The 56,928-nt window shown below is 31.7% G+C and overlaps 2 protein-coding genes across 5 annotated transcripts; both read right to left on the reverse strand.

The window, feature by feature from the left end:
• Positions 1 to 5,127: 5,127 nt before the first annotated feature.
• Positions 5,128 to 34,606, reverse strand: LOC134700456 (sulfotransferase 1A1-like). 3 transcript variants are annotated; one of them, XM_063561851.1, is made up of 7 exons: positions 34,262 to 34,606; positions 33,439 to 33,521; positions 31,221 to 31,415; positions 30,604 to 30,921; positions 30,025 to 30,134; positions 28,823 to 29,012; positions 5,128 to 6,122 (listed from the first exon to the last, which is right to left on the reverse strand). In XM_063561851.1, exons 2-7 carry the CDS (start codon positions 33,503 to 33,505, stop codon positions 6,010 to 6,012), a joined length of 993 nt encoding a protein of 330 aa, XP_063417921.1. In that variant the 5' UTR covers positions 33,506 to 33,521; positions 34,262 to 34,606; the 3' UTR covers positions 5,128 to 6,009. The 3 variants fall into 3 exon arrangements, with proteins under 3 accessions (XP_063417921.1, XP_063417922.1, XP_063417920.1); XM_063561850.1 differs by lacking the exon at positions 5,128 to 6,122 and adding an exon at positions 27,325 to 27,486 and having other exon boundaries at positions 34,262 to 34,601; XM_063561852.1 differs by lacking the exons at positions 28,823 to 29,012; positions 30,025 to 30,134; positions 30,604 to 30,921; ... (1 more) ...; positions 33,439 to 33,521; positions 34,262 to 34,606 and adding exons at positions 6,754 to 6,943; positions 7,438 to 7,547; positions 8,261 to 8,573.
• A 5,294-nt stretch (positions 34,607 to 39,900) lies between these two features.
• Positions 39,901 to 48,222, reverse strand: LOC134700458 (sulfotransferase 1E1-like). 2 transcript variants are annotated; one of them, XM_063561854.1, is made up of 7 exons: positions 47,327 to 47,363; positions 45,137 to 45,207; positions 44,019 to 44,213; positions 43,392 to 43,709; positions 42,340 to 42,449; positions 40,944 to 41,133; positions 39,901 to 40,074 (listed from the first exon to the last, which is right to left on the reverse strand). In XM_063561854.1, exons 2-7 carry the CDS (start codon positions 45,189 to 45,191, stop codon positions 39,962 to 39,964), a joined length of 981 nt encoding a protein of 326 aa, XP_063417924.1. In that variant the 5' UTR covers positions 45,192 to 45,207; positions 47,327 to 47,363; the 3' UTR covers positions 39,901 to 39,961. The 2 variants fall into 2 exon arrangements, with proteins under 2 accessions (XP_063417924.1, XP_063417923.1); XM_063561853.1 differs by lacking the exon at positions 47,327 to 47,363 and adding an exon at positions 48,126 to 48,222 and having other exon boundaries at positions 39,907 to 40,074.
• Positions 48,223 to 56,928: the final 8,706 nt, after the last annotated feature.

Consider the following 56,928-nt stretch of genomic DNA (forward strand, 5'->3'; position numbering starts at 1 on the left):
GTACATACGTTTCAAAAATATGATCCTTATTCAATTTTTAATAGTAGTGGTAGCAACAATGTTTTAACCATTTAGTTAATGTATCAATTATAGAATTTACAACCACTAGAAGAAATCCACTCGAGCACAAAGCTGCCATTTATGTTTTGTCTAAAAGAATATTCGATGACACAAAAATGGTTCAGGAATGCATGACTTCACTTCTAGAAACATATGGTAAGTTTCCCGATATTCAAACATTTGCTGGTTTGTTTTAGAAGAAAATATATTTTAATTTAATATGATTATAATCAATGTCATTGTCTGATGATTTTTAGCATTAACGTTTGATGGGTTTATCGTGTGTAGGCATTTGAGAAGTCAAAAGTGAAATAACTTATTATCGCAATTAATCAAACTGAAGCAGATAATAACTGTTACTGTGGCCATTTAAATGTTGTTGCTTTTAAAAGTATTTCGTGATTATTATTATCATGTTTTTGCGTCATCCTGTGATCACAGAAAGCATCGAAAAACCTGTATCTATATCGCATTTACTACTTAATCAAAGATTGGTATCGAACATACATGTTGTAGGCTTTTTTTCAGTCAAACGTCGTATTTTTTTCGCCCTAGCTAGTTAGTATGAATTGCTTTTTAAACATTCTACATTCACTGTGTGTATTGGTGTTTGTAGATACTTGTCTCATAGAACACCATAAACACAATTGCGTTTGGAAACATTAAATTCGGTATCACATTAATTGGAATCAGCAGGTCAGTAACATAAACATTTGATTAATGGTACATATGATATAAAAAAGAAGATGTGGTAAGAGTGCCAATGAGAGTGGTAAGAGTGCCAATGAGACAACTATCCACAAAAAAACAAAATGACATAAACATTAACAACTATAGGTCACCGTACGGCCTTCAACAATGAGCAAAGCCCATACCGCATAGTCAGCTATAAAAGGCCCCGATAAGACAATGTAAAACAATTCAAAGTTGCATTTGTTTGGTAACTGTCTAGATTATTTTGAACTATATCGCAACCAAAGTCAAAATTCTTTAAGCAAACAAAAGAGAGACAATATATATCAAAAAGCAATCAAATATTACAAGTCAAACATAGGGTGAAAACAACGGCGATTGACAAACTAGAACAAACAATCGTAGATATAGCATGTATAAGAGGATATCTACTTTCCGTCGAAGTCACATTTTGAAAAAAAATATAAACCATTATTGATCAAAGAATTGATTTTCAAACTGGAGTCTTGTCTCACAATAACCAGTGAGATATAAAGTGCGACAAAACATTCAACGAGGACACCCAAGGATTAAAAAAAAAAAAAAAATTAGGACATTCTTATCAAACGTCTATCACTAACTTAGAACAGTTGCTCACAAATGCGCATCTTAATATCTACTCATTTTTTCCCTATCTTAACGCGTTTAAATTTCATTGCATCTGAACTTATTTCGTTGAAAACAATGAATATATTAAAATCAAATCAAATATCTCAAATTAGGTATAAATGCAACTGAAGTTAACATTTCTAAGTCACCATTTGCAGTTTTTCTACAAATTCACAATTGAAACCATTTTAAAGGTAGATTGTTGTCAATATAAGTCAATTTTACGCAATTGTCCTCTAAGTGAGGTAAAGTGAGCGATAAAATGAAACCAGATTTAACAACAAAAAAATAAGAAGGGATTTGCCTGTTCAAAATCAGGAATATGCCTGGTTTTTTTTCCATTCGTTTAATGTGTAAAAGCTTTTTTGATTCTGCCATGTGTTAAGGGATTTTCCGTCTTAAATTTTCCTAGACTACGGTATTTTTGTTATTTTTCTTTTTCGATGCAACATTAGGAAATATTTCAGCCAGCATTGGTTTACATATAATTTCACGAAAGATTATCAAAATTGTAAATGTATTATACTCAAATAAATGCCTTATTTCTCAAACGTAACGAATACTTAGTAACTACTTTTAGTACATGATTTACTGAATCTTTTTTTAGATTGGCATTCTATTACAACGGATCTTTTGGTTACTTCCGTTCTTGAAACAAATGAAGCTATCCCTTCTGGAAGTAGTAGTGGACCAGCTATTGCTACTGACAAAGTTAACAATACATGGAATGGCGTCATCGAAAGCGACGAAAATGGTTTGCTTGATAAACCAGATTTATCATTACCAACTACAGATTTTAAACCAATAGACAAGGATATCGAGAGAAAGAGTAAAGGTATGTATATAATCTATCTACGATTTACCAGACATTTAACTCATGGTTTGATATTGTTTATCAATAGTTATTTGCAATAATATTACGACAAAAATATGTGATATGATCGTCAATGAAATATCATCATCTGTTAGATACCAACATAACGTAAAAAATGTAGAATTCAGTATCTAAAATGCAAAAGAAATATTGCTTTAGAGACGTAAATATTTTCTACCTTTAAGTTAGTAATAAATAATTAGTACGTATTATACAATATGCAAAAGTATGCTTCATTTGATTAGAGTGTCACCGAAAAGTCTCTTGTAACCAAAACGCGTGTCTGGCGTAAAGGATTCGGTTCTGGTCTCTGTAATGAGTTTATTTGATGGACAATGGCACATATTATTCAAATTGCAAGATCTACTGTTTAACATCAAATTTCGAGAAAGAGATTAAACGTTAATGTGTCATAGTCAATTTCAAGGAGATTGACAGTAAATTAGACACAATAATGTAGGTATGTTAGGAGTGGGAAATTTTACTTGAAAATAAGAAAATCTCATATACATGAATGACATAAAATAAAAACCTTTCTTCATTTCTATATCTCTTATATTAAAGCTGATGATGACCCTGGAACACTTCAAAAGGAGAATGAAGAAATAGAAGATTTATACACGTGCAAAATATGTTTGGACGAGAAGGTTGGGGTAACTTTTCTACCGTGTGGACATTTAGTTACCTGTAAATCGTGCTCTCCAAAACTTCGGAAATGTCCGTTATGCCGAAAATTTATCCGTAGTACAATCACAACTAAGATATAGGCAAATAACACTTATCGTATAGTACATTTGAAGAAAGCTTTCAGTAATAGTATTTTATTGGTTATACTTTATTACGTATCAATGAATTAGTAATATTGCATTTCAGTTTAGATTATGCTTACAATGTAAAAAAAGTAATATGGTTTTGTGTTTCGAATGTTTAATTATTGTTGTTTCTTAACATTGTATATACTTTTGCTTTAATAGTAGTATAGTTTTCAAATTCAATTGATTACATACATGAATATGTATACTGATGAGATTGTTAGTATTTTGTTTTAATTAAATGAATATATTTAATATTAAACTGAAAACATGTAATTTGTTACAATCGTAAAGCTAATAGTTGCTCTAGAGTGAGGCATTTCGTTTACAAAAAACACACTAGATACAATATTAGAACATCGAGGTTGTGCATGTTGTGTTCATAGCAGTTTAAGCAATAATATTAATGATAAAATAAAAGTATCATAAAACGTCTGAATAAATAGGTTTTGACAATGTATCTTACATTTTCGATATGATATAATTATATCAACTGCATAAGGTTATGCATTCAATGAACCTTTTTTTAGTCCGGAACAATCAAATCTACTAATTTGAAATCCAAGGATGTATAAGACTAAAACACATGATAATTCTTATTTGATCACTACTAATTATCAAGATTATTTGTAATAAATCATGCCTGTAACAAAGCACTGAGATTGTTATATCCTTGATCCATCGTAAAAAAATCAAGATTTTGTATTTGTTGTTTTCATAACTGTTGCAAGCTTTTATCATTTTTCAAAATACTGTAATCTTGTCGTCGTATAGCAGATTTGCAATGCTTTCTATTTCATAAAATCAAAACTATTTCAACAATACAGAGCTTTGCATACATAATGGACACTCGTTTATTAAAATTATTATAAATATGTTTCACCTTTTTGATGTTTAATGGCTAATTTTGTCGTTTAATTTCACTCATTTACGTTTACACATTCTTAATTTATTCATAGAAAAGTTGCGAAAATGCCTGTAACATTTTGCCATTTAATTAAGGACGTTGCTTTTTGACATTTCCTTCAACTTCCGAATTTTTGTAATTTAACTTTTTAAACAGCCAATAGCTTATATTGATTTAGTTCTAAGCTGTTTGTATCAAGAACCAAGTACAGTTGTAACTTTTAGGAATTTTGATTCTAAATGCTCTTCAACTTCGTACTTTGTTTGGCCTTTTTAACTTTTTCGGATCCGAGTATCACTACTGAGTCTTTTGTAAACAAAACGCGCGTCTAGCGTATACTAAATGTAGTCCTGGTATCTATGATGCGTTTATAGATAAACCCTGAGGTTTACACATTGATGTGTTTATTTCTCATATGATACTTTAAAAAAGAAGAATGACTTTCTTCACATAGCAAAATTCATTATATTAAGCATTAAGGTAGATCATAAGTAAATCTTTTTTGAGACAGAATTTTCTTATACTTAGCCAAAATGAAGATTTTAGTATGATTTTTTCAGAAATGTAATAAAAAGTATGGGTCACCGTGCTATTTTTCAAGCTATGTGTCGTTGAAAATTGCCTAAATTTGGTTAGATTGTTAATGGAAAAACACATTTGTGTGTATAAAAAAAAATCTATGAGATAGAATTTTTAAATAAATTGTGAAAAGATAGGTTTTGTACTATAGTTTAAGAAAATAAAATGAAAAAATGGTGTCACCGAACTTGTTTTCTTGCTACAAGTAAAATGAAAAAATTTCCCTATTAGTCTAGTATAATTTTTTTACTAAAAGAGTTATCTTCCCTTACATGACTCATTTGAAAGAAATGATTCTAAAAGCAAAAACAAATATATTTGTTTAAATATTTTGAATTATAAAATAAATTACCAACTTTTCTTTATATTATCAAACAGTCTAACCTTTAAATTGCAAATCTGTCTCCAAATTTGCAGATTTAGTCAAATAACTAGACCGATTTTTTACTGTGATTATACAATCCAAGATGGCGGCATATGCGGGTATACCATGTATCTACCTTAAGTAAAGTAAAATTATGTTCACAAAAAAATAAAGTAATACAATGTAACGCAACAGACAAATAAGAAAGCAGAACAAAATACATATTTAAATGAGTCCAATCGTTGCACATTGTTCAGGTTACGATATCATGAGTTGTTAACATCATAATTCCTAATTATGTAATTGTTTGCTACTAAAAGCAGAACATATGTTTAATAAGCAAGGATGTCATCACAACATTTGCTCGCAATATGCTCAATAAATTAAATATAACCATCTGCAGATACATTTAATGTTTTTAAAATAACGTTACCAAAAAAAAAATGCTTAAGTATGACACTTCTGGAATAGCAAAATATTTGACCCTCTGAAATGCTTGATTAATTTTAAATTGGAAAAAAAAATCAAATCTCGACCACATTGCTTGAAGACTGCAAAAAAGCTTAACTCTTTTACAAAAGAGGTGTGAACGATAAAAGAGAGACAGTCAAACTCATAGATAGAAAATAAATTGACAACACCATGACTAAAAAAAGACAAACATTCAAATAAAAGTTCACAAGACACAACATAGGAGAAAACATCCACCGGAATTGCATTGTTGTATGTAAATATATCTACTTATTCAGAGTAAACACAAGTTGAACACAATTGTTATGTCATACCTTCAAGATATCAAATATGCAACTCTTGTACACCCTTGCCCTAGCAAAGTTTTTTTATGTTTTAACTCTGCAATATGATGCTTTCTTTCTCTTAATTGATCATTTTATAAAGTTGGTAAACGTAAGTACACAAAATAAAATGTGTCGTACACGTCAACGAATCGCCAACTGAACATCACAGATCTAGAAAGCAACAAAAGCTAGCATAGATACGAATCTAATCAGTTTTATAAATATGATATATGTTTTGGTTGTATGTCTGTTAAAAAAATCAATGCATTCGTACGTTAATTAGAATACCGATATTTGAAGTCTATTCCAGTCATCTTTTTGGCATACAGAGCATCAAATTGTTCATTGACAGCAACGGTAAAATAGTTCTTCCAGTCTCCAACTTCACCTGTCAAAAAATATTGAAATAATTATTTATTTACTGCTAAACACTAATAAGTTATTGTGAAGAGGTACATAACAGTAGAAATAGAAGCATCAACATGAGCACTAGAGGCATTAATAAAATCAAGAATGAAAATATAAATGATTTATACATGCAGTTGAGTTTGAAATATAATCAAGCAAACAAAAAATGCAGTCAGATCACACATCGGTTGAGAAATGATTTATAAATAGATTGACTGTCAGTAAGTATAGGTTAAGTCGAGCTGGGAATAATAATCCGAAATCTACTGAACAAGGAATATCTTACTCCCTAAGCATACAATAATCCTTCAAATGTCTCAGGTTTTGTCAGTTGACTATTACAAAACATACATTCAACCCTTTTTAACTCCTTATACTAAGACCTAAATTGGGTTTTGTCGAAATAACTTCTTTTATAATTTGTACAAAACGTGTAACTGTTGTAGTTTTTTGCGATTAAAAACCGTCCTGAGCATACAATAGTTGTCTCTAGACGTTTAACAAACCAAAAAACATTCATGCTTGAAAAGTCATGTGAACTTAAATACAGTGAATGATTCGGCGATAGATAAGATACACTTACGTAAGGTGATATATATATATAGTTATACCTTTCCTGTATGTCAAGTTTGTTATTTTCTTAGCTGCTTCTTTATTACTGTTTGAAGACGTGTCCACCTTTAAAGTCACAGCTTGTTTCAAGTTTTGGAAACTACATTTTACAGCTATATCTTTAAACAAGTCTCTATTGTCTTCAACTTTTAGAAAAGTAGCAAGTTTTGTTATCTCCCTCACCGGATCCTGCAGAAAAGAACACATTTGTTTATTATATTACCACAAGCTGACAATGTTAATGTGTTGATAGGTTTTAAGCACATAAAAAATAAAGAAAAATACATCTTGCAATTAACTACTTATTCTTTTAGAAAAAATAAAAAGCTCAGTGCTATATCAGGAAATATATGTGTTGGTGTGTGTTACCCTTTACTTTAAATGAAATCATATCTGACTGATCGTTAAGCTTCATTTTTTTTCTAGCTAAAATTAAAGGAATACTTTTATTAAAATGATAAAACAAGTTTATAGTTTGTTGCATTGATATTTTGTTCTCATTTCAGAGTATATTACATGCATTTGTGATGATAGTAAATTGATCACTTTTCTCAAAGTATTTTCTTTTAAATCTAAACTGAATATTCAGTGATGTCATTGATTTTTGACATTTCTTTAAAATATTCAAAGAATATTTATGTTCAGTGTTAAAGGAAAAACAACCATCAGCTGAACTTAAATACCTCTTTCATGTCTTCATATGATAAGCAGTAAATGTTGTCATGTCCTTCTTTCAAGAACTCATACCACTCTCTTGTATAGTAAAACCAGTTCAATAACGAGGATTCTACTTCTAAAATTTGTAAAATGACAGACAATCAGCGACTACACGTAAACAACAATACACGTTTACTATTTTAAAATGAAAAATAATAGGAATTTTCCGAAGTCAAAATAAAAAAAAGTAAAACTTTAATGATTAAATTTTATCTTTGATCCCTGTATTGCCTCTTTCTCAATTAACTTTTAAAAAAGAAGATGTGGTATGATTGTTTTTTTTCAGATGCATTGATCAATATGTTGTATTTTCTATCAAAACTGAAGTTTTTCAGTGCTAATTGATTAACAAACAGATTATCGAAAACTTAAATATTGATGATTTCATGACATGACAAAACTATATTGACTATCGAACAATATATCAAGGACAGTTTGTTCTCTTGTTTTCATGTTTTTTTTAATATGAACAGCAATTAATATAAACTTTCCATAATTCAGTTATCATTTAGCTATGTGTATAATAACTTAATAACCGGACGAAATCAGACAAAATGAAAAAAGAAAATAATTGAATACAACCTTATTTATCAGAAGAAGTAATGTGAAACAATCCATTAGAATATATATTTTAAGAAATAACACGATAGGTGCCGTATACTGTGCATGACATGCTTACCATTACGAAGCAACTGATTTCATGTCCGGTTTTTAGTGGTGTAAATGTCGTTTGGATTATGAGTCTTTGTTTACTCCTTGGTTTTGATTGTTATTGTCTTACCAACTTACCGAATTCCATATACTTTGAGATAAATTCATTCCATTTAATTGTAGAATCTAGGAATTTATGACCCTGGAGAAATGGAAGCATCGACACTAAAACATCTTTCGGATTCCTTTGAAGGAACAGAATTTTACACTTTTTGTCAAATGTCTGCTTGGGTAATCCCTGTGGTGTAAAATGAGTATTATAAATACGAGGCTTTGGCGAAGCTCTAAGCATCTCTGCCGGAAAGAATTCAAACATGACTGAATCATCCTCTTTTCCATGATAATCTGCCTGTCCACTTCTAAGCATGGAAGTTATTTCCCATAACCAGTGTGTCCCTATTCAAGTTTAATGTTAATGTAACACATGTAAGAATTTCAATCACAGATGAAAACAAAATATGTAAATGTTGTTTTTTACTGTCGTTTTTTTTGTTGGTGATAAACATGCATGATAAAGCTATATGAGAGGGAGGGTTGAGATCTAAAAAAAATTTTTAACCCCACTGCATTTTTGTGCCTGTCTTAAGTCAGGAGCCTCTGGCCTTTGTTAGTCTGTTATGGTTTCTTGTGTATGATTCGGAATTTACAATGACGTTGATTATCACTGAACTTGTATACATATTTGGTAAGTGGCTAGCTAAAGGACACCTCTGGGAACAAGAGTTTCTCGCTGCACTGCAGACCCATTGGTGGCCTTCGGCTGTTGTCTGTTCTATGGTCGGGTTGATGTCCATTTGACAAATTCCCCATTTCCATTTTCAACTAGTATTATTTCATATATTTGCATGCATACTTCTTCTTTTGTTTTAGTTTTTAGTTCCTTTTTTAAACACCTATATTAAATGCAGCTCATTTAGAAAAGAAAAATAAATTTAACGAAAAAGTAGTTGTGCTATAGAAACAAACGTCTTTAAATCAAATTAAACTTTTAAATTTGAGAGGTTGAGTAAAATTTGAAAAATAAAAAAAGAAGTTATATCATATCAAAATGAGAACATTTTGTTTCTAATGTGCCTTATTTCATTCGTATTTAGAAATGGGTTTTGATTTCATGCTCGCATATATGAAGGAACGTTCCTTTTTTGATATCACAACCAATGTATATAAAGTGCGAATCCAGCAAGTTCATTTTTACTGTTATATGCGGGTATTGTAGAATAAAGGATCATGGGAAAACTGTATTTGTTTATGTTTTGAAAATATCAAGTTAAGTGATTTGAAGATAAGTTACATATTTTCATTGTGATATGTCTTTATAATATACAAACATAGCATTAAAGTTCAAATAAGTGTTATAAAAGCATCATAATATAGCATATCGATTATTGAAAGCGATCCATTTTATCTATAGATGCGATGAATTATCACTGTTAGTGCAGTCATTATTAATGTAGAATTTTCAAAGATGCGAGGAATTTTTATTGTAGAATTATGTGATATAAATGCACTTGCAACAAACGAAAAAAAATGATGACTTTAGGATTTATGATACATGTATTTTCAAATTGAAATACAAACTCCTCGTTCATTCTTCATCAAATATATAGCTTTTCAAACTTGTAACAAAAGCAAATCTCAAAATGAAAAACTCTAGATCCGCGAATGGATACTACCGAAGAGGTAAAACCATACACATTTGGGTTATTGTACACGAAATGCATGCTACAATTCATTTTTGTTGATTTTAGACCCTTTGGAACTCTATGTGGGCTATTTCAGCAACTAGGCAAAAAAAAACCAAACTAGATACACGGTTAGATTCAGCATGTCAACGAATCCCAAATATCTATATTAAAGGACTTTTGTCTATAAATTTGGACCCCACAAAATTGAAAAAGGGACCAAAAATATAAAAAAAAATGCATGCATCGGATACATTTGTTATTGAAGGCATAACTGTAACAATAGGATGAATAGACAAAAATATCTTATTCTGGGGGTCTCATTGGGGGCTTCTGATCCCGGATCCTGCTTACTGTTTTTGGCAGATTCCCGTATTCCACTTATTGTTTTGTCAGATTCCCGTATCCCGCTTATACTATGCAGTTAATTTTTTTGTAATTATCCGTGTCCCGCTAGACTTCATTTCTCGTTTTTCAAAACACATTCATTTGACTTTCACCTGTCACGCTTGCAAAAAATCGGCAATCCGGCGTCACCCTTATACCCAAATGCGACCAACTATTTTACTCTATTCTGACTCATTATAAAAATATTAAAAAAAGTAGCGTGGATTTTTTTTATCCCTTTTTATCCCGTCTCGTTTCGTTTTAAGCCATATATAGATGTCGTATGTGACAATGAGACAACTCTCTATCCGAGTCACAATTTATAAAAGTAGCCCATTATACGTCAAAATACGGTCCTCAACATGGAGTCTTGGCTCACACCGAACAGCAAGTTATAAAGGGCTCCAATGTAAAACCTTTTAAACGGGAAAACAAAGGTTCAATCTATATCAAGATGTACGTAGTTAGTGGTGAAGTATCATGGAAATGGATAAAAAAATAAGGATAAAGATCCCTATACGCTTTATAAGAAACTCAATGGAATACATTTGAAATAAATGTTATTTCTATTGAATTATAGAGTGTTTTAAATCCAAACTTTCCTCCGTAAGTTAAATTTTATCAAATCTTTCTCTTACTTTATCTATTGTTTGAGCCTTGAATTATCGTATTTTTAAGAATTTATTGTGTTTTGAAGAATATTTTAATATTTTAGACAAAAAAGATTTTTTGACATTATGTAAATTTAGAATATGTAACCATAAACTTCCAATCGAACTTGGAAGATGGTACAATATAGAAAGAGAAAAAAGAAAGTGTAATTTATGTAAGCTAGATATTGGAGATGAATTTCATTACATTATTAATTGTTCACATTTTACAGAAGAGAGAAATAAATTTATAAATCGAAATGTCAGTATAAGGCCAAATATTATAGTATTTACTGAAATTATGTCGTCTACAAATAGGACAGATCTCATTAATTTATGTAAGTTTATACGAATTATAAACAAGCGAGTGTGTCCTCCTGAATAAGTTCTTTTTGTCTTTGTTGTTGTTGTTTTATATATTGTATATTTATGTTTATGTACTTAACATATTGTATTATACATGCATGTCTTCTCTGTACCTATGTATTTGGTGATGAGAATAAAGATATATATATATATGAGCAAGTCGGCTATATTAAGGCTTTACTGATCTAGTTTCCTAATGCATGTAAAGCAAAACTTTGGTTGGCTTGCTTGCTTTGTTTGTTTAATTGTTTATACAAACTTTGTAAATAAGATTGACATTTTTAAATAATATGAATAGGCATAGTTTAACCTGCATTTTTAATATTTGAATTAAATTGGGTGTTATCATAATATAATAATTATTCAATAAAAGAAAAGCAAGCAAGTCAACTAAAGTCTTGCTCTACATGCTTAAAGAAATGAGCTGTAATCAGATAAAATAAAATAAATAAATTATACAGTGAAAATGCCCCGCATATACAATAATAATGATTCGCTCCACAGTGAAAATGAAAGAATAATATCATTATTCGACAGTAAACATGACTAGCATTACGAAATCATCATAGTGGAATTTAGTTAAATATGAAGAAACTGAATGACAAAACATATTCTACGTTATACAACTTTATTAATTGTATTAAAATGAATATTTTTACTGCAACAACATCTTACCTGTTACAGATGGGTGCGCTCCTAACCTGTACAGCAAGTTAACTTGATAACCAGTCATTTGGACTGGTCAAAGTTAACCTGTGACCGAATATAGGACTGCTCTGACCAGTCCTAGGACCAAAATCTAGTTAACTTGAAAAGCGGACTTGGTCCTAGGACTGTTTTTATGTCTGCCAAAAAGTTAACTTGGAAACAGGTCCGCTATTGATATAAGTTAACTTCGAACCAGTCCTGTCATAAGTTAACATAAGTTAACTTCGGAACCAGTATTGTCATAAAGTTAACATAAGTTAACTTGGAAACCGGTCCTGCCACAAAGTTAACTTCTGCTTGGACAAATCCGATCAAAACCAGACCTGTTCCCAAGTTAACTTTTGACTGGTCTGCTCTACACTAAGTTAACTTGTAACCAGGACCGCTCTTCGTTGATTTAAAAAAAAAATAATATCTTTTTTTCGTAGTATAAACATCGAAAATAAAGTAATTTGAAAATTAATACTTCCGTTTTATGAACAGGATTAAATACAAATATTTGAAAATAAGTACGCACAGAACGTTTAACACAGATTTATCTGTGATCTGACAATCTATCTATTATAAAAACGATCTCGGTTACAATGATAACAGGCACTGAATATATATATATTCCGAGATCAAAATCAATCATATTATGTATATTTTTGAAAAGAAGTGTATTTGATGTTAGGTGTATACGTCCTTGTTAGTTATTAATCCTTGAACTATGCAGCCACAATCAGCAATAGTTTAATTCATTTAAATAATGACTACAAATTTTTGCTCTCCTAAATTAAGGGTGCCAGCATGTCCTCTTTTTACTCAAAATACTGATACGTAACAAAATTTCAGTAGTTTTGATGAATCAAGTTGACCTGTACAACAAAATTATTTGACCGCATCCACCAAAACTGACCATGTATGCACTTTAATTTGTAAATCTATATACCCGCATAGTAAATCAGCCATATTTTTATGTCAGGATTCAATGTATAATACAATCATGACAATGGACAGTAATATTGCAATATAATAACAACAAATTTTTGTTCGCATAAATTTAGGATACCTGCATGTCCTCATTTTATTCAAAATATTGATACGTAACAAAATTTCAGTAGTTTTGATACCTCCAGCTGACGTGTACAACAAAATTATTTGACCACATCCACCAAAACTGACCATATGTGCACTTTAATTTGTAAATCTATATACCTGCATAGTTAATCAGCCATATTTTTTATGCCAGAATCAATGTATAATACAATCATGACAATGAACAGCAATATTGCAATATAATAACAACAAATTTTTGTTCGCATAAATTTAGGATACCAGCATGTCCTCATTTTTTTCAAAATATTGATACGTAACAAAATTTCAGTAGTTTTGATACCTCCAGCTGACTTGTACAACAAAATTATTTGACCGCATCCATCAAAACTGACCATATATGCACTTTGATTTGTAAATCTATATACCTGCCTAGTAAATCAGCCATATTTTTATGTCAGGATTCAATGTATAATACAATCATGACAATGGACAGTAATATTGCAATATAATAACAACAATTTTTTGTTCGCATAAATTTAGGATACCAGCATGTCCTCATTTTATTCAAAATATTGATGCGTAACAAAATTTCAGTAGTTTTGATACCTCCAGTTGACTTGTACAACAAAATTATTTGACAGCATCCACCAAAACTGACCATATATACCCAGACAGTAAATCAGTCATTTTTTTTTATGTCAGGATTTAATGTATAATACAATCATGACAATGGACAGCAATATTGCAATATAATAACAACAAATTTTTGTTCGTCTAAATTAAGGGTGCCAGCATGTCCTCTTTTTACTTAAAATACTGATACGTAACAAAATTTCAGTAGTTTTGATACCTCCAGCTGACGTGTACAACAAAATTATTTGACCACATCCACCAAAACTGACCATATGTGCACTTTAATTTGTAAATCTATATACCTGCATAGCTAATCAGCCATATTTTTTATGCCAGAATCAATGTATAATACAATCATGACAATGAACAGCAATATTGCAATATAATAACAACAAATTTTTGTTCGCATAAATTTAGGATACCAGCATGTTCTCATTTTTTTCAAAATATTGATACGTAACAAAATTTCAGTAGTTTTGATACCTCCAGCTGACTTGTACAACAAAATTATTTGACCGCATCCATCAAAACTGACCATATATGCACTTTAATTTGTAAATCTATATACCTGCCTAGTAAATCAGCCATATTTTTATGTCAGGATTCAATGTATAATACAATCATGACAATGGACAGTAATATTGCAATATAATAACAACAATTTTTTGTTCGCATCAATTTAGGATACCAGCATGTCCTCATTTTATTCAAAATATTGATGCATAACAAAATTTCAGTAGTTTTGATACCTCCAGTTGACTTGTACAACAAAATTATTTGACAGCATCCACCAAAACTGACCATATATGCACTTTAATTTGTAAATCTATATACCTGCATAGTAAATCAGCCATATTTTTATGTCAGGATTCAATGTATAATACAATCATGACAATGGACAGTAATATTGCAATATAATAACAACAATTTTTTGTTCGCATAAATTTAGGATACCAGCATGTCCTCATTTTATTCAAAATATTGATACGTAACAAAATTTCAGTAGTTTTGATACCTCCAGTTGACTTGTACAACAAAATTATTTGACTGCATTACCAAAACTGACCATACGTGCACTTTAATTTGAAAATCTATATACCCAGACAGTAAATCAGTCATTTTTTTTATGTCAGGATTTAATGTATAATACAATCATGACAATGGACAGCAATATTGCAATATAATAACAACAAATTTTTGTTCGTCTAAATTAAGGGTGCCAGCAAGTCCTCTTTTTACTTAAAATACTGATACGTAACAAAATTTCAGTAGTTTTGATACCTCCAGTTGACTTGTACAACAAAATTATTTGACCGCATTACCAAAACTGACCATACGTGCACTTTAATTTGAAAATCTATATACCCAGACAGTAAATCAATCATTTTTTTATGTCAGGATTTAATGTATAATACAATCATGACAATGGACAGCAATATTGCAATATAATAACAACAAATTTTTGTTCGCCTAAATTAAGGGTGCCGGCATGTCCTCTTTTTTACTTAAAATACTGATACGTAACAAAATTTCAGTAGTTTTGATACCTCCAGTTGACTTGTACAACAAAATTATTTGACCGCATCCACCAAAACTGACCATATATGCACTTTAATTTGTAAATCTATATACCTGCATAGTAAATCAGCCATATTTTTATGTCAGGATTCAATGTATAATACAATCATGACAATGGACAGTAATATTGCAATATAATAACAACAATTTTTTGTTCGCATAAATTTAGGATACCAGCATGTCCTCATTTTATTCAAAATATTGATACGTAACAAAATTTCAGTAGTTTTGATACCTCCAGTTGACTTGTACAACAAAATTATTTGACTGCATTACCAAAACTGACCATATGTGCACTTTAATTTGAAAATCTATATACCCAGACAGTAAATCAGCCATTTTTTTATGTCAGGATTTAATGTATAATACAATCATGACAATGGACAGCAATATTGCAATATAATAACAACAAATTTTTGTTCGTCTAAATTAAGGGTGCCAGCATGTCCTCTTTTTACTTAAAATACTGATACGTAACAAAATTTTAGTAGTTTTGATACCTCCAGTTGACTTGTACAACAAAATTATTTGACCGCATTACCAAAACTGACCATACGTGCACTTTAATTTGAAAATCTATATACCCAGACAGTAAATCAGTCATTTTTTTATGTCAGGATTTAATGTATAATACAGTCATGACAATGGACAGCAATATTGCAATATAATAACAACAAATTTTTGTTCGCCTAAATTAAGGGTGCCGGCATGTCCTCTTTTTTTACTTAAAATACTGATACATAACAAAATTTCAGTAGTTTTGATACCTCCAGTTGACTTGTACAACAAAATTATTTGACCGCATCCACCAAAACTGACCATATATGCACTTTAATTTGTAAATCTATATACCTGCATAGCAAATCAGCCATATTTTTATGTCAGGATTCAATGTATAATACAATCATGACAATGGACAGTAATATTGCAATATATTAACAACAATTTTTTGTTCGCATAAATTTAGGATACCAGCATGTCCTCATTTTATTCAAAATATTGATACGTAACAAAATTTCAGTAGTTTTGATACCTCCAGTTGACTTGTACAACAAAATTATTTGACTGCATTACCAAAACTGACCATATGTGCACTTTAATTTGAAAATCTATATACCCAGACAGTAAATCAGTCATTTTTTTATGTCAGGATTTAATGTATAATACAATCATGACAATGGACAGCAATATTGCAATATAATAACAACAAATTTTTGTTTGCCTAAATTTAGGATACCAGCATGTCCTCTTTTTACTTAAAATAGTGATACGTAACAAAATTTCAGTAGTTTTGATACCTCCAGTTGACTTGTACAACAAAATTATTTGACCGCATTACCAAAACTGACCATACGTGCACTTTAATTTGAAAATCTATATACCCAGACAGTAAATCAGTCATTTTTTTATGTCAGGATTTAATGTATAATACAATCATGACAATGGACAGCAATATTGCAATATAATAACAACAAATTTTTGTTCGTCTAAATTAAGGGTGCGAGCATGTCCTCTTTTTACTTAAAATACTGATACGTAACAAAATTTCAGTAGTTTTGATACCTCCAGTTGACTTGTACAAAAAAATTATTTGACCGCATTACCAAAACTGACCATACGTGCACTTTAATTTGAAAATCTATATACCCAGACAGTAGCCTGTACGAACTGTGACGCCCGTATATGACACGGAACCCAGGCGTAAAAATCATACTTTATCCTGGCGGCATTGCAGTGTCTACAAAATGCATGTCCAGGCGTCAACCAGGCGTAAACTAGGCGTAACTAAGGCGTAAACCAGGCGTAAAATTAGGCGTAATATTTAAATGAGTACGCCTGGTTCACAAAAAAATAGGCGTAATATGCAAATGAGTACGCCTGGTCAATAAATAAACCAGGCGTCATATCTTTACATAATACTACACTTATTTTAGTTCAGTGTATTAACCTTACTGTGTACTTTTGTGTATTTGATACATACTTCTATGCTGTTGCTTTTATTTCTTATTGTTTGACAAAAAACTTGAAATATTAACCATTGAAGTAGATATATTTTATGCAGACAATGGCTCAAATAAGCTCAAGTTTAAATAAGAATTATGACAATATTTTTTGCTTGAAATAAAATTAGCATTTTAACTAAGTTGTTTTTAAAAATTATTGTCATTTGATCTAAAATATAAATGATAATACTGCAATTTACCTTAAAGTAAAAGATTTTAATGTTATTATCCATTAGGATAAAGGTTTTGGGATTTCAAAAATTCTGATAGAACATAATACTTAATAACTAAGTTATACTCACATTATTATTATTAAACCCTGTATTACTTCTTTCCTTTTATTTCACAATTTTCATTTATTTATTTGATTCAGTATTTCCAATTTCAGATTCTTCCAAAAAGCACATAACAAGCAAATTATTCCTGAATATATGAAGCTACCATGTGTCCAACTCTTGCAAACTTAAACCAAAGAGCCAAATTTTGAAAAAAAATCCCATGATCCTCTAAACAAAGCATTATGGGTATTTTTATTTACGCCCGTAAGAAAATTTACGCCTTGCTTATTTCAATTTACGCCTGTAAGAAAACTTACGCCTTGCTTATTTCAATTTACGCCAGGTGTACTGCTTTTTTCTACAAATTTACGTTTCCTGCTCCCTTACGCTTGGATCTAGACACGTAACTACCACTTACGCCTGGTTTACGCCTTATTTCCAGGCGTAATACGCCTTATAATTTCGTACGGGAAATCAGTCATTTTTTTATGTCAGGATTTAATGTATAATACAATCATGACAATGGACAGCAATATTGCAATATAATAACAACAAATTTTTGTTCGCCTAAATTAAGGGTGCCAGCATGTCCCCTTTTTACTTAAAATACTGATACGTAACAAAATTTCAGTAGTTTTGATGCCTCCAGTTGACTTGTACAACAAAATTATTTGACTGCATCCACCAAATCTGATCATATATGCACTTTAATTTGAAAATCTATATACCCAGACAGTTAATCAGCCATATTTTTTATGTCAGGATTTAATGTATAATACAATCATGACAATGGACAGCAATATTGCAATATAATAACAACAAATTTTTATAAAGCACCTGCACGATCTGTTCGTGAAATGTCATAGATATTCACCTATTTTGGTATATATTTTACAGCTTGATGGCTTTAGGCGCGATAAAACCTCGCTCGCATCTCTTACTTTGTTTTATTAGTATTATGTTTTTCTGAACATATACATTTTAACTCATTTTCTTCATTTTCTTCAAAAATTAAAAAAAGTTCGTCTCTTTATTTATCATTCTACATTAGACATTTATAGCATATACAGTAAAAATGATAATTTAGGATCCGCACTTTACATACACTGACAACTGTTTAATCACATAGTTACATGTACATACATATACACTTACCTGTATTATATAAACGTGTGACATCTTTTAAAAGAATTAGCATATATTTATGACTTACAGTAAGTGTGAGTCAGAATAGATATAGGAAGATGTGGTGTGAGTGCCAATGAGACAACTCTCCATCCAAATAACAATTTAAAAATTAAACCATTATAGGTTAAAGTACGGCCTTCAACACGGAGCCTTGGCTCACACCGAACAACAAGCTATAAAGGGCCCCAAAATTACTAGTGTAAAACCATTCAAACGGGAAAACCAACGGTCTAATCTATATAAACAAAACGAGAAACGAGAAACACGTATATATTACATAAACAAACGACAACTACTGTACATCAGATTACATGTTTATTAATTAGACTGTTACATTTACTTGTAGGTAAATTGAAATCAACTTTTTATTCTGATATGCGAGATTAATTGAATGTATGGTATCAAACCACCAAACGGGAACAGATACAATATAATGTTGAATCCACATGTTGAACATAGATTTAAAAAAAAACCATTGAAGTACTAAATAATCGATTATAAATTTCAAATATCAAGCAATTCTGATTTTATACATTTATACACAGTTTTAAATTCGAAGAATTACGAATATGCTTCGAATTTGCAAGTATAGAGTGTTACAAATAGTACGTTTCCTTTCTTAAAATGTTTTTTGAGCGTTTATTACTCGTCATCTATGACGTGTGAGTTCATGCTTCGCTGGTTAACCAAACATTTCATTAATTGGTTAGGTTACCGAAAAACAGTCGTGTAACATCTGTAGCATCTATTTTAGTATATAAACTGCAACAAATCAACATCCATCTTTAAGAACTGAGACCCCCCTCCCCCCAAAAACAACAAACAAAAAAAACCTAAAAAAAAAAAATAAAAAAAAAAATACAACCAACAGCATTAAGAATTTGAGAACAATGTATAATTTGTGTTTGTTAGCAATCTTTATATCATAATCATATACCTGATTTCGCAAATGCACATACTATGACATCATCGTCATCCATGTCCAAATTTCTGATACTCGGTATGTGTTTTCTGTAATCTGGAATCTTCCTCGCCATTGTAACTAAATGCTGTAAAGCGTCTCCGTTTTTCAAACATTGTATCAGTGTACCACCCAAATCAATAGTTACAATGTCATCGTCGCTAGTAATTGGATCTGTAACATATTTTTAAATGCATGAATAATATTTAGTACCATTAATTCAAGATGAAGGGTTGGATACCAATTTTCATGGATTTCCTAGGTATAGGTGGACGACGAAATGTTCAACGGATAACCCATTTCCTCAATTCTTGTATGAAGACTTCAGCGAAACCACGAAATAATTGTCCACAAACATCCAAGGTTTCCTCTATCAACAACAAAAATGAATCCACAGTATTTCAAGTTGTAATCATTGATGTTCGGTATTTATAATTTGTTTTGTCTATTTGTTCATGTGTGTGGTTGTTTACGTTACAGTTGAGCTTTTCAACAAATTCAAAGTTCTTCAATTATACAGTACTTAAGTAAAGTGTGAAACAATATTCTTTTTAAAAGTGATTCAACATGTAAAACAAGATCTACAAACAATGAGTGTGTTTCCGACATATTTGATGTGTTGATGCTTACAAGTTACAACTTATATATACATCATGTTGCATATGGTTATGCTTCGGATATGACCGGAGTTGGCCAGATCAATACACTTTTCTTTCTCATCTAACTATACTTAAAAACATTAAATAGAAATATACTTTTTTAAGATGTACGAGTCTAAAACTGTAATTTTTTAATTTATATTTATCCACCATTCATATGTCATTATGAAACAGAAGTAATTGATAGTTTAGATGAATTCATTTTATGTGAATAAAAAGATTTAAAAACAGAGTCAAAACGTTCTAAAGGACAAAACAAAGCCCACATCAAAACTTAAAAAAAACAAAATCGACGACAAAACAATCAAGTCAAGGTAGCACTATGCATGAATGATTAAATTAAGGACTAAACAACACATATATGACTAAAAATTAGGATAATTTTAAATGATCGAGAAAGTAAGCTACATGTAGTCATGTTTCACTTCTACTAAACGTCGTGTTTATCATGAATATCATAAAAGGTATAATTTACATTTTAGAAATTTTAAAACCATTGAAAAGTGTGTATTTTGTTAATTCTAATCGGTGTAACTTACCGAAATCATATTCTAATTCAGGTTTCCATCTAGAGGAGGTATCATAATCTAACTTTCTGTCTCCCATTGTATTGAAGTTATATCTAAGAAAACATACATATACGTGTCAAGGGTTATAATCTAGTACAGTACTCCTTTCATACCCTACATGTATATCGATATGACCTTATGAATCACTCGACACATATAAATAACAATGTACCACGTTTAAAACTGCTTGAGATGATGAATAGGGCTAAACATACCTGTTTATTTGAGAATAAAGATACAGTTTAACGTTATTCGTAAGCAGTGAACACCGATACAGTATATCTACACTTGACTGTTTACACTGTTTTGTCGTCGATTTTGTTTTAATTAGTTTTGATGTGGTGTTTTGTTTTATTGTTGTAAATAAACTTAAGCATTTTTGTGATTTTACTTTGTACATTGTACAAATTAAATTTGTGAAGTTATTTAAATTCAAATATTACTAACAACAACTACATAATCTGTGTTTTCCACTTTTGTAACTGAAGAATACACGAGTGGACATTTCTTTTCTATATGCATGTGTGCTTGTTGTTCCGTATAAGTTGTATACATAGCAAAAATAGAAAGTCTTAGAAAACATGTGGCAGGAGATTTATTTATTGTTATTCTTTAAAGTCAACGTGGAAATGTAGCCTTCATTTATCTATCAGCTCTCATTTAGCTTGTAAATTCTACAATTACCATAACAAAACAAATCTAAACAATACTGATTAAAACAATATATATACTCTGAATACAGGTAAAACAAAAGAATATAACTATAATACACAAAATACGTATATTTGATCGAAATAACGATTGAGGATGATTTATTTAAATTTGTAAAAAGGAAGAATGTTGGTATCTATGGTTAGTTTATTTACAATCAATGTGTCGTTGCCACTGCTTATGGTGATTTATTATCCCGATGGTATCACCAGCCCAGTAGTCAACCCTTTTTTGTTGACATGAGTTATCATTGTTATATTCATCGTAATAAATTACCCGTTATCAAAATTTTGAATGTTATAAATACTAATTTAAGGCTTTTCTTCCTCATGAAAAGATTTTCTTAGCTGTATTTGCAAGACACAACGTCATACTTTAATTTGGCCTTTTAAACTTTTGGGATTCGAGCGTCACTGATGAGTCCTTTGAAGACGAAACGGGCGTATGGCGTATATATGACATCAAATGTTAATCCTTGTATCTATATATGGTTAGTTAATTTATACAAGCTTTACAGTATGTACCTTGGTTCTTGTTTTCTAGATAGTTTGCAGGAATTCAGTTAAAATATTTGCTTGCAGATTTTAGAATACTTTTCCGACATTTGCATATAACGCTATAAGCAACACATTACACGATCTATGAACGATATATATTACTGACTTACCGTCCTGTAAGGTTTTGTTAAACATCTTATTACTAATACATTGTTATATAATGTTATCATATCACTGATACATTAATTTATATCAAACCAAATGCGTAAGCATAAAGCTTCTTAAATTATGGGTATATTTGTATTCATGACAAGCTTGAACTAGGATAGACAATAAAAGGTCACCAATAACAGGTCCAACTTAAACATGATATACAAAATTAATTATCTCCTTTAATAACGTATTTGATAGTAGAAATGAATATCACATGTGAAGCAGGATCGATTTACCCCTCCGGATCACCTGGTGTCACTGCAAGTTTTTGATGGGGTTCAATTCCTTGATGTTCTATGTTGCGTCTTCTGTACTTTTACTTTTGTTTCTTTTTTCTTTATAGCCATGACATTGTCAGTTTGATTTCGATCTATGAGATTTTCTATCTCTCTGCTATATTGCGCCCCTGGTTTCATGTATAATTTTAAATTCAGCAAGGCTTTACAGTTCATATATATGTCGTGTACAATTTATTATTTTGTACAGGTTATTACTTGTACAAAACAATTGTATAAGTTACTACTTGTATGACACAATCTATAAAATTACATGTACAATTTTGTTGAGAAAAAAGATAATAACTTGTACAATACAATATAATTGATTTGTATGTGCTTCTGTTTTTGCTTTAAAAAAATGTTTCACTGAAAACAAATTTCTTTTGGTAATCAGTCTTGGATGGTTTTCTAGATTGTCAGATATTATTTAACTGTTTTCTCGTATTTATTTATTTGTTTGTTTATATTTTTGTTGAGCCTTCTTCTTAAGTTTATTAGCGCGACATATATATTAACTAACATATGAAGGAAGCTCGTTATGGTGAGCTATTATTCGAACTCATAAAGTCAATTTAAAAGAAAAGACAATAAATTCTTTTTTCTGGCAATTTTTCTTGAACTACTTTGACACTTACACAATTTTGGGATAGCTGTTCGGAGGTATGGACGTAATCGTGTGCATTTTATTGACGAATTGACAGATCGACTGGAAACATGACAATGCTCCACTGACACTTTACGTCATGGGCTTATACTTTTAACGCTTCAAGTCCTATCCATGAAAATATTAAAATTTTGAAAGGAAACGAAAACGAGAAAGGTGTCAAATTGATAACAACTAAAGGGAACAAAACAACCAAAGGCCACTTAATGTGTTCAACACAGCGAGCAAATCATCCTCCCCTTCAACAAAATGTGCACGACTTAAGTCAAACCGGCAGCACCTTGAACAGTTTTAACTCCAATACATGCAAATGAACTAAAATGATAAAGCATACAAAACATACAAAGGCCAAAGGTTCTTGAATTGAAACAGCATGGTCGTTGAATACTGCAATCCAACTAATTTTCGCGCAAAACTTTATTTCGCCTTAAATCTTTTCATGCCCATTTCGCGATTAACCATCATTGGAGCGGTGCTTATACATGTATCAAAGTCGTGAACAGAATTGGTTCCAATCCCATGATATTCTCATTTCGAAAGAGAGGACAAACTGGTGACTTTTCAAATCAAATTTCATTTAATTATTGTCAGTGATCGTAACAAACTTTGAATGAGATTCCCCAGGTTGAATTGGTAAATATTTAGTAGGATAATTGTGTTTTTTAAAAACGAGTTGATAAATGATACTTTTGTATTCATAGGGTGTTTTAAGCGATTAAAATGAGTGTGCGCGCGTTAAGATAAAGAACGTCTTGTTTTATCTATGTACTGCATTCCATGTGGGTTTCCTGAGTTAATAATTCTTTTTTTTACAGTTGATCACGAGTTTCATAAATTATTAGACGTGGGCCGTGCTGTATTATTGGTGGAAAGACGGGGTAATGTAACTTTTATTTTGGCAATAACATTTATCAATAGAAAGCTTACCCCGATTTATATTAGGAAAACTGTAAGCCATTGTCATATCTTTAGATAAGCGATTCGGATGGTGGAGACATGTATATAGTAATAAAAGGTACCATGCTTAAATTGTTATATGCCAGACGAGCGTTTCGTCTTCACAAGACTCATCAGTGAGGCTCAGATTAAAATAGTACCACACAAGTATTGAGGTGAAGAGCATTAACGATCTAAAATTCCAAAAAATTGTGGTTAATACGTCTAAGGTAATATATGCCGGGAATAAAATAAGTCCTTTGCATGAGTTTTGTTTTATTTTTATTTCTTTTTTGTTATACCTATTCCTATATCTATATAAGTAATGACTATAATATTTTTTTCTGTCTATGAAAAAAGGCAACAGTAGAATACAGTTCATAACTCATAAATCCATGGATAAAAAACGAAATCGGGGTAACAAACAAAAACCGAGGAAAACGCATTAAATATAAGACGAGAACAATGAAACAACACTGAAATGTAACACACAGAGAAACGGACCAAGCATCGGACACAATCCTACGACAATAACAAATATAACATCACAACCAAATACATGAATTTGGGATAGACAAGTACCGTGACACGTCTTATCGCAATGTAAATTTACACTAAAAAATTAGAGAAATCAATCCACGCAACGTTAAAATGTAACCCACACAGGAGCGAACAATAATATAACAATGGCCATCTTCCTGACTTGGTACAGGACATTTTTAAAGAAAACAATGGTGGGTTGAACCTGGCTTTGTGGCATGCCAAACCTCGCACTTTAATAGCAATGTTACATATAACATTGAAATGACAACATAATATAACAGGACTACAATACAAGTAAATAGGAGAAGAAATAACATAAAAAAATTGGTGCGTATGTCTGTGAAGAAATAACATAAAACATTTGTGTGTAGCGGGTTATTTAACACTGTGCATCACATTTTTTTGTTATTTCTTATGAAAAGAAAAAATATTACAGTAATTTTTTATAATTTTATTTCAATTTTCATTTTAAATCGTAGAAAACTATGAACAAACGTTGATGACGTCACGGTCACATGACTAAATTATGTGTATGGTCTCATTACAAAATAACATCATCCAATCAGAAGACGCGTTCCATCCAAAATTGAATTATTAGACAATAAGATGAAAACGAAAACATTCAAATTGCCGATTGAATTATGTTTTGATTTGGTCCAGGATTACTCTGACGTCCGACGGATGTTTTGCCAGACAAGCTTGGGCCGTGGGACGTCAGAGCTCGTTCCATATCAAAAATTGGATATTTGTCCACCCAAAATAGATGCGCTGCTTGGTCGCTTCAAGAGCCGACTGAGGGCCTTGGAATTATATAAATCTCTTCATTTATCATTTATCTCTTCATTTATGTAAGTTTCACCTACCTGTCAACCTTTATTTTTCTATATTTTAACAGTTTTCACAGAGACCCATCCGTTTCTGAATTTTGACATTCATTTTCAAAGATTATCACGTGACCACGAGAAAACAGTGCAAATGACTATTATGTAATACCTCGTTCATTTACGATGCAAGTTAGCTAAATGTCCGAGAGCTTCCGATTGTTATCGTAGTTGGAACTAAATGCTTACTATCGCTCTCCGGCAAAGGAGGTGAAAAAAACGTGGTTGCTTCTAAATGTTAATCATCGATCTCCTATAAAGAAGGTAAAAAAATATAAAATATTTGCATATTTGAGTTTCGAGGCCACGAACTCTCTCGGAACTTGGCGCCAATTTGAAAGTGAAAGTCAAATGCATAAATGGATGGGTCTCTGTGAAAACTGTTAAAATATAGAAAAATAAAGGTTGGCAGGTATGTGAAACTTACATAAATGAAGAGATAGATAAAAAATGAAGAGATTGAAGACCGATTTATATAATTCTAAGGCCCTCAATAAGCTCCAGAAGCTATCAAGCAGCGCATCTATTTTGGGTGGGCAAATATCCACTATTTCATATGGAACGAGCTCTGACGTCCCACGGCCCCAGCTGCTTGTCTGGCAAAACAGTCGTCGGACGTCAGAGTAATCTCGGGACTAGTTTTGATTTCGAATAGCTTTCTTCGTCAAATTAATGAACAAAATCTTACGACAATGCATTGATCTGTAGTATTCATTGACCATATATTTGACACCATGAATAGATTAATAAGAATAATAAAAACATTTTAATGCTATTTTTTTTTCTTGCAAATATATGAAAACCATACTTGAAATAATGTGTGGGTTACTTATGGATGAAAGAATATGAGACTGTTAGTAATTATAATAAAAAAATGTCCATAAGGATAAAGTTGCATGATAATGTAAAATATACATAATTTTATGAAGAAACAACATGAAACTATTTCATCAAGAATGAATTTGTATGCAATAAATAGTATTAACCTATGGATATTTTTACATGTATAAATAAATTGGTTTACAATTTTAAAGCCGGCATAGATGGTGCAAATTGTTATGCACCAGACGCGCTTCTCAAAAATAAATGTCTCTTCATAGCTGATTCTCGGAGCCGATTTATGAAAAAAATCAAACTTATTCAATACAAATGAAGAGCTCATTATCCAAATGAAGAGTTAAAGCCGTGTAAGAAAAGTATAGCTTTGGATGACCTAGGGATACCATGGAATTGAAAACTTTAACCAGAAATGTGAATATCACACTGGTTTTGTAAATTATATCATCGTAACACTCAAAAGGTGATTAATTAAAAGGTGATAACTGATTACATTTTTATATTCATGTAATTAAGATATCTCATGGTTTATTCATCCCTTTTTGCGTACCATTGCCTTTACGATAGATTTAAATATTTTCGTGAGTACTAAGTTTCGTGGAATGAGGAAAACATACATATTCCGTGTTTCAACGAACTCAACGTAAATTCATATCCAACAAAAAGCAATGAATTCACAGTACATACTTTTATTTGTGTTTTAAGACTTCAATTGTATTCATTCGTCAAGCATATTTATTGGTTGGTCAACACAAATCGATCACGTCAACAAGATTTTAACCCATCGATACATATCACAGTTAAAATTGAAAGAAGATAAGGCTCATGCGAATCTAATTAATTCCTTATATAATATGATTTGGTTATAAGCCGTAGTATATATATATATATATATGGGTCTGTTATAATAATTGTATTCAAAATATACATGCTATAAAGAATAGCGATATTTAAAGTCAATTCCTTTCATCTTTTTGTCATACAAAGCATTGAATTGTTCATTGACCGCAACGGTAAAATAGTTCTTCCAGTCTCCAACTTCACCTGTCAAAGAGTAAAAACTGCTGACCATGATAAAATTTAGATTAATGGAGAATTATCATAATATCAATCATTTTTTGTCAAAAAAAGAAGATGTAGTGTAGATGCAAATGAGACAACTCTCCACAGGAGACCTAAATGACGCAGAAATTATCAATTATAGGTCACCATACGACCTTCAACAATGAGTATAGCCCGTACCGCAAAGTCAGATATAAAATGCACTGAAATATAAAACAATTCAAACGAGAAAACTAACGGCCTAATATATTTAAGAAAAATGAACGAAGCGCAAAGTTATTGATAAAACATGAACATTTATACTGACAAAACTGTTCATCACTGAAATAAATGAATGTGAGGCACACAAATTAAAATGATTTTACTGATATCCACATTATATTGGCTCAAAGAAGTGTTTATCTATGTATTGTTCTATATAAAATAAGTGCAAAATATTTCCACATTTTTTCTAAATTGCAAGCCCTATATTATTTGACTGGTCAATATTTTCCAACAAATGGACACCGATGAAATTTTTTGACCGCTAGCGTCACAATAGTTCGCAGAAATTCGAATGCAGCTACGCATTATCTAATTTTGAGAATGCTGTGGTAGTAAAATCCTCGCGTTTTACTTTCTTTGTTTCTAGGTTTGACGTCAATGCAGAACAAAGCATTACCATTTATGATATATATGAAGTAAACATGAAGCAAAGTACTTGTGTTTCTGCTCTTTATATTACGATAGTTGATTAAGCCTCGAAATCTATTGTCTGATGTCTCGTTTAGTGTGAAAGAATAAACTTACTAATTGGATACTCATGGAATAGTAAGGCCTCGGGGCAATAGTTGCACCTTAGGGAAAATAAATTTACTATTCAACTCATACCCAGTCGATAGGTATACACTATAAAAAGGTGTAGATGTTGATATAGGATATATTATTTGGAGTATAAGTTGTGTCCTATAATAAACCCAACATAGTTGTAAGCTGTTGGTGGTAAAATACACTGTCCGGTATTGTCAAGCTTGAAATGTAAATAAATCAAATATGTAGAGTGAATGTTTCATTCCTTGTCGTAAAAGAAACCTTGCAACACATATTTGAGGTACCGCTTGTGATTTATTGTCATATTAAAAAAGATAATCTAGCTTTTTTCATTCAATACTTGCAACCCTTGTCGTTCTTTCCGATGCATAATTAACCATCTTACACATTCGTTACATATTTGCATTTAGAAGTTGAGCAACCAACAATCAATTTCGAGGTGAAGTTGAATATAAGAAATAAAAAAGATACAAATGAATGAACAAAAAGTGTGATAAAGATTTCATACCTTTTCTGTATGTGAAGTTTGTAATTTTCTGAGCCACTTCTTTATTATTGATTGCAAACGTTTCCTGCTTTGAACCAGCTGCTTTTTTCATGTTTTGAAAACTACATTTTACCGCTATATCTTTTACCAAGTCATTGTTTGCTTCAACTTCTAGAAATTTAGCAAGTTTTGTTATTTCACCCACTGAATCCTACAGAAAAGAACATATTGGTTCAGTCATCAGCTGACTATGGAAAGGCATTATAAGATTTAAATCACAGTAACATTAAAATAACAATAACAAAAAACAACACAAAAAAACCAAATGCACCTTGAAAAAGATTTCTGTACTTTCTTAGAAAAAAACTAGTATCTAAAAATGCTTGTTAATTGTCTACTTTATATTCATTTTAGATGTTTAGTGTCACGTTTGTTTTGTTTGTTAGCGTTGATGCTACATGAAATCATACCATTTTTATTCAATTAAATCATGTGGTAGAAAAGGCAATTAGATGGTTGTTATATTGTTTTGGTTTCATCTTAAGGGTTATAGTTTTGAAGGGAATGAATAAATAAACGAATTTTCAAAGTGATTTTTTGTAATTCAACTAAATGAAGCGCGATATTATTTATTCTTAAATTGGACATTATCTGTACTAATTTGTCCGAAATTCTCGTACTTGATTTAAATCATACTAAAACGTAAAACAAAATTATAAGAGGGCTGAAATAAAACTTCTTGTGTATCTAACATGTTAAAGTACTGTACGTGATATTTAATAAATGACATGGCTGACCTGGTTAGACTATTTACCAAAGAAATCTTTATAATAAACATAACTTTAAATATAGATGGAAAGACAAATCGTTCAATTGAATTTTACTAGGTCTGTTTCAATTCATTCTGTTGGTTAACAATATGACTTTTGTGTTATCGTCTTTTTTACATGTATGATAAATTTAGTATTTGTAATTCGAATCAGAAAATCAAATGATTAATCAACAGTTGCCTCACTTTCGATGTTGTTATACCTATGATTTAAATAAATGAACACGCAGAATAAATGCGTAACCCATGCCAAAAAAAGTTATAATTAGAGTCACATGAATACATATTCGAAATGCTGAATTAATCACATGTAGTAAATATTTTTACTTGGCTTTTGGACAGAGTATTCAGATTAAAAAAAATGAAAATATGAAGGAAGGATGAAATAACATACCTCTTTCATGTCTTCATATGATAAGCAATAAATGTTGTCATGTCCTTCCTTCAAGAACTCAAACCACTGTCTTGTATAGTAAAACCAGTTCAATAACGAGGATTCTACTTCTTAAATTTGTAAAATAACACAAAAAGATAATCCAGTTACAACGCGTAAAACAACGAAAATGAGAAACAAATGAAATGGTCAACTGTCAACATTAATAATATATACAGAAAATAAACATTTGACCATGAAATAAAAAAGGAGTAAGCTGCATTTGTAAACGTTTGTGTTTTTTAATGTTGCTAAGGTATCTTCGCTCTTCTTTTCCTTTGTAAACTATGTTTGGTCAGATGGATTGACACATATATGATATCCGTTTGACCCCGCCTGTCAACACTATAGAGCTTATAAACAAAAATAACCGATTTTGAAAACTTCATACTCGATGTTTTAGTTAGACACAGTTTAAGTATTGATATTTATCAGATATACAATTGCTCATTGTGTAATGCATATAAAACAGCAATTCATAAAATCCAAATATTTTGATCAATATTAATAACAGAATAAAATACCATAGTTTCAACTTACCTAATTCCATATATTTTGAAATAAATTCTTCCCATTGAATCGTAGAATCTATGAATGTATGACCCTTGAGAAACGACAGAAGTGACACTAACACATCTTTTGGATTTCTTTGAAGAAACAGAATCTTGCACCTTTTATCAAATACCTGCTTCGGTAAACACTGAGGTGTGAAATGTGTATTATAAATACGCGGTTTTGGCAAAGACCTTAACACTTCTGCAGGAATGAATTCCAGCATGGCTGAAGTTTTCTCTTTTCCATGATAATCTGCCTTTTCATTTCTCAGCATAGAAGTTATTTCCCATAACCAGTGTGTCCCTGTTTAAGAAGAATATTTGTTAATACATGTAATACACATTGCATTAAGTAATTTTAATACACATTGTATTTAGTGTTTTTTTCATAAAGAGATCGTTCGATTTACTATTATATTGCAAAGTTTATTTCATATTGCCAAGAATTGGGAAGTGCAGAGAGTTACTAACAGTGCCTTTTCATGTTTTTTTTTGGTTCAATATGCTATTTTGAGTTGAAAGCTTTTAAGTTAATCGAATTAGTGCTAGCTATGCTGGTCATTTTTTGTCATACTTTTTGTATGCTGTGAATATACTAAGAACCTGATTTTGTAAATGCACATATTATGACATCATCATGATCCATTTCCATGTTTCTGATACTCGGTATGTGTTTTCTGTAATCTGGAAGCATTCTAGCCGTTCTCAAATTCTGTAATGCATCTCCTATCTTCAAACATTGTATTGGTGTTCCACCCAAGTCAACGGTTACAATATCGTCGTCACTAGTAATCGGATATGTAACATATTTAAAAAATTATGACCTTTATCTCTTATGTCAAATTCAAGTCATCGTAGTTCAGTGTATATAAATTTTGTTAGTTTATTGTTTATGGTTTATCGTTGTTACTTTAACGTTACGTTGGAGCTACCTGGCACATCTAAATATTAAAACGTTACTTTGGAGCGTCTTGACACATCTAAAAATTGAAGTTAGGAAAATTGAAACGAAATTTTAAACTGATTGAACATTTTAGAAACAATAAACATTTTGCAGACAAAAGTTGCTATCGACATAAACAATTGTATTACAGTTTTTGTAGTGCTTAAGCCCCGGTCACAATAGATCGTATGAGTTTCTGTCGTGGAAGGTCTATAGAATAGTTGTCGTGACACTGTCGTGCAAAATGTCAGCAACATATTCCGAGTGGTCACATAAGCTACTACATTTCTACGATGGATCAATGATGAGTACAGTACAGAAAAAAAATTTGTAAATGTACTGTCGTAGGTTTGTAGTAATTAAGTCGTGCGAAAGTTGTGCGACAGCCGTATGACAATCGTGCGTTATTAGGGTCTTTTTCAGGTGTTCATGTCATGGGATGCAAGTGTTACTGTTGTTTCACTGTCGTGTCACGGTCCTGCCACTGGCGAACGACTGTTAAACTACTGTCGCTCACCAGTCTCTTCTGGTAGAACAACTAGTATAGAAGAAGAAGAATAAGGTGTTCTATTTCCATCAAAAGGAGAATAATATAATAACAATATAATATTATTTTTAAAAATATAATAGTCAATGCAGTATAAATAGTTACAAACACAATTGAAACTGAACTGCAGGAATCACAAAAGGACGGTGTTAAAGATGACCAGTTTATTGCGTGCCATTTGCCATTTGCTTTCAATGTTGGTCAGTGTCATTATAAGTTCGGTACAAATAAACCATTAGTTTATTTCATAATAATTCATCGAATTTAAACCAAAAAGCACCCGAAAAAGAAAAGGTGGTAGCAGTAAACGTTGGTTGTGTTGACCAGACCCCCTAACCACAAGCTGAAACATATGACGCTTTTGAAACTCCTGGAGACGAGTCTGTTGTTAATTTTATCACTGTGAAGGGGAAAGGGAGAAGTCTAGGAACATGACTGCCTAATTGCATTTTTCTGAATAAAACAAAAATATGCTGCAGGACGAACAAATCACTGTCGTACAACAGACAATCAATGTTGTGCGAGAATCTTACGATTTTTTTGGCAAAATCTTGAGAGAATCGTGAGGCTGTTCTACAAGTGTCTTGCGACAGTCGCGAGTTTGTCGTACGGCAGGCAAGCAACTGTTATACGATTGCTTTTACTTAAATGGTTTATGTTGGTACCCACGACAATGTGTTTATCGCACGACAGTCACATGACTGAGGGAAGACAAGCTCAATACCGCCAGAACAGTGACACGACAAAAAAAATCGTAGAGCAAAGCAGGAATATGTTCAATATTCGTCCCACGGCACATGACAGCGCCATGTTGCTGACAATATCGTGCGACTGTCGTACAACGATCACAGATGACCGGCGATTTGAACAAATGTCATGTCGTGGCGCTGCATAGATATGGCATGGTTTCTTTGTGACCAGGGATTTACAAGCAGCGACTGTGAAGTCAAACATATGTTGTTTAGTGGTTGTTGTTTGTTTATGTGAATCATAAGTGTTCCTTGTTTGTCATGTTTTCCTATATAATAGACCGTTGGTTTTTAATGTCCAACACTAGTCATATTAAGGGCTCCTTTATAGCTTGCTGTTCGTTGTGAGCCAACTCTCCACGTTGAAGACCATGTTTTGACCTACAACGGTTTACTTTAGGAAATTGTGACTTGGATGAAGAGTTGTCTCATTGGCACTCATAACTACATCTTCTAATATCTATCAACATATTATTGCAAATGGTTAGTACGGTCAAACAGGAGGTTGGTGTCGGACAACACTGGAATTAAGAAATGGGCTTGATATTTATTTAAAAAGGATTAAATACAAGTCTTGCTTACCAAAATCATATTTCAGTTCAGGTTTCCATTCAGGTGGATTTTTACCATCTGACTTTCTGTCTTCCATTATTATAGTCTTATGTCTAAAAGAACGACAGACAATAAATACACAACCACTGAACTACAGGCTCCTGACTTTTGACAGGCACATACATGAATAATGTTGCGGGGTTAAACATGTTTGAGGGATCCCAACCCTCCCCATAAACTTAGACAGTGGAAGTTCTTTAGTTATGGTCTGTATTCATAAAAGAAATAAATATTTCAAAGCAAAGAAGAGTTATAACTTTACCTTAACAGTATCAATTGTTAGATAGATATAGCGAGAAAAAAAAGATACTTTTACGCTAGAAATTTTTAACAATCGTGAGTTTTAAAAAGATATAGTACATTAGAAAAATACAATCATAAGTTTATTTCAGTTTTAGAATTGTGAATTTCAATTCTAAATAACAAAATAAATGAGTCACTAATTGATAAGGTTTAAATGTTATTATTACGAAAAAAAATGTGTTGTCTATCATGTCACAGACAATGTGAGAAAGAAAATAAACATTGCTTATATAATACAATCGTACCAACTTGCTTAACTTCTTAATATTGAAAGATAATGCTATCACCTATACCATGTATATGTACATGTAACAAACTATAAATACACATAAGACATGGATACCAATATTCGTAGTTAAACAAATATATTACATCTTAAAATATCATTAAAAGCATTATTAAAATTTAAAGTTTACTTCATCAAAAGTCATGTTGTAACATCTTGTAATATTCATTTAAAAAATACCCCAATAATATCGGAAGAACTTACCAATAATGAATCGTGAAATGCCACAAAAAAATAAACGTTCAGAGTCAAAATCAAGAACTACATTATATCTGTTTGACCCTATGAATCACTTACTATATATAGATATAGATATAGATGAAGTACACTCTTAGATGATTTGGGCAAATGATGATTGACAGTAAGGAACATATTCAACCGTATTATTTGAGAGAATAGGTCATAAAGAGACAGTTTCAATCTTACACTGTGTAGCAGTCCCACTGTTAACAGAAGCAAAGAAAACAATATGAGCAAAAGTATATATCTTATTAAGGATGTTTGCTTGAAATTTTGGCAGATTTTCGAAATCTTCTGGTTTTATCCACTTAAATTCCTTAAAATATTTTGCCCATTAACCCCCATTTTTCTTTTAATAAATCATTTACATGTAGAATCATAAGCCATTTCTTAAAGTCATATGAATCTTATCTATTTTTTGATAGTTTTTGAGAACATTAACTTATCATTGATAAAACTATAAAAAAAATCAAGAGAGAACATTTTCCTGCCAAAATTTCAACGACTAATATCTCGAAAACAAGCACTTTGACCTATATAGTTTTGTTATGCATTTTTTATTCTACAATTAATCCCCTATCAATATATACTAGTTTTATTGAAAAAAATATTTAATGATTCACATTCAATATTGTTCGGCATTTTAATGCTATAATTTTTCTTCGATGCACGTGATTTATCAAAAATTTGTAAGGGTTCCGCGGAACCCAGTGTCTCGCCTACTTTTGCTGTAAATTGCAGGCTCAACAAAAATGAGGAAAAAAATCAATAAAAATATTCCTTTTGATACAATCTTTTGATTGTAAGAAGCTTCTGTCCAAGTTTGGTAAAATCCAGCATAGTTTATTATTCTAATAAATGCTTTATAAACTTTAACTGCAGACTTTACAGGTATGTAATGTTAACTGGAAGAAAATCTAAGTCCATTTAAGCGTAAAATACCGAGAAAGTGGATTTTTTTTTACAAAATTTACTTCTGAATACTATCTTATGATCATAAATAAGCTTCTGTCCAATTTTGGTACAAATCCAGGATAGTTTAAGAAAGTTATTAAAATTTTAAAAACTTTAACCACAGAGTGAATGTAATGTTTCCCCGCAGAAAAACTAAGTCCATTCAAAAGTAAAATATGGGATAAATGGATTTATTTTTTTACAAAATTTACTTCTGGATACTATCTTATGATCATAAATAAGCTTCTGTCCAATTTTGGTACAAACCCGGGATAGTTTAAGAAAGTTATTAAAATTTTAAAAACTTTAACCACAGAGTGAATGTAATGTTTCCCCGCAGAAAATCTAAGTCCATTTACAAGTAAAATATGGAAAAAATGGAATTGTATTTTTACAAAATTTACTTCTGGATACTATCTTATGATCATAAACAAGCTTCTGTCCAAGTTTGGTAGAAATCCAGTTTAGTTTAAGAAAGTTATTAAAATTTTAAAAACTTTAACCACAGAGTGAATGTAATGTTTCCCGGCAGAAAAACTAAGTCCATTTACAAGAAAAATATGGAAAAAGTGGAATTTTATTTTTACAAAATTTACTTCTGGATACTATCTTATGATCATAAACAAGCTTCTGTCCAAGTTTGGTAGAAATCCAGTTTAGTTTAAGAAAGTTATTAAAATTTTAAAAACTTTAACCACAGAGTGAATGTAATGTTTCCCGGCAGAAAAACTAAGTCCATTTACAAGTAAAATATGGAAAAAGTGGAATTTTATTTTTACAAAATTTACTTCTGGATACTATCTTATGATCATAAACAAGCGTCTGTCCAAGTTTGGTAGAAATCCAGTTTAGTTTAAGAAAGTAATTAAAATTTTAAAAACTTTAACCACAGAGTGAATGTAATGTTTCCCGGCAGAAAAACTAAGTCCATTTACAAGTAAAATATGGAAAAAGTGGAATTTTATTTTTACAAAACTTTCTTCTGGATACTATCTTATGATCATAAACAAGCATCTGTCCAAGTTTGGTAGAAATCCAGTTTAGTTTAAGAAAGTTATTAAAATTTCAAAAACTTTAACCACAGAGTGAATATTTGTGGACGCCGCCGACGACGACGCCGACGACGACGGAATGTAGGATCGCTTAGTCTCGCTTTTTCGACTAAAGTCGAAGGCTCGACAAAAATCAGTATATTTAGAAAGTGCGAACTGATTGTAATTTGTATACTGCATTTACTGGTTCATTTTTGTTTGTGAGTAATTAAAATATCTTGTCAATGGTACGAGAATTTGTCTTTAATGTGCTACTTAGTTATCAAAAGTACCAAGATTATAATTTTACCCAACACTTTAACTAAAATTAATATGGCTCGTTCAATTTTCGTGAAATTTTGACAAAGTCTTTTCTTTGACCCTTTGACAAAAATATAGAATTCTAAAAAAATTAAACCAACCGTTTTATCAGGAAAATTACACTGGTTATATAGCAATTTGAAAAACACTTATTTTGATCATTGAAAAGCTTAATATTCCCTTAACAACACAACGTAATTAAAACGTTTAGCTGATTTTTCAGAGTTATCTCCCCGTAGTGTTAGGTACCACCTTAAACATAAAGTTTTAGCTTGAATCAATCTTCCCAAAGCCGTTTTGGTGTTTACTCTTTAACGGTCATGTCATTAATTCAGATAATACAATAAATCCGCAAGTGTTCATCATATTAATAAACAATCTTATATAAAAAGCACATCTGTCTCTAAATTTGCTACTTAGGGAAATAACTAGACTGATTGTGCACTGCAATAGTATAATCCAAGATCGCGGTATACCATGAAACAACCTTAAGTACATTTTGAATAGGTATTTGATGTTTTTTTAAGAACATAACTGTAGTAGTCATTGCATTTTTTTCTTGAACAGATTTACGTTTTATCATGCTAATGGGTCTTCCGCACTTTTAAAATGGTATGGGAACTTTAAAAGGAAAATGTTTTGTCAATTAAGTTGTTGTTTAAAACATACAGAAAATGATTGTTATCCTAATTCTTCCTAAAGTTATCTTTTATTTGTCCGTTTCCGCTACATATAGTCAATCCGCAATCGCTTTTAACAAAAGAAGTGTATCTTACCATATATTAAGCTTTATGGTTTTCAAATCAGAGCTCATTAAAAACTGTTTTATTTCCGATACTGTGGATTCATTAATATTCGTTGGATACCAATTTTCGTGGATTTCGTGGGTACAGGAGAACCACGAATTCAAATGTTCAACGAATAACAAATTTCTAAAGGATTGAGTGTGGACTTTGCCAAAACCACGAAATTAAATATCCAAGAATATGTAAATTTTCCCCAAACCACGAAAATTGATACCCAAGAAAATAAATGAATCCACAGTATCATACATTGCAGTAGATATTCGTAATACATATCATAATATATCATTAGTTTTTTAATCTTAATCTTTAAGCGTATCATCACATTCAATATAAATATAATGTGTTAAACCTATTTAGTGTAGCAAATAGTATATCCAGGTGTAATGATAAGTCGTTATACTAAGGCTATTTTTTTCTTATTTTTTCTGTAGACTTAGCTTTAATTTTTTTTATAACCATGCATTGGCAAGTTTGAAAACTCGTAATTGTTTGTCAGTAACTAAATGTACGATGATGTCCCATACGGAACCTTCTGACCTTGTTTGTTTACATTAAAATTTCAATGACGTCAAAATCACGTGATGTCAATTCGTTATATCCAATCAAATTGCTCTACTGTCAATTAGGGGATTTTTCAGTCTACGGCAATTACGTTATTTCTTTCTGGGATATTGCTTCAAAATAGTTTGCAATAGTTCTGGGTTTTATTCAACAGGAAAACTCTTTTTTTGCCATCCCTTTTGACATCAAGGAAATTTTGTACGAATATTTACCTACAGTCATGATGGTCAGAATATCGATCTTTTTTTAATGAATAAAAAGAACTTTCTATGAAAAATAAATGTAAATTGTTTTTTATTAACCAACTCTATATGCCTGTTCAAAATTATGGCATGAACATTGTTTTTTCATGTAGTTTTTCTTTCATTTTGGTTGGGCTTTTTTCGCGGGAAAATCGCAAAAGAGGTAAGGAGCATGTCATTTTTAAATTCCTAAAAATACAATTTGCTTGACCTGTATTGCCTGCCACAAGATTGATGACGCTGAATTGAATGTACACAAAGCAATGGAGGCCGGAAATGGGATTTTGTGAAGTTCTAGAATGTTTTTAAATATTAGGAAGTTGGGATTGAAACGGGCATTAGAAAATTGGTATTTGTTGGCAATAATTGAGAACAACAATGAAAACTTACCTTTAGAAATGTTTTTTTATTCAAAAGTGCAGAAAAAAAGTATTTTGCACTGTTTTTCTACGCCGGAAGTACCGTAGTGACATCAGTGCGGAGTTTCCCCGTGTGTTAAGTTCAAACACAAATACCTAACGAACTGAAAAGATGAACGATCTTAGACTACGGTAGGATACATTTATTTCACGTGTCGGCGGAGAATATGACGATTTGTTCATCTATATTACACGAGGGCTTTGACCGATTGAAAACAAAATCCAAGGGTGAGAAAATCTTTACATCTCCCGAGGCAAGGGGAAATGAATGTTTTCTTCGACTGCATAAATTATGCTTTGTTTACTATCGATATCACTACATTAAATATGAATTTATTTATTTTGCATATACTTTTTATTTTACCCGTTTGTCAAACTAAACACGACATACCCATTGATAAACAGTACGGATAAAAAATTTATTATTAGTCATTTTGTTTTATCGTCTGAAACAAATTTGAACATGATTATGATTTTTGCTATCGCAAAGTTGCAAGTTCCAAAAGGAATGCACATTTATCGCGCGTAACGTCGCACGAAATAATCCCGATATTAAGATAGGAATATTATCCTCAGAATGGAATATGAAGATTTGTAATGATACGTTAGATGGTGTCAATAAATCATGGCAAATATTGTTTAAACTATTAAAATGTATAAACAGTAGCGCATTCAATAATAAATGTTTCTTCAATGATTCTAAGAGCCAAAATATAAAAATATCAAAACTTGTTAATACAAATCAAGAGCTCATAAATCAAAAGGGAAAACCAAAGCCGAGCAAGAAAATCAGAGATTTGAATGACTATGTATGGATACCATCGAATGGAGACGTCCATCAGTACTGTTTATAACACTATGTGTTCGTAAAATGTTATCATATAAATCAAAGCAAAACATACAAGATGACTACATTTATGTTTTCATATCATTAAAAAATACATTTTATCTCATGTTAGAATAGTCCTTCATGTGTTCTTTTGCCTATACATGAATTTAATTTGTTTTTTATCTGTTAAATTTACTTCATTCATCATCCGTATAAATGGTTAAGGCCTTTTACAGCTGACTATACGGTATGAGATTTGTTCATTGTTGAAGGCTGTACGATTACCTATATTTGTAAATTTCAGGGACCTTTGGTCTCTTGCAGAGATTTGTCGAATTAATAATCATACCACATCTGCTTTTTTAAACAACACATCACATCACAATTAACGGTTACAGAAAGAGAATATACATACGAAACGAATAGGTTCCTTTTATAGCATGAATTGGAAATAAGTTATTATTTGTGTCTTTTATTATGAGTGAATGCATATGTTACATGTTATAAAGAAAAGCGATATTTAAAGTCAATTCCTTTCATCTTCTCGGGGAACCGAGCATTAAATTTCTCATTGACAGCAACCGTAAAGTAGTTTTTCCAGTCTCCAACCTCACCTGTTAAAGAGAAGGAAGAAACTAATTACTCAACATATTAAAATTGCATTAGTAGAGGAATTTCAACAAAAAAATATTAATAACATAAACGATTGTAAAAATTAGTAATAAAACATGAAAAATCGAAAAATGCAGTTATGTTTATATTAAATTATAAGATTTGTCAATCAAATAATGCAGGAATATTTTCTGCGAACACGATCATGACGTTCATTACTTGCTAATTATAACTGTCCAACACTTATTCAGAAATAAATAAGGAGAAGCACATACATGACATATACCAAATATTCTGATAAAAACTTGTTGTTAATTAAAGAGGGTTATGTTTTATGCGCAAAACACAATTCAACATGTCACATGAATAAGAAAAAATCACATATAGGTGTTGATTTTGATTTAGCAAGTATCATTTTGATTATTTTCTGTCCTAACCTAAAACCAATATAATGGTAATCCTGGTAATAGCTTTGGTGTATCAACATTGTAACGACAAGTCTAGATGGTAAATTGAATCCGAAACCTGCTGAAAAGGCCTAATTACTACCTTGCACGTGAAATATTCTGTATCTGATATAAACATGGTAAATTCTATTATCTGGTTACAGAACAAATTTTGAACTAGTATAATTGATAATAAATAATGTTATCTTATTTTTATTCAGTTGCATATACGTCATTATCTAAAAATCTATATTAAAATATGTTTCATGCATTAACAAGTTCTAACCTAACTACTGATATAGGAATTATAATAACGTTAACGAGGCCGGGATATGGTACCGGTACTTTATATATATATATATATAATTCAAATAACGTTGTATATCATTAAAAAAAAGAAAAAAAGTGTGATATAAATTTTCTACCTTTTCTGTATGTGAAGTTTGTAATTTTCTTAGCAAGTTCTTTATTAGTGATTGCAAACGTTTCCTGCTTTGAACTCGCTGCCTGTTTCATGTTTTTGAAACTACATTTCACTGCTATATCTTTTACCAAATCACTGTTTGCTTCAACTTCTAGAAATTTAGCAAGTTTCGATATTTCTGTAACTGGATCCTGTAGAAAAGGACACATTGGTTTAATCAATGACCCTCAGCTGATGTTTTTATCACATTAAAAAAAAAAAAAAAAAAAAAACCCAAACACACACAATGGCAAATTAACTACTCATTAGCAAAACTAAGTGTAAGATCTTTAAATGTATGTGTATTGCTTACTGTATATTCTTTTAAGGTATCTAATACAGCACTTGCGTTGTCTGTAAGCGTTAATGATACTTGAAATGATATTTGAGTTGTTTAATGCTGAAATTGATTATAAAGACCTCAACAAAAGTAAGGGCCAATAATTGGTGGTTATATTGTTTTTGGTTTCATTTCAAAGGGTTTTAAAATATCATTAAAGGGAATAAATGAATAAACGCATTCCAAAGTAACTTTTAGAAATTATCATCTAAAATAAGGTATTACCATTTATTATTCACAGGAGCTTTAGCTATTGAATGTTCCCAAGTTTGACTTACATTCTGGTATTTGATTTTGGATGTATTAAACCGGTTGTCCCGAAGTATATAATGATAATAAACAATTTACAATGTATTGGCTCCATAATGTTTTTAGAATTTCGTGTGTATTTTGTGTGTATCTCGACGCTTTCTTATGAACTTAGTAGTTAATAATAGATATAGCAATAGACATAAATACATTTAGATAGCAATATCATGCAATTAGATCTTTTCAAGTTTGTTTGATGTCATACTGTAGGTTTAAAATATATGTTTCCCATCGTTTTTTACCGGTAAGAAATTGAGTGTGTGTCGATCGAATCAGGCAAACTAATGGTAAACCCATGCTTTATTTTCAATTCTGTCAATCGTTTCCTCATTTATAACTGAACATGCATACTTCAGGCGTAACCGGTCATCTCTAGCTAAAAGTTGTAATAACAAGTCACATATGTAAATTACATTAAATCAGGTCGAATTAATCATTTGCAAATAAACAATTCATCAGCTATGATTATAAGCTTCTTTGGACAAAATTGAAACTAACTGGCTTCATAAATCGAAATATTATTTCACTTTTTCACTTTCATTAGTGATGTAACAAAAACAAAATCACATATTATTTTTTGTATATATCTCGTAGATAATGCCCCTTCAAATGAATTTAAGATATTGTATATATTCAATGCCAAGAATGTTGAAGTTAAAAGTTGAATTTTAGAATTGAAAAGAATAAATATAAGCTAAAAATTATATACGTCTTTCATGTCTTCATATGATAGGCAGTAAATGTTGTCATGTCCTTCCTTCAAGAACTCATACCACTGTCTTGTATAGTAAAACCAGTTCAATAAAGAGGATTCCACTTCTGAAATTTGTAAAAAAACACGAAAAAAATAGGTGTAACTCGAATAATAACGATATGTGTTACAGATGAAAAAAAAAATGAAATGACCTCATGTCAACATTAAAACTATATTTAAAGAAAACTTAACCTTTGGGCATAAAATTATGTGATTATGGACTTTCTGATTAGATTTCCCTCTAAGTTCAGTATTTTTGTGATTTTACTTTTTAGATTGTATGTAGTCGCATATATAAACGTTGGTAAAAAACCCACACTATATGTTCAACTATATTAGATGAGAAAGATTGAATGAGCCCTCTGTCAACAATAAAGTTACGGGACGGGAACCACATCTTTGGACTTACAGGAATTTCTTCTGCATCTTCGCCTTTCTTTTCCTTAGTATTTTATTTCATATATTATGGACCCAACATGAAGCTTAAACTAACAGATAATGAAAATCTCAATGTTGGATGTTTACATAAGACACAATTAGAAATAAGACGATGTGGTATGAGTGCCAATGAGACAACTTTCCATTTAAGTCACAACTTGTAAAAGTAAAACCATTATAGGTTAAAGTAAGGTTTTCAATATGGAAACTTGGCCGAAATATTGATATTAATCAGACACATATTTTGTATTTGCTCATTGTGTATTATGAATGAACAGCAATTTAAGTTCAAATACCAAAATTTAAATATACTGTAAGAAACTGTGATATGTGAAACATAACTTAAAAAAATGACTTAACACAGATTTAAAAAAAAAAAAAAAAAACTCTTTTTTATCAGACATCACAGTACGAAAAAAACAATGACTAAAATTGAGAATGGAAATGGGGAATGTGTCAAAGAGACAACAACCCGACCAAATAAAAAAAACAACAGCAGAAGGTCACCAACAGGTCTTCAATGTAGCGAGAAATTCCCGCACCCGGACTAACATATTCTATGAACTTACCTAATTCCATATACTTGGAGATAAATTCTTCCCATTTGATCGTTGAATCTATGAAGTTATGACCTTGGAGAAACGGAAGAAGTGACACTAAAACATCTTTCGGATTTCTTTGAAGGAACAGAATCTTGCACTTTTTTTCAAATGCCTGCTTTGGTAAACTTTGAGGCGCGAAATGAGTATTATAAATACGAGGTTTTGGAGACACCCTCAACACTTCTGCAGGAATGAATTCAAACATGGCTGCAGTTTTCTCTTTTCCATGATAATCTGCCTTTCCGGTTCTTAGCATAGAAGCCATTTCCCATAACCAATGTGTCCCTGTTGAAGTTAAATATGTGTTAGAACATGTAATATATAAGTGATAATTCCTTTTAAAAATCGTTTACTATTACATTTAGCATGTAAATGGGGTATTTTTCATATTGTCAAGAACGGAGAGTTACAGACGGTGCCTTATTTTTCAATTTATTATTTTTTCAATTTGAGCTAAGATTGCTATTTATATTAGTTCAAACAATATTTATTCAGATAAATCAGCATTAAACGATGTTATACAAAAGGCTAGCTTTGTCGGTCAAATTGATATTCTTTTTGTATGCTGTAAATATACATTGGTATACTGAGTACCTGATTTTGCAAATGCACATATTATGACATCATCATCATCCATTTCCATATTTCTGATACTCGGTATGTGTTTTCTGTAATCTGGGAATAACTTAGCCGTTTTCAAATTCTGTAATGCATCTCCTATCTTCAAACATTGTATTGGTGTTCCACCCAAGTCAACGGTTACAATGTCATCGTCACTAGTAATCGGATCTGTAACACATGAATGGTTCTGTAATGTTTATGACCGGTTTCTGGAATATGACAGTTCTTGTCAATTCGTTTTTTATGCGTTTTGTCATTTGATTTTGCCATATGATAATAGACTTTCCGTCTTTTTAAAAATTGAAAATACTGTGTCCGACAAAACTGCAAAGAGCCAACACATTAAAGTGCATTCAAATGGATAGGCTAATCGAGCTTTAAGTTATTTATGGTATTCCCGAGGGGTTGTCATGGCAATATTTGTTGCTTAAACATTTTGCCACATGTTCGATATGAAGCTCTCAAAATGGAGCTGGCAAGAATATTAAAAGGAATTTCGACATCGAGTAAAGATATTTTGACAGCAGAATATTGGATATAGCTCCATGCAGGCAAGTCAAACTCCTCATTGTTTGGTTTGGTTTTTTTTATTTCAGAAAGGGAGTTTGCAAGATGACTATTCTTATGATCCCCTGTAAACTCTGATTGGAAAATGCATTATAGGGACAGGGTCCTGCTTTTGTCAAGATGAACGCGGCTACAACTATAGTCGAAATACTAGTATATGCTAAAAGATTCCCCACCTTTAATATGTCATTATCAACATCTTAAAGTTAACAGCAAACATATTGCGTATGAATTAAAATTTTCTGAAGAAGAGTTACAAAGTTCGTAAGGACAAGGACAAACGTATCCAGAAAAAAACAAAAACAATTGATGATACCAAGAGCAATACGAGTTGACCAAAATTTCAGGTTAAACTCGTGTGATCCAGATGAATGACCTCATCCTGTTCTACAACTAACACTCGTCCTATTGATTACGAAATGTGCTGTTTCGATTGTAATTTTCCCTTTTAGATTTTTTACAACCGAAGAAAAAAGGGGTCTGATGTTTATTTAAAAGGGATCATTTATACAGGTGTTGCTTACCAAAGTCATATTTTAATTCAGGTTTCCATTCACCATCTAACTTTCTGTCTCCCATTGTATTAGTGTTATATCTACAAAAAATCAAAATAAACAGACAATGAAGAACAATAATTTTGACATGAAGAAAACATTTCTGTAGATAATTATGATCTATAACATATGTTAATATCATAACTTATTACACCTTTTATGAAAGTCTTATAAAAACAATGTAGAACCAAGCAAGGACAAAGTTGAAGAGCATGCAGGACCCAAATTTCAAAAAGTTGTGCCAAATACAATTTCTTGGGATCAGAAAATAAAAAGTTTTTCGAAATGACCATAAAATTGATATTCATGTCTACCGAAGCACTGACTACTGGGCTAATGATACCCTCAGGGACGAAACGTCCGCCATCAGTGGCTTCGACCGAGCTGTGTAAATAGTTACCAAAGGTATAAGTATTATGATTTAATACGCCAGACGTTGTCCAACAGTAATTTTACGAGTTACCTTTATCGTAATTGATAGTCAAAACATCACTTTAATAATCATAGAAGGGTATGTTTCATCCTGGTTTAATCAAAACAAACTTATTCTGCACGAAAATATTCGTTGACCGACAGTATTTTCATAGAAGGTTTAAACGAAGATATGCTCATATAACAAATATGGTATAATTGCCAATAAAACATGATTAAGACAACTTTTCATCAATGATCAAATGACAACAAAAGAACAGCAGTATGTCACCAGACGGCTTTCAATAATGAGCAAAACCTATACTGCATAGTCAGGTACCAGTGTGAAATATGTAATATAATTCAAACGAGAAATCTAATCTATTTAGGTCAACAAACACTGCATTAATTCGTTATGAAAATAATAAAAAAAATCTTTAATTGATGGATTAATTTTTTTTTTCATTTAGATACAATATTCACTATTGTAGATACATGTATATGATTATTTTCTCAATCTCTACGCATTAGACCTGATGTGAAAGAAAATAACACTACCAATTCAGTCCTACCGGAAAGTTACAACTACTTAATATAAAAAAAAATCTTTTGACATTTATTACCTACTTGTACCTGTATTCAAATAGAGGTCGGTCATTTCAAACATACATGTACCAACCGTATCGTATACTTTGACGTATCCGCATCTGCATATATATCAAAACATATTATTTGATCCCGAGCTTAAGACCATTATACGTTTTGCATCATTTTTTTAAAAACTAATTGGAATCTCTTCAGAACAATCAAACATTCACTTTCAATATCTGCGATAGTGGTGTTTAGGGGGTCTCAGAGGCATATTTTCAGGAGGCACGCCCTCTCCCCTTTGTGGTTGTTTGTATAGGGAATTCCTAAAGCATGACCGGAGTGGGCCCCCTCTTAGGTAGTCAGTGGGCCCCCAAGTATGCAAATTTCTGGACCCGCCACTGGGTCTATCAACTACTTTAACATGTCCATAAAAAGGGGCCAATGTAGGGCAGTACACGAATATCGTACACAATCCTTTAATAATCTAGTTAAACAATATTTCAAGATCTTACATGAATAAACAAAAAATAATCAAATGTACTATCTTATATACATGTAACTTGTGGCAAATATTTCATGCATATTCAGACGAGACCAAGTTAACAATAAATACAAAAGGTAGGTTGTTATGATAGAGGCCATAAAGGACGAGGGTCGCAGAAATTTGGACTGCCACTGGTAAATGGCGGTATATTGGATAGGAACAGAAATTTTGTCCTGCAACAGGCCACCTACGGACCCCTCAAAGAGTTGTTGCAAGGGTTCTTAACGTGCAAAAAGCGTGACACTCTCTTTACACGACCGGACGTGACTGCGAACTTGATACATCCCGCACAGCCAAACGGACGCCCCACTTCGGCAAGCGTTTTACTGCCGGTCGGGAGAAGACCAAGTAACCATATTTCTATACCCAAGTCACCCTTGAGGTAATTTGTCAATTAACAATTTGGTTCTTAGCAGTGGCGGATGCAGGAATTTTCGAAAGGGGGGGGGGGGGTGCTAGACCAGGGCAAAGGGGGGGGGGGTGCAAAACATATGTCCCGATTCAAATGCATTGATCGGCCAAAATAAAGGGGGGTGCGCACCCCCGGACCCCCCCCCCTCTGGATCCGCCACTGCTTAGTGAGCACAAGTTAATACACAAACAAACGATTTTACCGTATTCACTCCTGTCATGCATGTAAACTGTTCCAAATATCCATATTTTGCATTATTGAAAGTACATAAAATTAAAGATCGGGAACACATACTGTTTTTCGGTATATCTGCAGATGCGGATACGTCAACGTGTGTACGTCTCTAAATGACCGAGCTCTATTAGAGCATTTGCATTAATCAAGTATTTGCTGGCGTATCCGTTTCGACGTATCGTATAACACGTATATGAGGAAAGGATAAATTAAAGCTAGCTGGTCCCGATGAAAAAATTTCATAATGCCATAAAATTTTATTGAGATCGGGGTAAAATCACTATTGTAAGCAAATCTACTCGATACGTATACGTCGATCCGTGCACGTATCCTGATACGTGAATAATGCAAATGCTCTATTAGACCATTTGCATTATTCACGTATCAGGATATGTGCACGGATCGACGTATACGTATCGAACAGATTTGCTGAAAATAATGATTTTACCCCGATCTTAATTAAAATTTAATGCATCATAAAATATTTTCATCGGGACCAACTAGCCTTAATTTATTCTTTCCTCATATACGTGTTATACGATGCGTCGATACGGATACGCCAGCAAATACTTGATTAATGCAAATGCTCTAATTCAAATACACATGAGACATGGATAATTTAATTCGTAGTTTCAAAATGTATATTTTTCTTTTTAATATCTTTCAATACATCATCATTAGTTAAAGTTTACTTCATTTAAGATATAATGTTACATCTTGTAATAAATTTTTCTATTTGAAATATAAATAAAAATGATAGAACTTACCAAAAATGAATCTTTACCATCAAATGTCACACACTTGCACGTTTAAGGTTGAAATGTAGGACACACGTATATGTTTACGAACCAATAATGATAGTATATGGATAAGAAGACATGTATAGAAGTTTAAAGGTAAAAGCGTTCAAACTGCTTGAGGCTACCGATGGTTGACAGAAAGATACAAACTTAACCGTTTATTTTGAAAAAAATATATCCTACATAATCATATAGTTTAATGGTATTTGTATGTATACATATAATTTATGGGTTGCAACAATTCATTTACAAAATAATCTGCTTTCTTCTGTCTTAACTGAAGAATATAAGAATGGACATTACTCACATGTTACTTTCCTATGTATGTGTGCTTGCATTGGCGGATCCAGCGGGGGGGGATATAGTTGGAACCCCCCTTTTTCCTGGTTGGGAACCCCCATTTTTTAAATGGGTGAAACGCCTCTGGCTTGTTGTTAACAGGAGATACATACGTACATTTGTAGTACGTAAAAATGTACGTATAGAGGCGATAAAGGAGAGGAAAAACTTAAGTAATAAATTGCAATTGTTATTTTTTTTAAGCCTACGTAGAAATGTAGACTTCATTTGTCATTCAGTTCTCATTTAGCTTCAAAATTCTACACTTAATATATTTATGTTGATAAAAATTTAAAACAATAACTATCAAACATATATATGTAATCTGAATATAGATAAATAACTTGAAACCGAGGGAAAGAGATGAAAAAAACATGTATAAGAGGCCTCAGTGAATATCATTTTTTCAGAAGTCAATAAAACCGCATATTTACCTCATCAAAAGACAGTAATTTTATATTACTCCATATTGATAAAATTTTAGAAGGTTTTTCTATATGAAATGGATTTTGAATAAATAAGCACATTCACCTGCGAAAAAGGATATTCACCGCGCAAAACGTCGCGTGCTTTTACGTGCATAATTTTGGTAAAAGACGTTTGATGTATAATGGCTTAATAGGTAAATAATTGCCATTACAATTCATTTATCTCGGAATATGGAATAAAACAATTAATGTATTTTGTTTCGGTAAATGTGTGGTTTAATTGACTTTTGAAAAACTGGCCGTTGGCCTTAGTGAATATCAGTTTTACAAAAGTCAATAAAACTACATTATTACCTAATTAAAAGACAGTAATTGTATAATATCTTCTTCAAATAGTGACGTATATTTGTGACGTATTTAAATATATTTATAACCTGAAATTCATATAATTATATGAAACGAGAGCCTAAAATTTACAAGTATTTCACAACACTAGTCCAAAAAAATAGCATGTCAGATAATGACGGTCTTCAAAGGATTACAAACAAAACCCGTTTTATATATTTTTGAAGATTAAAGAAGATTAAAGAAGAGAAATGTATGCCGATTTTGTTTTACATACCCGTGTTTGCCATATGACCATTTTACTCCAGATGTGTTTGCTGCACGAGTTAAACAAGTATGCTAAATGAATGGGATAGGTTTTACCGCAAAGGTTTAAGTGTCCAATTATTATATCCGATAGAATGCTGTGACAATTTGATTTTTTTTTATTGGACGAGGATGGTTAAATGCAATGCTTAAATTGAACTATTTTGTTTGGTTCTAAGTACACTAGTGAGGCTCCCACAAGGTACCCCCCTCAGGTCTCAAGGTCGCTTTTAAATTCGTCGCAAGGTCGCGAAGACGTTATTAAGGGAAATGTGCAGGTCGCAGGTCGTTTTTTCCAACATAGAGGTCGGAAGTCGTTTTTTTTTATATTTAAAGGATCTATTTAAGTCATTGATGTGCTCTTGGGTTCGGTTGTTCTTGTTTTGTTTGAGGTCATCCATAGATGGCTGTCTGTAAGTGGGAAGTTCCTGCTCTATTGAATTCGTGTCGTCAGTTCTAGTTTTTGTGCGGCATTTTATGATTAATATGTGATGTATTCGTGCCATTAATCCATATCCGTTCTTTTTCATATTAAGAACAAAACAGAACTTGAATTTTTCCGATTTTTCAGAACAGTAGTTTCAACCTAGTAACATTCAGTATTTCACTAATCCAACACAATATTCATGTTGAGCAAGTTTCCAGAACACTTATAAAATCACCGGGGATGTAGAGCTGGATTTACCTACTGATACTTTGAACACGATCTATAGAATGATGGCAAAAAGGAAATGTCTTGAAGACAGGGTGTCACGCTCGGCTTTTTTTTCGTTTTAGATGGAACTCTCCCATTTTTGCACAGTTGTTAATATAAAAAAGAAGATGCAGAATGATTGCCAATGAGACAACTGTCCACAAGAGACCAACATGACACAGACATTTACCATTAACTATGGGTAACCGTACGACCTTCAACAATGAGCAAAGCCCATACCACATAGTCAGCTATTAAAGGTCCCGATATGACAATGTAAAACAATTCAAACGAGAAACCTATCGGCCTTATTTATATAAAAAAAATGAACGAAAAACAAATATGTAACACATTACAAAACGACAACCACTGAAGGCTCCTGAATTTGGATAGGCACATACATACATAATGTGGCAAGGTTAAATATGTTAATGGGACCCCAACCCTTCCCTAACCTGGGACAGTGTTATGACAGAACAACCTAAGAACGAACTATAAAAATCAGATGAAAAAGGCTCAAGTCGTCAGATGGACACAAATACGAGTGGACGTGGCCGAGTACTAGTACATCCGGACAACAAAAAGACAGATATAAGAGTACTCGCAATGCCAAGTTAGTCCATACCATGATGAATAAAAGAGTACGGTACAAAAGTTCATAAAGATTCGACTTGAATATTTTTGGGGAATCATTTTAAACGCAAAGGTTAGCCAAATTTAAACTGACGAACGAACGGATGGACGAACAGACCGAAAAACTAGATTTACGGTAACAATGGGCCATTCCAGTTAATTTCTGACAGGTGGGGATGGATGGGGAGATTTTTGTTCATACCTATCAGAAAAAAACATCATGAAAAACTACCTATCAGATCTATAAATTAAGACCTATCAGATGTAGAGTTTCTGTTCATATTGGGTGGATGGGCTTTCATGGGAAAAATTGACCTATCAGAATTTTTACTGCAAGGATTGTACCCATCAGAATTTTAAATCCAATGAATACCAGGTAATGCATAATACGGAACTGTCTACATTCCAAAGCACCCCTAAGATATGAAATAGATATTTTTTGTAACCTCTAAGATGTAATTATTTTAAATTATTTACTGTTGCAAGACCCTTAGAAATTGTTGCGTAAAAGTGTACCTGTCAGATGAAAAAACCCAAAAATTCACCACTAAGATGTATAAATTTTACACCCCTCAGAAAGGACCATCCATCCCCCATTATCAGATATTAACTGTAATGGCCCAATGTTGTCGGAACATACCTCGAAGAATATCTCGAACGTATTGAAAAAAACCGTTGTTGATTTTGACATCCCATCAAATCGTGTTATAAACTGGGATCATGCTGGTTTAAATGTAGTTCCTGTATCAAATTGGACAATGGCTGTGGAAGGTTCTAAAAGGGTAGAAATTAGGGGTTTGGGAGATAAACGACAAATAACAGGAGTCTTTGCTGGCAGTCTCTCAGGTATGTATACCCTTATTATATTAAATAGTGTCAAAAAATTTAAGTGTGTAAAGTACTTTGTCAGGTATTTCACCCTTATTAATTAGTGTCAAATTACATAAGAGAAGTAAATTCCTATTGATAATTTTATAACCTAATTAGTACATCAAAGGTCCGATCAATTTTATAATGTATCAACCGTAACATTTACAAGAAGTTTTAACACCTGTGACAAATATCGATCTTTGTTACCGATATGCTAAGGATTAACTACATCAGTAATTAATACATCAGAGGTCATTCAGGTAACAAAAATTAATTAACTATAACAATAGACACTTATTTGATTTAAGTACAGCTCTTTGTAAGAACCAGACAGGGTGCCATATACATGTGATTTATGAGGGTTTCAGATTTTATCTACAAATGGCCTAGAAGAAGCAGTAACTAAACTACTCAAAAATTAATATATGAGTGGGAAAAAACGAGTGGTTGCCATGGTAACGGACACTCTATTTTTTGGTTGTAAGACATAGTAAAATCTTTCAAAAATCAGCTAAATCACTACAATTCAGAGCTTGATTAGGAATAGAATCAAGCATGTTTAATTAATTTTCATATGAAACATTGATACAACTTTGTTTAAGCATCATTTTAGTTAAGATTGCATGTAAATTAAATTTGTAAATTTTTTGAAAAATGTTGCCAAAAAATGCATATTTTCAACTTTTCTGAATTTGGGATTTTTGCGAAATTATCAAATTTTCTATGGTGTTTTTCAGAAAAGAGCAACTGTGTATAGCATAGTTAGCACTATAGTTATGAAGTTTGGATACTACTTTACCAAATCAAATAGAAAAAAGCTTGGGACTTTCTTCAGTTTTATCACCATAGCAACCGATATTTTTCTTGGAAACGGACTTAATATTTGCAAAATATTGCAGTTTTAGAGCTTAAATGTACCGAATTGTTTCATAACTGATTAAAAAATTACATTTAAGCATAAGCTTACTCTAAATTACCATCGTTAATAGTTGCTGACTTCAAAAGCTACCATGGAAATGCACATTACCCATAGCAACATCTATTTTAAAATGTATCAATAGAAATTTATGTAAAAAAATACATATATTATATATAGACGCTGTTTATTATCAAGTTGGAATATGACTGCATGCTTTGCTTCACTCACAGTCTTGTCTGTTCTTTTCAGAAGGTTCAACATATGTAATATATAATGAAACATTGGGATTAGAACCGAAAGGTTAGGAAAAAAGGGGGGGGTAGGTTTATTTTAAAAAAATCATACATGTAGATTCTTGAAAAGATAATGTTTGGAAATTTCATATACATGAATAATTCATCTATATAGCTTTGGTTTAGCTTCAGAGCTTAGTTAATATTGCAGTTCAACCCCGACTTTTAGATTTTTTGTTAAAAAATAATAAAAAAAACATTCATTTTTTTCGGAATCATGAAGTATTGTGGAATTGTCAAATTTTCTCATGCGTTTTTCCAAAAATTGAAAATATGTAAATCATAGCTTGCATTATACATGTAGTTACAAGTTTCAATACTACCTGACCAAAAAAAAAAACATTGCGTGGTGCTCTCTTAAATTTTATCACCATGTAAACGTATTTTCTCCTTGATACCAGAGTTATTATTTGTTGAATTCTGCAGTATAGGGAATTCAATGTTCTCAACTGTTTCCAAACCTTTAAGAAAAGACATGCATTGAAGCATATAAAAGCTCTAAACTACAATCGTTAAGTATTATTACAACAGTTGCCATGGTAGCACATATCACCCATACCAGTCAATCAAATTTTAATCATATAGTTTATGTAAAAAATTACATATAATTCTGTTAATAGTGTTCAGTTTTCTAAGGGGAATATAGCTGCATGATTTGCTTTGTTTCACTCTCAGTACTGTCATGACTGTCTTTGCTTATTGAAAAGACTCAACAAATTTAAATATATACCCTGTTGCATTTTGGGGGAGAAGTGGAGGTTGAGTCGTTTTTGTTTGAATCTTTCATAGATCAGGATCATGCACAGCTAAGGTGTACATAATAATCATTAACTACCTCATATATACTGCAAAGTTCAAATGTACTCTTAACTGATCATAACAGTGTAATTCCATAAAATAAAAATAAACAGCGCATGTTACGCCCGTCGCTTTTTCTAAGAATAATAACTTCTCAGTGTCATCTATACTACTAAACGAAATACCTCATTTCGTGTGTTGCTTCCCCTCCTTCCACAATAAATTAGTCATCATGCCTCTGTGTCCTAAAGGTAACATTTATAGTCGCATTTGTCATCCATTCTTATGATCATTCAGTTTGGGTAATTTTGGATAAAAACGAAAAAGAAAGCGTTCAAATATTTTCCCGTCATTGGACAAAACTTTAAGCCAGATTAGACTTCCAGTTTGAGTTTTTCTGTTCTTTGACATACAAAGACTATGAATAAAGTATATAAATTTGCTTTCTGCTATCATTTTGAGTTCTAGCATGTATCATCCTTGCTTAATGTGTTTCAGTTTGGGTTATTTTAGGAGGGAAACGAAAATGAATAATATTTGCTATTCACTATCAATTAGTTTACAGTGGCGGATCCAGAACTTTTCATAAGGGAGGGGGGACTGACTGACCTAAGAGCGAGGGGGCGTTCCTCTTATGATTCAGTGATTCCCCATAAAAGCAACAATTTTCTTTTAACGAAATTGGGAACAGGGCCCCCAGCCCCCCCAGGGTTTCGCCTATGGTTTACTGTCAACGGCTGTCACTGCGGATATATTTCTGTATGCTTACATACATTTACTATGAATAATATGGATAACTGTATTTGTTATAATTTACTATAAATTCCAAAGGTTATCTATAATATGTTCAAAGAGTACAGAAGAACAGAAGGTATAAAAACCGGTATTTGAAAAATAGGGGGAGGGAAAAAAATGTTCCCAGTCCCTAAGTACCTTTTGACTTTTGATACCTCTCCTGAAATTCTCCAGTCAGTATATTTCCCCACGATTTCACAGGTGTGTTCTAGTATCACAAATTCATGAAAACTAAACGGAGGTTATGATTTAAGATATACACCCGTCACCAAAGTTTGATAACTGTTCAAAGCATTGTCTGAAAACTGGAATATCCCCCCCTTTTTATACGACCGCAAATATTGAAATTTTTTGGTTGTATATTGGTATAACGTTGGCGTCGTCGTCTTCTTCCGAAGACATTTGGTTTTCGCACTATAACTTTAGTATAAGTATATAGAAATCTATGACCTTTAACACAGGGTTAATGACCATAAAAAGATGGTTGAGATTGATTTTTGGAGTTTTGGTCCTAACAGTTTAGGAATTAGGGAGCTAAAAAGGGCCCAAATAAGCATTTTCATGGTTTTCGCACTATAATTTTAGTTTAAGTATATAGAAATCTGTGAAATTTTGACACAAGGTTTAGGACCACAAAAGGAAGGTTGGGATTGATTTTGGGAGTTTTGGTCCTAACAGCTTAGGAATTAGGGGCCAAAAATGCCCCAGATAAGCATTATTCTTGGTTTTTGCACCTTAACTTTAGTATAAGTCAACGGAAATCAATGAAATTTAATCATAAGGTTTATGAACACAAAAAAGAAGGTTGGGATTGATTTTGGGAGTTGAGGTCCCAACAATTTAGGAATTTTGTGAAGAGCATAAGCTCTAAAAGTATCAGTAGGAGACAAAAATCATTCCTAAGCTGTTAGGACCAAAAAAGGGCCCAAATAAGCATTTTTCTTAGTTTTTGCACCTTAACTTTAGTATAAGTAAATAGAAATCAATGAAATTTAAACACAAGGTTTATGAACACAAAAGTTAGGTTAGGATTGATTTTGGGAGTTGCGGTTTCAACAATTTAGGAATTAGAGGCCAAAAAAAGGGGCCAAATAAGCATTTTTCTTGGTTTAAGCACCATAACTTAAATAGAAATTTATGAAATTTAAACAAAAGGTTTATGATCATAAAAGGTAGATTTGGATTGATTTAGTGAGTTTTGGTCCCAACAGTTTAGGAAAAAGGGGCACAAAGGGTCCAAATTAAACTTTGTTTGATTTCATCAAAAATTGAATAATTGGGGTTCTTAAATATGCCAAATCTAACTGTGTATGTAGATTCTTAATGTTTTGGTCCCGTTTTCAAATTGGTCTACATTTAAGGTCCAAAGGGTCAAAAATTAAACTACTGGTAAGTCAAAAATTGAATAATTGGGGTTCTTTGATATGCTGAATCTAAACATGTACTTAAATTTTTGATTATTGGCCCAGTTTTCAAATTGGTCCAAATCGGGGTCCAAAATCAAAGTTTGTTTGATTTCAACAAAAATTGAATTCTTGGGGTTCTTTGATGTGCTGAATCTAAACATGTACTTGGGTTTTGATTATTGGGCCAGTTTTCAAGTTAGTCCAAATCGTTGTCAAGAAAGTTTTTCCTTCAAGATCAAATGGTCACTTTTAGAAATTTCTTCACTTAATCAGGTAATTTAAGGTAAACTATACAGTTTTAAACTCAGTGGCAGATTCATAACTTTTTGTAAAAGGGGGACGCTCCAGTCACACTTCAGTGATTCCCTATATAATCAACCAAATTTTTCCAACAAAAGGGGGCCCGGGCCACCCAGGATCCGCCTATGAAACTGATCTGGTTCTCGGTTTTAACAATTTTTAAAGTATCAAACAAAGAAAAGTATAACGGGCATATCTGGAACAGTTAAAGTGACGCCAACTAAATTCAAACTTGATCTCTGTTTTGTGGTAATAAGCATTGTGTATATGTTTCATAACATTTGGTTGAGGCAAACTAAAATTAGAAAATGACAGACATGCGTGAAATTTATGATATAACCCCCTTTTTTTTTACGATCAATGCATTTGAATGGGGACATGTAATTAGATCCCCCCCCTTTCTGTCCTGGGTTATGAACCCCTTTTTAAAATGGCTGGATCCGCCCCTGCCAAATGACCCTTCCATGAAATCAAATGTAAATATAGAGAAATATAATTGCTTGTTGATTATGTAAGAGTAGTTCGGGAGTAGACCAAGTGACCATATTTCTATTCCCCAGTCACCCTTAGGGGTACTTTTGTGAAGAGCATAAGCTCTAAAAGTATCAGTAGGAGACAAAAATCATTTTGAAACCGTTGTTGTT

The sequence above is a fragment of the Mytilus trossulus genome, unplaced genomic scaffold (genome assembly GCF_036588685.1).
Source record: "Mytilus trossulus isolate FHL-02 unplaced genomic scaffold, PNRI_Mtr1.1.1.hap1 h1tg000146l___fragment_2___debris__unscaffolded, whole genome shotgun sequence".
NCBI classification, from domain to species: domain Eukaryota; kingdom Metazoa; phylum Mollusca; class Bivalvia; order Mytilida; family Mytilidae; genus Mytilus; species Mytilus trossulus.

Bases quoted from the DNA above. Each gene is read 5' to 3' on its own strand.
- LOC134700456 (XM_063561851.1), bottom strand. From the start codon at position 33,505: ATGGAAGACAGAAAGTCAGATGGTAAAAATCCACCTGAATGGAAACCT. The intron at 30,922-31,220 runs GTTCTTAGTATA...CTTCTTAAACAG, and splicing joins ATGTGCATTTACAAAATCAG to GGACACACTGGTTATGGGAA. The intron at 29,013-30,024 runs GTATGTTATTTC...TCTTTTCTGTAG, and splicing joins CATATGAAGACATGAAAGAG to GATTCAGTGGGTGAAATAAC.
- LOC134700458 (XM_063561854.1), bottom strand. From the start codon at position 45,191: ATGGGAGACAGAAAGTTAGATGGTGAATGGAAACCTGAATTAAAATAT. The intron at 42,450-43,391 runs GTAAGTTCATAG...TACAAATTTCAG, and splicing joins CTCCAAGTATATGGAATTAG to AAGTGGAATCCTCTTTATTG. The intron at 41,134-42,339 runs GTATATAATTTT...CCTTTTCTACAG, and splicing joins CATATGAAGACATGAAAGAC to GATCCAGTTACAGAAATATC.